At 40.7% G+C, this 60948-nt stretch overlaps 4 protein-coding genes across 9 annotated transcripts; 3 read left to right on the top strand and 1 right to left on the bottom strand.

Annotated features, from left to right (window-relative positions):
• The first annotated feature begins 309 nt into the window (after positions 1 to 309).
• Positions 310 to 8434, top strand: mpx (myeloid-specific peroxidase). 2 transcript variants are annotated; one of them, XM_034234152.1, is made up of 15 exons: positions 310 to 341; positions 455 to 520; positions 610 to 697; positions 887 to 1062; positions 1241 to 1373; positions 1705 to 1834; positions 1921 to 2127; positions 2218 to 2581; positions 3104 to 3264; positions 3353 to 3611; positions 3813 to 3983; positions 4080 to 4317; positions 5663 to 5868; positions 6298 to 6792; positions 7581 to 8434. In XM_034234152.1, exons 2-15 carry the CDS (start codon positions 457 to 459, stop codon positions 8018 to 8020), a joined length of 3132 nt encoding a protein of 1043 aa, XP_034090043.1. In that variant the 5' UTR covers positions 310 to 341; positions 455 to 456; the 3' UTR covers positions 8021 to 8434. The 2 variants fall into 2 exon arrangements, with proteins under 2 accessions (XP_034090043.1, XP_034090044.1); XM_034234153.1 differs by lacking the exon at positions 310 to 341 and adding an exon at positions 6018 to 6055 and having other exon boundaries at positions 457 to 520; positions 7581 to 7857.
• Positions 8435 to 14919: 6485 nt separating this feature from the next.
• On the top strand, positions 14920 to 21077 carry loxa (lysyl oxidase a). 5 transcript variants are annotated; one of them, XM_034234114.1, is made up of 7 exons: positions 14920 to 15700; positions 15919 to 16027; positions 17124 to 17261; positions 18170 to 18326; positions 19909 to 20004; positions 20161 to 20276; positions 20582 to 21077. In XM_034234114.1, the coding sequence occupies exons 1-7, from the start codon at positions 15076 to 15078 to the stop codon at positions 20586 to 20588; spliced, it is 1248 nt and encodes a 415-aa protein (XP_034090005.1). In that variant the 5' UTR covers positions 14920 to 15075; the 3' UTR covers positions 20589 to 21077. The 5 variants fall into 5 exon arrangements, with proteins under 5 accessions (XP_034090005.1, XP_034090009.1, XP_034090006.1 ...); XM_034234118.1 differs by lacking the exons at positions 14920 to 15700; positions 15919 to 16027 and adding an exon at positions 16737 to 16764; XM_034234115.1 differs by lacking the exons at positions 14920 to 15700; positions 15919 to 16027 and adding an exon at positions 16817 to 16873.
• Positions 21078 to 21967: 890 nt separating this feature from the next.
• snx24 (sorting nexin 24) lies at positions 21968 to 29331 on the top strand. The gene is made up of 7 exons (XM_034234159.1): positions 21968 to 22158; positions 23909 to 23992; positions 25250 to 25354; positions 25985 to 26079; positions 26197 to 26226; positions 26398 to 26462; positions 27270 to 29331. Exons 1-7 carry the CDS (start codon positions 22090 to 22092, stop codon positions 27338 to 27340), a joined length of 519 nt encoding a protein of 172 aa, XP_034090050.1. The 5' UTR covers positions 21968 to 22089; the 3' UTR covers positions 27341 to 29331.
• Positions 29332 to 29371: 40 nt separating this feature from the next.
• ggcx (gamma-glutamyl carboxylase) lies at positions 29372 to 42992 on the bottom strand. Its single transcript, XM_034234151.1, has 15 exons — positions 42732 to 42992; positions 41764 to 41964; positions 41106 to 41264; positions 39488 to 39653; positions 39305 to 39383; positions 39100 to 39206; positions 38340 to 38503; positions 37939 to 38240; positions 37391 to 37522; positions 34969 to 35120; positions 34674 to 34843; positions 34085 to 34215; positions 33858 to 34005; positions 30923 to 31124; positions 29372 to 30202 (listed from the first exon to the last, which is right to left on the bottom strand). The coding sequence occupies exons 1-15, from the start codon at positions 42754 to 42756 to the stop codon at positions 30043 to 30045; spliced, it is 2298 nt and encodes a 765-aa protein (XP_034090042.1). The 5' UTR covers positions 42757 to 42992; the 3' UTR covers positions 29372 to 30042.
• Positions 42993 to 60948: the final 17956 nt, after the last annotated feature.

Below are 60948 nucleotides of genomic sequence, written 5' to 3'. Positions count from 1 at the left end.
AAAGAGATCTTTTGATCTCAAGGGGCTTCACCTTGTTAAATAAAGGCTACAAACAAACAATTGTGTTTTTATGTTTTATCCTGTAAAGCACTTTGAATTGGGTTATACAAATACATTGCCTTGCCTTGCGTTGACCAGAATCAATAATTGATAAGGGTAAAGGGTTTGCTGCAACACGGAGAGAAGGAAGAAGGAACTGCATTTTACGGGCATTATCTTCACTTAATCAGCTCGGGGGCGAGGCATCGAGGCCTCACGCTGAGTATAAGAAGGAGACAGCATCACACACTCCACATTTTCAAGAGCAACTCAAATCTTCACAGGAGTCTTCACAGACACAGGCAAGAACATTTGTGTTTTATTGGGATGTTTTGATATTTTGGTGTAACATTATGCTAAAACATAGCAACTTTAGATTTAGTTTTTGTATTGACTTTTTCTTATTTTTTCTTAGAGATGCTTCTCTCTGCCCTTCTTGTGCTGGGCGTCTGCCTGATTCCTGCTCACTCCAAACCAGCAGGTAAGCTACACTGTTTAAATTCTCTATTTGTGTAACATTACTGGTTAATTCCAAATGATTGCGATATTTGACAAATGTGTTCCTCGCAGGGGAACAACTCGGCAGTCCTCTTCTTCAAACCTGTTTTGAGGAGGCAAAGAAAATTGTTGACGATGCTTACAAGTACTCAAGAGAAGAGTGAGTTCATTTTAAAATAGTAATTTATATTTTAATATAATTCTGCGATCATGTACACTAAAGAGTTTTTAATTTGCATGCAAGCCATTTATTGCATTATTTCAGAAAAATGTATGGAAAAGGTTACGATTCTCCCAAAAAATAACAATTTAAATTAATTGTTTGATTTTGTGACTTTTTCTCCTCCAGGAGTCTGAGACGGGTCCGTAAAGAGGTGGTGCGTCCTCAGGATGCTCTCCGCCTGCTGAAGCAGCCTCGCGGTGGAACGCGCTCAGCTGTGAGATCTGCAGACTACATGGCACAAACCCTCCGCCTGCTACAGGAGAGGGTGCATCATGTGCACAAACGCTCATTCAACGTAACAGGTCAGACATGTGGCACCAAACAAAGAGAACACCTGCAGACACACACAGAGATCACATTGTTTTCTCACAACTTTTCCTGGTTTCTGAGGTTTACCATTTTGTAATATAGGCACGGAGCATTTCAAGGCTGCAATTATGAACCAGACATGTGACTCTATTAAATATATATTTTGTACAGATTTGCTCTCTGAAGAGGACCTGAATAAGCTGTCAGAAATAACTGGATGTGCAAGTCAAGTCACTTTTCCTTCATGCCGCACAACACCAAACCTCAACAGGTATCGCACAGCCACCAGCGTCTGCAACAACATGTAAGAGAAACATAAATGTTTTTTGAAAAAATTCACTTTTTAATCTAAGAAGCATTTTCATTTATTTTGACTTCTGAAACACCATATTGGACAAAAATACATTGTCAATGTTTGTAAAAATAAATTGTATTTTTCATTCAAAAAAGCAATCTGTGTTGATTTAGTGGAAACTTAAGGTCTATGAGAGCAATTGTGAGAGCAATTGTGGCTTACATTTTAAGAGGAAATTATTTTTGAAATACACCTAAACATCTTGAGGCACAGGAGATGTGTAAACCTAGGATTTCTCAAGCAGCGTTTCCAAACATGACCATTTTCTATTTGTTTTTAGAAAAAACCCGCGCCTCGGATCCTCCAACACCCCTTTCGCCCGTTGGCTTCCTGCTGAGTATGACGACGCCATCTCCCAACCGAAGGGCTGGGACATAACTCGAAGATTCAACAACTTCTCGCTCCCACTGGTACAACCTCAAATCGCAAACACTCACCTTGATTAATATACGTAAATGCAGATTTAAATTAAAACCAAGTTGTCCTCCACCTTCAGGTGCGACAGGTGTCCAACAACATCCTGAGCACAACAGACGCGGGCGTGGTCAACGACCGAGAATACACTCACATGGTGACCATGTTTGGTCAATGGAACGACCATGATCTCACCATCACGCCATTTTCCCCCAGCATCCGCTCCTTCAGCAACGGCATCAACTGTGACGAGAGCTGTGAGAAAACCGAGCCATGCATACCCATCCCGGTTGGTGTGAATGCTCAAAAATAAATATATACATGTTGTTTTCACTTAAAAGCTTCCAACCATAACTCTTGGACTCTTTCCTACAATCAGATTCCTCCCGGCGACCCCCGCTTGCCCACCGGCCGAAACAGTTGCATCCCTGCGTTCAGATCGGCCCCTGTTTGCGGTTCAGGATACTCCGCCTACAATTTTGGCGGGGAACCTAAAAAGAGAGAGCAGATCAACGCGCTGACGGCCTTCCTGGATCTGGGCCAGGTATACGGCTCTGAGGAGCAGCTCGCCAAGTATCTCCGAGATCCCGACAGTGACGGTGGTTTGCTGCGCGTTAACACCGAGTTCAGAGACAACAGACGTGAGCTGCTGCCCTTCCACCCTATGCAGGCGAATATGTGCGCCACTCGCAGGAGGGTCACCAACGACACCAACGCCAGAGAGGTGCCCTGTTTCATCGCAGGTAAGTCTCTTCCTGTCACTAATGGCTCTAAAGGTGATATTTTAATGGATTAATAGCTACACTATAATAGCTTAGTTGACACTTTTCCATATACAACCACATTAAGGTGATATAAATGTCTTATAAATCATTTTTTCAATACTTATATTGTAATGCAGAGGTGTGTCTTATCTTGTAATTATATATGTATATGTGTCCATATAAGTAAGTATCTTGAAGACTTAATAACATAACATTTAAATAATCACCACAACAATGCATCATGTGTGCATTTAAATAATTTCTAGTATCAAAGAAAAAGAACATAGATTGTTTTCACTATATTAAAGATATAATAACTGAGTTAAGAAAAATAGAAAGTAATTTATAGTAGAGGTAAATAAGCAAATGTTCCATTTTGTAACCTCTTCATGCCTATGTGTGAAACTATTAGGACATGATGAATCATTTATAAAGCCAATATTTCTAAAGGACATACACTCCTCTGATCAACTATCTAATGGGTACATTTCTGTCTGTAAGGTGACGTCCGCGTTGACGAGAACATCGCTCTCACATCTATTCACACTCTGTTCATGCGTGAGCACAACCGCCTGGCCCGGCAGCTGAAGAGAATAAACCCGCAGTGGGACAGTGAGATGCTCTACCAGGAGGCCCGCAAAATCATGGGGGCTTACACACAGGTAGCAAAACCTGAGGGTCACTCATGATTATATATTCCTATCCTTACAACAAAATGTTTTACTGAAGATCGACCTCTGTCTCTCCCAGTTGTTTGTGTTCAGGGACTATCTGCCTCACATTGTGGGTCCTGAAGCAATGCGTAGACAGCTTGGCCGTTACCCCGGCTACAATGCTAACGTGGACCCCGGCATCGCCAACGTCTTCGCTACAGCAGCTTACCGCTTCGCCCACTTGGCCATCCAGCCTGTCGTATTCCGTCTGGATGATAACTACAGGGAGAACTCCCGCTTACCCAGCGTGCCTTTGTACGAGGCCTTCTTCACCCCCTGGAGGGTCGTCTTCGAGGGTGAGTTGTACAGAGAGCAGTGGAGTAACTTATCAAATAGAAATGCAACTATAAGTCAACCAAAAAAAGTGTCTATGGACAGAAAAATAACATTCAATTTACTGCTAAAGTACTTTTTCATGCAATAATGGCAGAGAATGCTGTTTTCAGCTTCTCAAACCTGTCAATCTGTCACCCTAACTTCTATTTAAATATCCCCAGGGGGCATTGACCCCGTGCTCCGTGGTCTGGTTGGACGTCCTGCTAAGCTGAACACTCAGGATCACATGATGGTGGACGCTCTGAGGGAGCGCTTGTTCCAGTTTGTGATGACTCTGGCTTTGGATCTTGGTTCTCTTAACATGCAGAGGGGGCGTGACCACGGCTTGCCTGGTACATCCCTCACTTTGAATATCATCCTTCTCTGATGTTTCTTTCTTTCTTATTGTCCTCATCCACTATTTGCTTACCCGATGTTTTCTCCTCTAGGCTACAACGCCTGGCGCAAGTTATGTGGCCTGTCTCAGCCAGGGAACCAGAGAGAGCTTGCTCAAGTTTTGAACAACACCAACCTGGCCCGTAAGCTGCTGCAGCTCTACGGGACCCCCGCCAACATCGACGTCTGGATGGGAGGCGTGGCGGAGCCGTTTGTCCGTGGCGGCCGCGTGGGGCCTCTGTTTGCCTGCCTCATCGCATCACAGTTCCAGAGGATCCGCCAGGGGGACAGGTCAGTGTCCATGTAGATAATAACATGTGAACAGTGTTGGGACTAATGCGTTACAAAGTAACGCGTTACTGTAACGCGTTACTGTAACGCCGTTATTTTTGGCAGTAACTAGTACTCTGACACATTACTTTTTTAATTCAGTAACTCAGTTACCGTTACTACATGGTGCGTTACTCCATTAGTTTTTTTTATATAGTCAACAGCCAGGCGAACAGAGATGAGAACTGTACTTAAGTACAGTACTTGAGTAAATGTACTTAGATACTTCCTGTGTCACATGCGGAGACGCGCTGTGGGCGTGTTTGTGTTGTTTACTAACAAGACTATCATGGCGGCGGCGGAGCTCAAGTCTAGTTTCTCCACCTGGAGATATTCTCACTATTTCACTTTTGTCGAGCACAAAGAAAATAACGTTTTAGTTAAATGTAAGTTGTGTCTTGGCGGGTCAAAGATCCTATCTACTGCCCAAACCAGTAATTCAAATCTCTTAAAACATCTGCAAAAACAACATGCTGGGACGAAGCTAGTAGCTAAGACCACAGAGACTCAGCCGACGCCACTCCACCTCCACCTAAGCAACAGCGGCTGGATTTTAACCAAGGGACTGCTAGCCAGGGAAAAGTCGATAAAGCCATTGCACGGTATGTTGTAGAACACATGCAGGCTATTGCTACAGTGGAGTCACCCGCTTTCAGGGAGCTAGTTAGCATGATAGCATGTCCGGGCGGCATATGGGACGGAAAACTTTTTCCAACTACCTGGAGAAAGAATATACAAAAATGGAAAGCCAGCTAATATCGATGCAATCCAGATTGCATATAATGCATGTCAAGTTGATCAACAGATTGTATTATTCTCCAATGCAATAACAGTACTGAACGGAAGGCTATAAGGGCATTAATGGGAGCCCTTTGTGTAAGTAACTAAAATGTTACTTTTCACAGTAACGCATTACTTTTTGTGTAAGTAACTAGTAAAGTAACTGAGTTACTTTTGAAATGAAGTAACTAGTAATGGTAACTAGTTACTGGTTTTCAGTAACTAGCACAACACTGCATGTGAATCACATTTAGTTCTGATTTCTAACAATCTACATGTATAGTGTCACAGATTACAGTATTTTTGTTTTGTTGATGAACTGTTAAATTGTACATGTACTTATATTCATGGCTATGTTGAGCATTAGATTTTCAAAATGTATACATATAAAAAAAATGTGTCTGACATAATAAATTGTGTTATATATTTATAAATGTTATATTAAATGTCAGATGCACAATCATGAAAATAAATGCTTTACAAACAAATGATCTGCTGACCGTAGTCTGTTGTTTGATATCATCAGGCTGTGGTACGAGAACCAGGGCGTGTTCTCCCCGGCTCAGAGAGCGGCTCTGTCCACCTCCACCATATCCAGGATCATCTGCGACAACACCGGCATCTCGTCTATCCCTACCGACGCCTTCAGCGTCATCTCAAACCGCAACAGACTTGTCCGTTGCTCCAGCATCCGACGCCTGAACCTGTTCGCCTGGAGGGACAGGTGCAGAGGTGAAACAACCACGGGGTCCAAATTACTAATCTGAATTAAGACATTTCTCCTAACTGTATTTTTTCATTCCGCTTTTAACCAGGTGTTTTTATTTCTTCTTCTTGACTCTGTCTTAACCCTTCTTCATATGTGGTGTTTGGTCCTGCAGGTCCGGGTGATAACTGTAGAGGTGTTGGGGAAGAAGAGGTTGGTTTTAAGCACTAACATGTTGCAGTCATATTTTAAGAGCAGAATGAAGCCAAATGAAAGTTCACATTCAGATCAAGCAACACCTGTAGTTCTTAACTTTTTGACATCTTGGTGAAGGTGTTACTCCAAAAACAAAAAACATTCAGGGTTTACTGACATTTGCAAATAAATAAAAATGTTAATCCTTAAATGTTAATACTGTTATATTTGTTTAACTTCTAAATTGTCTTGATGTTCAGGCTGTAAACAACCTAGAGGAAACCCAGGAACCCCGGGAACCCCAGGAACCTCAAGAGCCAAAGTCTCCCCAGGCACATCAGGAACCTCAAGAGCCCCAGGTTTCCCAGGAACCTCAAGTACCCCAGTCTCCCCAGGCACATCAGGAACCTCAAGAGCCCCAGGTTTCCCAGGAACCTCAAGTACCCCAGTCTCCCCAGGCACATCAGGAACCTCAAGAGCCCCAGGTTTCCCAGGAACCTCAAGTACCCCAGTCTCCCCAGGCACATCAGGAACCTCAAGAGCCCCAGGTTTCCCAGGAACCTCAAGTACCCCAGTCTCCCCAGGCACATCAGGAACCTCAAGAGCCCCAGGTTTCCCAGGAACCTCAAATACCCCAGTCTCCCCAGGCACATCAGGAACCTCAAGAGCCCCAGGTTTCCCAGGAACCTCAAATACCCCAGTCTGCCCAGGTACATCAGGAACCTCAGGATGTGAGGGGTCTCCAGGACAACGAGGTAGTCTATTTTGTTTATTTTTACTTTGTAATACTCATCAAGTCAAAATAAATGAAAATAACACATATTTACCCAACACATTTAAAAAAAAAAAATACTTAACCTCAGTATCTTCATTGAAATTTCAACAATTCAATCCGTGACTGATCAATTTAAAACCATTTCCCGGGCAGTGGTCGAGTTAAACATTCTTGTGCACAGACAAATCCTCAGCCGTTTTCAATTTAGTTCTGACAGCGGAACTGAATTATCAGCCCCAGATCAGCCAATGTTTGGAAGTCGGAAATGTTTTATTTACTGATAAAAGACGGCTTGAAAGGAAGAAAATCCCGCAGCATGTGCTACCTGTGAAACAACAGTGCCACAGCAAAGAAACGAGACTCACTGTGAATTACCTATTTTTTTGTCATTTTTATTTAAAAAAGACGGCCAATTACAGGAAATGCTTGTTTAATGCATCATCTGGTACCAGGTGTAATTGTTCTTTAGCTATTCTAAAAGACAACGAAGAAACATGTCAAGTTTTTATGAGAGATTTCTTTAACCGAACTGTGTGTCATGTTTTGTAAGATGATCTTCAAAAAAACTACTAATTACTACAAGAAATTATAAACAGTTAATTTATTCAAACGTTTTAAAAAGTATTAAGTAGTAGACAAATGCAATACTCAAGTATCTCGAAAGGGTAATTAAGTACAGATTTTGAATGCATGGGCTATGTATAGCAGCAGGTCATAAATGTATTTCACCAAGTAAGCAGAGTAATCTATACTTTTGTTCCTCTGCAGATCCATTAGCATCAAACATAAAAAAAGACCAGCTGCCAGCTCTTCCCAGCAATGCTTCACTGTCAAACTCTGCCTTCTCCGTCCGCCTGGGCGAGTACAGCCCCTCCTCAGAGAGAATCATCCGTTTCCAAGAGGTCATCTACAACAAACAGGGCCAATACAGCACAGAGACGGGCCAGTTCACCTGCGTCATGCCCGGTGTTTATCAATTCAGCTTTCTCTGCAAATCCTTCCTCAGTTCAGGAAATGTAGACCTGATTCGTAACAACAAGGTGGCGCTGCGCAGCTTCAAGGTTTTTCTGGGAGGTCTGCACATGTCAGCAGGGGACATGCTGCTCTGGCTCAGGGCGGGGGACAAAGTGTGGCTGGAGGCGAGTGGCGGGACGGTCGGCCTGAGCACAGAGAGCTACTTCTCCGGTCACTGGCTTTACGCTGCGTGACTCAAACGCTTCTCCTTACAGCCGCTCTATTAAACCCATGGTCTGTCTGTCAAGATCTGCATTCCTCTCTGCACTGAGCTTCACTTTACATTAATCACATCTTAAAACATATCTATGATTTATGATTTACTTTTTTTTTATCAGTAATATGAACAAATATTGGATAGTTTGAAGCAGCCTTACCAACATGAAATGTTTTGCCTCAAATCTGTTCAGATCTGTTACAGCATGCAGTCTATTGGACCAAAAATAAATCAGTAGCCAACTTTTATGATGTGATTTAAAAGTGTTTTTATTAATATTTATGACAATGTAATGTAAGACAGTGTTGTGCTTAGTCTTTGAGGCTTACTTACTGTAAATGTTCCTGTTTCGTTTCACTTTCTATAAATAAACTAAAGAGACTAGCAGAAATCGTTGTATCCATGTGGTCTTATTTGTCTTATTTCTGAGACATCAGTAATTATTTAATAGACGTTATGTGAATCGCACAAAAAGATAATACTACCTGTGTTGACGACTGCTAATTAATGTCACAGAGGGATTGTTAAACTGGGTAAAACTAACTCAAACGAAGCTGAAGCTAGGACACTTTGCACCAATAACATTTTATTTATAGCAGTAAGATTAAACTTAACAAAACAGCTCAGGCTGGCTTTAATATTCAATTTATAAATCTAGACTTACTGTAAGAACAAAGGCCAGAGTGCAGTGATTATTTTAATGTTCTGTGTGCGTCCTCCAGAGGGAGCCATCGCAAAATAAATGTCTGATTCATGTGGTGACATAACCACTTCATTCTGACAGCTAGGATTTAAGAGCAGTGCATCTGAAAAATAGTATATCCATCAAAGTCACAGTTGTTTCTATTTCTGTCTCATAGTTCATTCTCAAGCACAGTCACAAAGTTGTAAGTCAAGAGACAATTTGGCACAAAGAAATATAGTTTTCGCTCAGTCTCTTTTGTATTGTGAAACCCTAATGTCACATTCTTTCCCCTTTGTTACCTCACTTTACTCGCTAATTATTGTTTTCACTTTTATACCCGTGTTAAAGTAATTAAAGGTCACTTGTGGCCGGATCTCACCCATTTTGAACTGCATATGGAGGAAGAAGGACAAACTAACATTTAAAGCTGAGGTTAGTTTACTCCAGCCCGCCTGAGCGGCACTGGAGCATGGTGAGGAAACTGGAGGTGAACTTGCACAATTACAATACAGCTCTTACGGAGAGGTGACAGTTTTAACCAGTGAGCTTCTGTATTTGAAGCAAATGTAGTACAATATGGGGAAGTAGTATGATTTGCTTTCTGCCAAACAGTTAGATAAGATGCTGCTCTATTGTCGTTCTTTTAAATATGATGCTACAGCTAGCAGTCTCTCCAAGAGTGCAATAATGACGTGCAGAAGCAACGCTATTGCACGATACGTGGAATTTGTACTCTAGATTCATGTCAAATAAGCATTACTTATTGTCAGAGTAAAACATTACAGACATTCTTGTAATGATGTTGCCTTTTTTGCTTTGTAGAGCAGGGAAAAACTAGTTGATTCAGTTGTCTTTCCTTTCACCAACACTATGTGGATTTACAGACTCCCTGTTTTTTGCAATTATGTGCTTGGAAGCAACTCTATTGCTCACTACTGAACAGACCACAAGTAAGCCTTTTTTATAGGGATGTCTCTATTTCTAAGTTACAATTAAGAAATAGAAATGCTCAATCTTTCTTAACTGTTGAAGCTTCTGATGGAGCTAGCTCTTTCCGCTGCTTTCAATCTTGTGCTAAGCTAAGCTATGCTTTCAGTGTGTTCACAGCCTGCCGCCAAGTGTCCAACATTTGTACATTACATTACATTTAGCTGACGCTTTTATCCAAAGCGACTTACAATAAGTGCGTTCGACCAACAAAATACAAACTTGAAGAAAACAGAATCATATAAGTACATCAGGCTTCATAGAGCAAAAACATTTCAAGTGCTACTCAACTGGCTTTAGGTAATCCAGCCCTTTATTAGTATATAAGTGCTTTGTTAATAGTTCTATCGCTCGAAGTGGAGTCGAAAGAGATAAGTTTTCAGTCTGCACCGGAAGGTGTGTAAGCTTTCTGCTGTCCTGATGTCAATGGGGAGCTCATTCCATCATTTTGGAGCCAGGATAGCAAACCCACGTGTTCTTGCTGATGGGAACTTGGGTCCCCCTCGCAGTGCGGGTGCAGCGAGCCGTTTGGCTGATGCAGTCCTGGATGTAGGAAGGGCCAGATCCATTCGCAGCATGGTAAGCAAGTACCAGTGTCTTGAAATGGATTCTAGCAGTTACCGGAAGCCAGTGAAGGGAGCGGAGCATTTCAGTTTAAAGGTTTAAATCTCATTGTTTCACATTGTACCGCTGACATTTTAACCACTACCAAAGGCATCAACATCCTATTCATTGAAAAGTGGAGTTTTAAGGCTTCCACAAAAACAACAATGACTTCTAGTGTGAATAATGTCTTAAGCCCTTCACTGTTTAGTCTGGTATTATCTTTCCAAATAGAAAGACACAGAACAATTTCTTTTTATCACTGGTTTAACAGCAAGTTTTCCCTTCAGCTCTGTGGTTTTGGGATCGGCAGACATATTGGGGCAAAAACAAGTTGAAAAAAAATAGTATATGCATGAATTACTGCACAATGTAAAGTTTTCTGGGCTGTGACCTGACAAAGCGCTCCTCCTCCTGCTTTTAGAGTGTAGTGTATGTGCAGAATGCCACGTAGTCCACCAGACTCTGTGTGTGTGTGTGTGTGTGTGTGTGTGTGTGTGTGTGTGTGTGTGTGTGTGTGTGTGTGTGTGTGTGTGTGGTGTGTGTGTGTGTGTGTGTTTTGTGGTGCGCTAACAGTAATGGAAACCTAGTATTTATGAAAGAGGAGAACATATTTGAATTGTCTGTTTCTGCCATAGAGTTTTGAGCTGAGATGAACCTGAGGTTGTTGCTGAGTTTTGCAAATGGATGGAAGAGTGGAAAAAGCTGTAAGGAGATCAGCAGAGGATGTAGGTCTTGCTCTGGATGTTTTCTGAGATGTGTTTGGTCCTGTTTCACTGTGATGAGATCATAATGATGGCATGAAAATGAATAATTAAATGCAAATAGAGAGAAAAACAAATCAGAACTGCAGAAGAAAATAATACTTAGTTTAACTGATACTCTTGCAGCTGAATTGTAGGCAACCCTCATTTGACATGTAAGCACTGAAGTTGCAGATATATTTTATATCATATGCAGAATATACTATGATAACTATATCTGTGTAAAATCTAAGCGTTGGCTGCATGCTTAACAGCTCAAACGTCACATCTCAAGCAACGAGACAAATGTCTGCCAGATGTTGAGTCAGTGATGGCAGGGAATAGTTGGTGTTTGTTTTATGGTAAGTTTAGCATCCTCTCTCCCTCTGTACCCAATGATGTGTCTCATGCAGGAGGCCTTGTCACTATTTTCCCTCCTAGTTTGCAACCCAGACGTTCAATTCTTTCAGCCTGCTCAGAAGTATCAGAAATGGAGGGTGAATTCCAGCAACGTGGACAAAAGAACTTGGCTAATTTGTTGCAGATGTGTCTCTTGAGCTTTAAAGGGGAACACTGTGCTGCCCTCGCTGGAGAGAATAAGGGCTCTGCACATAGAAAAAAAGTCCAATGACTTACGAGCAAAAAAATATCATCAACCCGGTACAGCTGGTTCTGTCTGAGGAGGAAACACGGTACCACATGCACATAGTTTTCACTTTGTGTGGGCAGAATTAAACCAGTGTAAGTTAGTCATCCTCAAAGGAAAACACAATTGCAATAGAAAACAAACTTAATCTGTAGGTGATTTATAGGCAAACCAATCTTAATTAGTAGAATGAAAATAAAACGACCGGAGGGCCAAAAAGTAACATTTTTTTCAGCCCCCCCATTTATTCTCAATATAGCTGTGACTTTATTTGGAAAGATTTTCGTATGGCCATTTGTTAGTCCTCGGGAACTGAAAATTGTGAACAAGTGAGCTTCTGGAGTCTTGTTACAGTATCACACATTTCCCTCTTATCTTAAACTCTTTAACAACTCATACACATCTGCAGGGAGGATTCTTTTTCAGGGGTTCAGATAACTCAGCTTGGCTCTGATAGGCTCTGATTGGACCTTAGAGCTTACACAACCTGAAATGTAAAACTGATGTGCACCCTCCGTGATCCAAGAACAATACACATGCTTAAACTGTCATTTACAGCCTGGCCGTTTCTCAATCTCGAGGATGCTGGCTTGGTAGTCGCGTACTTCCAAGTCACTTCCATCAGAAACGAAGCAAGTATGCTTCCAAGCCACGGCTTCGGAAAACGAAGAAGAATGGAACAGGCTAACAAGTGTGCCACTCTCTCTAACCATTTCAACATAAACTGTACCGAAAATAAATACCTCACGATGTCTATCTAATTATAAACTTGCTTTACTTTCACGGAACACATTTTTGGTGATAACAAACAAATGTAACAAAGTAACATATTTACCAACACATGTTCTACGCCACTACATACCTACTGTATGTATGTGCTGCGTCGGTTCAGCCATTCTCCGCAAGGGTTTTTGAAATTGGTCCGTGCGCAAAGCATTGTGGGGATTTTAAGGACGCGAAGTCTACCCATGTGCAGCCTCGAAATTTCCCCCAAACCAAGGACGCAGCCTCGGTGGAATTCCATGCTGGACATTGGAACAGTCCTTCGGCGGCACTCGATGACGTAGCATTTTTGAAATATTGGCTTGGAAGCCAGTATCCTCGAGATTGAGAAACGGCCCCTGATTTAATTTGTGTACCCTGCCATTAAAGCCATTCTCAGACTGTAAAGTATTTTTAGTCCAATTTTGGATCTTAATCTCTTTCACAGCTACTGTTTGGGCAGAATAGAGAATCATAAAAGTTCATGTATAAATCACATTGTGCTTAGAGCCCCTGAAAGCTTGTTTTATTCTGTATTTCTCCTTCTAGAAATGTGCCAGATTTAAAGTTAAAGGTACCTTGTGGAATCTTTGACCACGAGTAGTGCTTTGGGGCAACGTTTTTATGAATGGGCCTCTGTTTACTTTGTTCTCGCATGAGCAAGACATGATATAGATTGTTGACAATGGTTTCACACTACCTGATCTAGAAGTGGCAGTAATCTGCAGGTAATGGTATTTACGAGTCAGTTAATCGAAAAAAATTTTTTTGGACGGACACTATAATTTACAGTTTTTTACTATGTTCGATCTGAATTTTCTTTAAAATAAAAAACATATTGATTCTGACTTTTCTATATCCAACTCACAGGTTTATCATTACTTTGAGAAAAAAGATTATTAATTTCCCCCTTTTAGAAATGTAGTTATGGTCATTTGTTCTGCATGTTTGAAATTCTAGAATTAGTTGTTTCAAATGAAAGATACAAGAAATCGGAAGAAATATGATGAGAAAGTTAAGTGTGCTTAAGCCACGCCCATAATCTCCCACTTTCATAACATCTCTGATAAGAAAATGGTATATACAGCACTTAATATGATTGCCATTTTATCTTCCCCCTACAGTGACTACAGGATACGGGACCCTTTAATTGATCTGTCTGTCATAGATTTCATTACTTGTTGCTTATGGACTTCTATTATTTATATTTGGTAAATATACATAACAGCACAGTTAATGGTTGTAACATTGTAATCCAATTGTTTTGCATTGAAGTCCTAAACGATTTTCCTAGTTTGCTAGACAGAGGGAAATTAAAACCTTAGATTAGGTTTCCCAGTCCATGCATTACAGCTCTGGTGTTAACATAGGGCGGTGATTTGACTGGGCTGCAGCAAATGAGCTGCCCTCATCGGGAGAGGGGTGAGGGGTCACACAACCCGGTCTCACATTCTGCGTACAAATGACACGACTTTGCAAAGGCGTGCAATAGATACGCAGAAGTCAGATTTTGCGTGCATATGATACGCTGATATTGCACCTCAAACATTAAAACAATGAGCTCTGTGGCTTCAGGCTTGATCGCCGTTCCAATGACAGTTTTAGTGTTTGCGGTGCAATAAACGACACAGCAGCTTATTGGGTTATTAGGGTTAGGGTTAAATAAATGGCAAATATATGTAGAAAATAAACGCATTTAAGATACGTTCATAACAAACGTAACGTGGGAGAAAATTGTAGAAAAAAACGTCACCAGCCTGCCACCCGACGCACAAGTGCAGATCAAATATCACCACAGCCTCATTTTGTTTATTGCTCAGAACAAAGTGATTATGACCTTATAGAAGATTACTGTGAGACGTGATGAGTCTTTCACATCGTCAGCAGGGCTGCAGCACAGACAGCTGGGCGGAGGGAGTTTGTGGGAGACGTTTTCCCAGAAGAAAACTGAAAATGATGCAGGACCATTCCTGTTTAGGTTTCTCAGATCCTGCTATGAGAAAGTGCAGTGCACAGACTTCTGGCAGAGGGTGCTGCAATTAGGTTAGGAGTTCATCCAACAGTCAAGGGAAAAGCTATCTATCATGACTTTTTGTTGAGCAGACAAAGAATAAATGAGGACAATATACAGACATTTATTCCGAGCATAATTATATAAAACCCATGCATCATAACAAAGTGGGAACATCATCATCTTTGTGTCTGTTTTTCTCTAGCTGTTTTGATTCAAAATATGCATCTGTTCTTTTGTGAGGGAGGACAAGTTTGACTGTCTTTCGCTGACACACCTCTCGGAGTAAGAGCCGTTATCAAACACTTTTGGCTGGACATGATCACACACGCGTATCCGTTTAGTGGTTATGAGCAGCAGCATCATCAGACTTGTGTAACAAATTCAAAAATGCTGAACTCCTCCTTCTCCTCCTCATAATCATCCTCCTGCAGGAGCAGAGCGATATGACTTTACACGGATACATTTAAACTGCCTCTCTGCTCATTGAATATCCTTCAAATGGAAAGGAAGGATATTTAAAAGCAACTTGCAACCCTGGTTTATTATTAAGTATTTGCGTTGTACCATTACATCTCCTTTAATACAGGTCACAATGGGATTACGCACACTTGGCACGCCACTTTACGCATATGCGTGCGTCTACATTTTGGTTTCCATCCTGCAAACTGCACAGTCTCAGACGAATCCGGGGACTCAACAAGGGAACAACCAAAGAGCGGCTCTCCGGCAGACACTACAGTGGGCCCACAACGGTAAGGTGTTTAGCATTTTAAGCCAGGGGTCGCAGTACCAGCCCGGGAGGCGCAGGGGCGCAGCGCAGCAACAAGTGCAGGCGCAACCTCTCACCATCATCCGAGATGCGGACGTGACACATCAGGAACCCCGGAGCCAGCCGGTGGCCCCGCAGTCCCCCGGGCCGGCGTCCAGCCCACAAAGCTCCCGCGGGCTCCCGCTGCCGCTCCAAAGGCTCGCAAGGGGGCACGAGCACCGCCAGCATCACCGCGACGGGGCCGGTGAGCGCACGGGGACGCAGAGGAGCAGCAATGAGACTCAGGAAAAGCCCAGTGTCAGTCCACCTCTGCCCCGGAGAGAAGACATGATGGTGGGGGATGATCCATACGACCCTTACAAGTCCACCGATCATAATCACTATGACGTGTATGAGAGACCGAGGCAGAGATCTAGACCCGGATATGGCACAAGGAATCACCAGTACGGTATGAGTTCCCAAAACAAAAAATGATTTGATAGATATATAACCTATAAAGAGGAGTTTAGGATCCTTTTTGTCTGTATGTCTTTCTGTGTGTTTGTTTGTCTATCTTGTCTCACTTTAGCTCTATGTGCATCTGTTAACATGTTTACTGTATGAAACATTCATTCAGATTTTGATTTATGCTTGATGTACCCCTTTTGTTTTTTTTACTGTGTTCAGGTCTGCCTGATCTGGTACCTGACCCGTACTACATTGAATCCTCTTCTTATGTCCAGAGAGTCCCAATGTACAACCTGAGATGTGCATCTGAGGAGAACTGTTTGTCAAGGTACACTTCTGTCAGGACTAATCCACAGAGACAGAGAGAAAAGACAGGGTTTGCATCCAAGTCTGAGTGATTCAGAGACATATGCACCATAACGACTGCTTTATGTGTTTTTGGGTGAGGCATGCAGTGCCCAGTGGAGCCATAAGATGTGGTAAAATTAACCCTGATGGCGCCTACTGGTGGGTGGTGGAGGATTTCTGTTTAATCATAGTTTTCCCTGAGGAGAAAGCCCAAATGGTAAACACATTATCGAAAGCTTAACCAAACAACCACGTGTCTACAGACTGTTTTTCCACCCACCATAGACGGCTTTCACCCAGAAGGGATCTAGCAGGAAAAACAATTCACACCGCAGTACTTTTCCCACAAAGGTTCATGAGAACTTAGTTCATGAGAACTCTTTAGTTCTCATGAGAACTCTTTAGTTCTCATGAACTCTTTAGTTCTCATGAACTCTTTAGTTCTCATGAACTAAGTACAGATCGCGTTCACACCGGAATAAGTCCCTGGGGGAGGATTAGGCAAATGAAGCCGCTGACGTCACTTCTTCTTCTTCTGCTTTGGGTTTACTGGCAGTCCGCAAACCACTTCACGGCGTATACTGCCGCCCAAAGTCCCCGGCCGGAAGTCCCGGGAGTTGGGGACTGGCTTCAGTAGAATCTGCTGGGAGTAAATCGCCAGAACGCCGACACCTCCTCATCTCCACCGCTCCCATGTTTTATTTTGTGTTGCCATAAGTTAGTCTCTCTGTGTTTCTGCGCTGGGCTAATGCTAATGTTAATGCTAATAATGCTAATGCGAGGATAATAAAATGGCGGCTTCACAAAACTTTTTGGGAGTTTTACGGTGCGTGGTTTGCAATCCGCCGAGCCAATCAGACATAGGAACCTTTTTCTCCCACGAAAGTCCCTGCGCTGGGACGGAAAAGGGGGTGAAAAGGTTCTCATGAACACATTTGAGTTCCGGCTCTTTTTGGTGTGAACGCAACATTTCGGAACTATATCGGAACTAAAGTGGGAAAAGTACTGCGGTGTGAACGCGCCTGACGGACTGTATCAACGTATGATTTGTGTTTTCTTCTTCTGTGTGCCTGCAGCTCGGCCTATTCAGGCAGTGTGAGAGATTATGACACCCGCATGCTGCTGAGGTTTCCCCAGAGAGTGAAGAACCAGGGGACAGCGGACTTCCTCCCCAGCAGGCCACGTTACTCCTGGGAGTGGCACAGCTGTCACCAGTGGGTATAACGTCATGTCCACCTCACCATCAATCACAGAGAGACTTTTACATCCTTTGTCCTCACTGGCCAACATGCTGAAATCAAGAGATGTGTCTGACTCAGATATAGACTTATTGCATTGCTCAATTGTTTTTCTCACGAGATTGAATTGGACACACATCACTCTTTTTAACTCTTTGTTTTTTCTAATTTATTTGGTTTTTTTTCCACTGTATTCTTCCAGTCTGTAGTTGAGGTATGGCACCCCCTGCTGAACCACAGTTGTTACTTTTGGCTGTCTTATAGTTTTTGTAAGCTTTTTTATAGGCTTATCACTTTTTATATCAGAGCTTTTATTATAGGTGTCATTTTGTATTAATGCAATCTCAGCATGAAGGCAGTAAAATACACCTTTTAAAAGAAGCACTTCATATGACCTTCAATTCACTTAATTTACAGCTGCAAAGCCAGATGTTGTAAAATAAAGTAGTGCGATGAGGATAATGAGCCAGAAAGGGGAACCGCTGCTTTTCTTATTGAGTTTATGGAAAGCTGCCTAGTTTTCCTTGATTCCTCAGAAACTACCTCAGCCCATAGTTATGTTGTGCAACAATCGGTCCACTGCGCTGATTCCCGAAAAGGAGCGCATTTGGCAGAGATCCAACACACTGCTGATGTGGACTGTATATATTACTTGTCAGTGTTTTGAAAGTAAACTTGTGCTAAGATTCAGACTGTTATGTTATCATAAAACAAACTGTCTTTAACATAATGAAGTGGAAGTAAACTCAGATTCACTGTGGTGTAACTGCGCTCATGAACATTCTCTGGTGGGTCTTGACTAACTGTCTGTTTGTTTTTATAAGTCCCAGATTGATGTGGACCTCCTTCGCTTTACATTAAAAATGAACCCTGCTGCTCCACAGGCACTTCCACAGCATGGACGAGTTCAGCCACTACGAACTGCTGGACGCCTCCACCCAACAATCGGTGGCTGAGGGCCACAAGGCTAGCTTCTGCCTGGAGGACACTTCCTGTGACTACGGCTACTACAGGAGATTTGCCTGCACCTCACATAGCCAGGTCAAAAACATTCCTGTAAAATGTTTTTTTAAATGTTGCAGACTTTTAAACTGAAATGTTTCTTTATTAGCAAAGTATTACTTGACTTTTTTATGAACAGGGTCAGTGGGTTCCTTTCCCATGGAACATGATATGGTGTATGGAGCCAGTTAGCTCCTAGAGCAAGAACAATGTAATCATGAATTACAGTCATCGTGCACACATAGACAATCTAAACCAAGAGTTATTGCCATGGTTAAAGTCTTTATAAACACCCCTGGAGAAGCATTTATTTTAATGGCTACACTTGTATACCCTGCACTGCGTTGCTTGGTTATTACAACAGGATTGAAAGGACCCCAATGACCAAAAAACTGTTGTACATCAGATTAGCATATGGGTGTAAAGATAAGTCTTTTTCACTGCATATATTTTGACTTTTCATCGTACGAAAAGCGATTATATACATTTCTAATGATACAAACAATAGTAGCCTACATGCTTCTCTGATGGTCCAGCAAAAGTTGGGAAGACATTCTACCGATTTCGGTGTGCTCTTTTATGTTGTATTGTAGAATTGTTTTTAGTGAAACTAGCGTTGCATTCCCTTTAACCACAAAAAATATTGCATTACCTTACTTCTTATCAGTGTTAAGGCTAATAAAAAACGATCTCTATGTGGAAAGGAACCTACAGTAACAACCTAATAATACCATACTAAAAAACATGTGAGCAAAATAGATATGCAACATCATGGGAATTAACAAAACATTTCTTACTATCAACCCAACATTTGCTTTTGTCTGGTGACGCAAACTTGGCAGGAACAACTTTTGGAGTTGTTGTTCTGACTTGATGTCACGTTCACATACATTGTCCCACTTGGGAACTGATATTTACGATTGTTCCGACACCACATGAATGCAACATGTGTAGCAGTAAGTCAGGACAGTGAGCCAGCCCTCACAATAACAGGACGGTGGAACTGAAGCAGCTGCAGGACTTCAGATTACATTTATTTTATTATTTATACGGTACCTTCTCTGACATATCAAAATATCTTCTGGAAAAAGGCCTATTACTTGAATTATGAAAGTTGCAAAACAAAATCCACTTCACAAGATGTATAGCTATAGGAAATAACTTTAAATTATTTTGATGCCATGTTGCACATTCACATTTCCATTTAGTGTCGGTTCATTCCAAATTAGAGGATGATGACTTCTCATTGACAGACCCTGTTGCATGGTTTTGGTTCACAAATCTCTGTAAACCAGACTTGAACTTAGAAAAACAAATGATCTTGAGGCAGCTGTCCTGTAAAGAACCATTTTAATATTTCCTTTTTGCATGAGCCAGTAATATTTCAATAATTTCCTGTTACTGGCACATTACTTATTCTTCCATTCTCTTTTAACGTTTTGCCAAGCTGACTTCACTATTAATTTATTATTTATTTTTATCATAAAACGTAGATGTTGTACTCTTTTAAAACAATAGAATCTTTGTTACAGTTACCGACCGTTCTATATACACAAAGCCCTCACATTGTTTAAAAAGTTTGTTCATACGATGTTTTACGTGGATGCTGTCCAACATGCAGGGTCTGAGCCCAGGATGTTATGATACCTACAACGCAGACATCGACTGCCAGTGGATCGACATCACAGATGTGAAGGCTGGAGACTATATCCTGAAGGTTTGTCAGAAATACCAGATGACATTTATCTGCCTCGCGAGACATCTGACCCATTTGAACAGTTACACTTGTGTGGAATCACCTTGAACCCTTGAATATTTGATTGGAGTCTTTGTTGTTTATTTGCCTTTGTTGCTGTGTTACTTCTTACAACAGATCAATGTAAATCCCAACTATCATGTCCCAGAGTCAGACTACAGCAACAACGTTGTGCGCTGTGCTGTCCAGTACACCGGCAACTACGCCCACGTCTCAGGATGTCACCTGTCATCGTGAGTAGCAAACCCTAAGTAACATTTATGGTTTTGATATTTCTTCAGCAGAATGAGAATACCTTTATTTGTCCAACAGAGGGGAAATGTACATTTGTTACAGCAAGTTAAGAGCCAAAGATAGCTTAATATCACCCAAGATGCCTGCATAAAAATATTAAAAGATAAAGCTAGAAATTACACGATTTACAAAATACCCATCCAGTAGCAGTAACAGTTTATCGATATAGCAGCCAGGTGAAAGTATTAAAGCATTGTATCCTCCTCCATCAATCCTCATCATGATTTTATTCTTTTTTTCTCAGGTATTAAGAGTCCTTCACAGCAACTCAGCGAGATGTACTGTAATTGACAATGCAGAGGACTGCATATAAAACAACACGAAACACATCTTAATAATACATTTTATAATTTTTAAATACTCAACATTTTTGAAATAAGGACTATCCTACGTCATGGTGCCAGTAAAACGTTTTTTCTCCACACTGATAGGTCTATTCTTATCTCCTATTTCTCTACACATGTTTAAATGTCTTACTTCTTTTGCATTGTACTGTATTCTCTGCATTTTATACCACTTGTAAGATCGTTAAGGAATTAAATCCATGATATTTAGAAGCTTAGCAAGTTAAAAATGTAAACCAGTTTACCCTTGTTGATAATTCAACATGAATTATATATCACTATTTGAAATGAACTGTAAAGGAAAATGTATTTGTATATTTATATGCAATGGATGAAACTCTCTTTACTCCAAAGCTTTTGTTGAAACTGAGTTGAATAAAACTTTGTGACACTGTATCGTTGTTGTGGACTCAACAGTCTGAAGTTATTTCGCTGTCTTATCTTTGTTTCTTATTTTCTTAATCACACATTTTGACACCAAAAATAGCCTAAAAAAGCTGGAAACTACAAAAGTTTCAGATTACATTTGAATAAATCCAATAAATCATTACATGTTCACAAAGCCCATGAAACATTCTCATATGTGATTATGCCGCCCAGCAGTATACAACACCGTTAAATTTAGCTCAACCTTTAAAAGCTGCAACATTAAAGTGATAAACATATCAGCATTTTAATTAAATAACAAGTATTTATACACACAAGGAGTTATTTTGGTGTATAATGGTGCATACTGCATACATAAAAACAGTTAGAGGAACATAGCTATTGTAAAACATTTTAAAACTATTACCAGTATTAAAAAGAAAACCACTCCAAATGTAATCTGTTATATAATCATTGTATTACGTTTTAATATATTTATATTCTCTGTAAGTATTTGTCTTTAGTCTTTTTAATGTTTTAACGTTTTTTTATATATATTTTCTTTTGATAACTGCTCTATTTTTGATCTCTTAAAACGTCCTTATGTTGTGTTTATCATTGCAGCAAAATACACCAAAGCAAATTCCTTGTATGTTTTTATTTTGGTTCTGAGTTTTATCATACAGTCTATGGTTTTATCTAAGAATTATTTGAAAAAAAACCTAAAAAAACACTTTTGGTAAGATAAAAAAACTAAATGTGGCCCTCATTCGCTCACATAATGTGTATTGAACAATATTAATTAAAAAACATAGACTATGATTAAAAACAAGAAATAATAAAAAATAAAATCAGAATCAGTGTCCTCCGGGCCAACAGGGGGCGCCTCTGAGGCTCCATGTTGTTTGAATCCTTGGATTTTCCTCTGGCTGCTGAAAAAACTGGAGTCCACCACCAGCAGTGTGAGTGTGGGTGTGTATGTGTGTGTGTGTGCCATACGATCAACAAATTACGTGGAAAACTGTTCATTTCTCAATTTAAAATGCATCCAGTGAGAGTGTCGATCCCTTCGTTTCGTTCCGAAAACAACTCGATCGAGAAAGGATACACGGTAAGCTGCTTAACAAATAACCTCTCTCTCTCTCTCTCTCTCTCTCTCTCTCTCTCTCTCTCTCTCTCTCTCTCTCTCTCTCTCTCTCTCTCTCTCTCTCTCTCTCTCTCTTCCTCACTCTCTCTCTCTCACTCTCTTTCTCTCTCTCTCTCTCTCTCTCTCGCTCTCTCTTCCTCTCTCCCTCTGTGTGTGTGTGCGTGTGTGTGTGTGTGTCTGCCCTGCTGCTGTCATCACTTTTCATTTTTACTCGCATGTTATTTATCTTCCCTCGAAATAATTATCAATCGTCTGTTTTATAATCAAGCTAAAAAGTAAATGTCGCTTTAATATAAGCTTTCCTGTCTGTTTTGCTGCAACGCATTGAACTCGCCTTGTTACACTGTAAACATGTCACAGTACAAATCAGTTCAAATTGGGATTATTACACAGAGAAAACTTAACCTGCTGATTTTAGAGACGTTTTGGCAGAAATGTGTGTCTTAGTTTATCCAAACACACCCAGGATCTCCAGCTGTCTGACATAAATACAGACTGATAAGTAAAGCAGCAGACCTCAATTCATTGCACAGCAAACCCTCAAAATATAGTGTAAAGGCACTCTTTACAATAATATTATTGATTCAAATATATATGTTCATTTAATTCATTTATTGTTTTAATAGCTACTTACCTGTATATAATTTTTATTTTATCTTACATTTTATTAATATTTTGTGAATCTGTAATTTCGCACTTACTCTGTTGCTGCTCAAACTCCTGAATTTCCCCACAGGGATTAATAAAGGTCCATCTTAATTTACATACATTTTTATTTGTGTAGTTTGTCCCAAGGTGTGAGAGACATTGCTTTAGACCAGTGGTTCTCAACTGGTGGGTCGCGACCGAAAAGTGGGTCCCCCAGACCATTCTTCTGGGGTTGGGTTTTAAAGCATATTTAGTTCTGTGAAGGGATATAAGGGATATATGCACTGTACTTCTCTTTAATTAATATTGTATGCTGAAAAGCGTCTATATTATAGCACGATTTTTTGTTGAATAGATTTGAGTGGTTCAAAATGTTGGGCCGCGATTTATTGACAAAGGAAAAAAGTGGGTCCCGAGGCCTGACCAGTTGAGAACCAGTGCTTTTGGCAGTGCAGTTAAAATACAGTGTCAGCAGTTTAAAGGCCGCTTCCTGTGTTAACGCGACAGTGTGAACAAAATGACTGAATGTCTTTTTCAATGAGAAAACAAGAGTTATAAGAAGCACACACTGAATAATTTGAGCTTTTGGGACTTCTTTAACCTTATTATTGCTGTTTTTCCCAAGTGAAGACATCATGTTATTGAAAAGTCTCTGATTGGTTCATTATTCGGATTCATTGGCTCTCAGCCGTAGGAGATGCAGTTTGTGTCGGTCAAATACAGAATTGAGGTAACACCATTGTCTGCCGTCATTTCAGACTGGATTTCCTCATTTATATAATGCTGACAAGAAGAGCCAGGGAGGAAGTAGAAGACTGTTAGGGATGTTTCAGCTATTCTGTCAGATCACATTTTTTAAAACAGACAGATGTTTCCTCTTGGTAACACGCTGACACCACAGTTACTGACAGCTCTACACTCACACACGCGCGCACACACACTGGCAGCGCAGGGTGGGGCCATTTTGGTCTGATGAGTTCTGGTGATTATTCAGGATTCTCTCAACTGACTCACCAACACAACTCAGACTTTTTGCAGAGAGTAGTAACTTTTTTCTTTCTTGCAGGTCTTCAGAATTGACGTGCTGATGAACGGCAGACAACATGCTGTCGAGAAACGCTACAGTGAATTCCACACGTTGCATAAAATGGTGAGTTCAGTGCATCCCCAAAGTTACTGAATATGTATTGGTTTGAAGTGTCAACAAAGTCCTCCTTTCTTATCAAATTCAAATGAAATGTTCAAGTCTTTAACCTTAGTCTTTAATGGGCGAACAAATATTTATGATTGACATATTAACCACCACATTTGATGCTTTTTTTTGCAATAACACATTTAATATATAATTGAATATATATTGTTTTAATAATTGCTATGTTTGTATAATGTAATTTTCTTAAATGTTTTATGTGAGGGAAATGAGCTCAAAGCTAAATCTGGCACTGTTACGCTTGACACATTTGAATGTTTTAAGTGTTCATTACTGTGCATTGTCCCTGCCAAATAAACGATTAAATAAATAAATAATATATGTATAGCATCACTTGTCAAAAGGACTAGTCAGTTAATGAATTGCGATTTTTTTTCTTTTATCTGCAATTTTAATATGACAATTCTGGCTTTATGATCTCCCATCTTTAATTGCTGGGATAGTTTTTTGAAAAACCAATAAATGAAATACACACAACTTGATATACATAACCCATTACAACTAAAATATGTAATACATTAGTCTGCAGAGAACATGCTTATTTACTGGTGTTACATTCTGTACACTGACTGTACGCAGGATCAGTAAATCACAGCAGCAAATGAATACATGATGAATGCTTTCTGGTGGTTAACCATTCACCATAGCACTTTGTTTGAGGTTATAGCTTTACAGACAAGTTCCTCTTCCTGTCTGGCCATTAGTCGACATGTTGTTCGATTTCAGTGCAGCCCACTGTTAACATGTGAAACGTTCAAAAGCATAGTGGTAAATAGTCAAATGAATTATGGCTGGTTTCCATTTAGCTGCTTCCTCATATTGGGCATGCTGTAAGGAAACCACCATCAACAGACAAAAAAACCTGAATATTAATACCCTTCCAAACTGCAAACGTTGCTATAATTTGGTTAGAAATATTCTCCTAACAAATTGGATCAATGGACCCATATCTACTGCAAATGTGATAAGCAGCCACTTTATGGAAGTCTGAATTTGATTACTATTGATTTCATTCAATAGTTATGAGAGGGAGACTAATCTACAATTTGTTATTATAAGTCAGTGTGACAAAAGCTAAAGGACGTGGAGAGGGACATTAATGAAGGGAAAACATTACCCATGCATTTTTTCCCCACACATCTCAGGAAACGCCAAAATATGTCAATTATAATTCTCTTTCTTTTTGTGACCCTCCAGCTAAAGAAGAGCATAAAGCCGCCTGAGATGCCCTCCAAACATGTCAGAAACTGGGTTCCTAAAGTCCTGGAGCAGCGGAGGCTCGGTCTGGAGCTCTACCTGCAGGTAAACACCTCCACCCCTACGGCTCTACTGAAAATAAAGAAACAAGACATTTTAAGAAGAGTTTAAGAAATGAAAGTCCCTGCTCTACTGTACAGGACACATGATGATGACACATGTGACATGATTGAGGTCTAATCAGCATGGTTATAGAAATACGACACCACAACTGATCCTGTTAGGGAATAATAAGATTGATTTAAAAGGTAACTTCTTCAAATGATTCCCATTAAGGTGTTTTTTTTCCTGAAAATATGTGTGCTGTTAAAGCATGGATGTAATGCAGCAGATTCCAGCTGTAATACATATTTTGTATAGAAATAAAGCTGACTTTTGATTATTTTTTAAAATCCTTGTTATTTAATTAAGTATACTGTGGTATTATGTTTGTGTACTGTAGGTGTCGGAGAGTCTAGTGTGGAGGATTTATATTTTGTATAAGTAACATTTCACTTGGTGTCTCTGTAAAGTCAATATCCTAATACAGATGTAGTCTATCTGAAATTAAAAGTAAAAAACATTATAGATGTAGGGAGGTTAAAATAAATTCAAATCGTTTTCTTCAAAAGGTCATTCAGGTTGCTTTGGTTGTTTACGGCTGTTCATGTGCTTTTGTTTTGTCTCTTTTCTCAGTCTATAATTATGGAAAATGGAGTCCTTCCAAAGGTATTCCTGGATTTCCTGAATATCCGACATTTTCCTTCAGTGCCAAAAACAGAAAGCTGTGGGTGAGTTGAAGCTGTGGAATTAAAGACCATTTGTATTCCTTTTTTAAAACTGTGTAAGAGTTTGTTACCATACCACTGGAAGGCTGTTTGGCTTAGCTTTTATTTTTCTTCTCTCAGGTCATTTGATACAGAATCAGAGGAATCAAGGTGAGCCGTATATAAATATATTGTTTGCAGCCGCAGGTCAGAGTCACTATTTGCTCTGCTGTTGATCTTCACCCAGCATGTCACTGAAACCACCTGCCTTTCGTCATCGTGTTTATCTGCTGCTTGTAGCCGCCCACAAACCCACAAACTTCTCTTTTCTTTGTTTTTCAGTAAACTTTCACATCAGCCAGTCCTGCTGTTTCTGAGAGACCCCTACCTGCTGCCGTCTGCTCACGGTGAGTTCAGGCTGCTATCCTTATATACCTCTGCTTTATCATTCTTATAACATCGTTAATCTAGGTTGTCATCAAGTTATAGAACTCAAATAAATACAAATTATAACAAATATTAATAATTTTGAAATAGTTACAAACCAAATGTTCATCGACCTGCCCTTTTTAGATAATTGTATTAATACAATACACTTTGAATGTTAACAATGCAATGAAAGAAACTCAATAAAATAGAAGCATATAACATGTTCCAAAAAAGCCAAACTAAGATCCGTATACAGATTTGATCATCTTATTAAAATAAAAGTGATTACATGAATAATGCTTAAATATGCAAATTCATTTGACTTGATACTGTCTCACTCTGCTTTGAAACACTTTCTTAACGCAGTCTGGAAACATCTTGTTAAATACTTTATACATTAATTATTCATTATAATTGTATTCACCAAATCTATAAGTTTGTGAGTTTATATATAACATGTTGGTTGTTTAAAGATCGCCAGTTCTGTTTACAATTGTTATAATTCTCTTCTCTGGCATAGAAATCAGTTTTTCGATACTTTTATATATGTCTTTTAAAACCTCTGCACAGTAAATAATGTTTGGAACTATACAATAATTATATAATTGAATTTAGATATTTAGGGAATGTATTTAGTTTTTTCCGGAAATGTTGCAATAGACAGTTTGTGGTGGATTAATTTACTGTCAAACAAATCTTTTTAGTAACAAGTGGACATGAGCTTCTTACTTACATGCTCTTACCTTTTTTACACGTTTTACTTTTCTCCTATTCTTTCCTTTCAGATGCATTTTCGAATGTGGTGATTGAAGGTGTGGTGCATGGAGTTTTCTACCCAGATCTTCAACCCAGGTAGAGCTGCAGAGCTGATCTGAGAACAGCAGGAGCTCATCAGGAGGGACGTTACATGTTAACATAAACTGAGCCGCATTTTCAAAACATAAACTAAAAATCCATGCATTTCTTTTCTTTTATAGATAAAACACTAACACCAGTCACCATGAAATAAAGAAAAGCAATACTGACCAATACTTGAATGGATTTGGAATCCTGAGAAAATAATACAAGCAAACACTTTTAGTCAGATATAATTGTAACTATAAGTCAAACTAATTAAAAGGGGAATTAGGCATCCGATTATAGCATAAAATGTACCTCATATTTGAATTATTTCTATTAAAGTATTGAGAAAAAATAGGATAAACTAAACATAGAGATAAGAGGCGGATCAAAGAGTGTTTTCAGCACATAAATAGAAGTTGAAACTCTGGGGACGGAGATGCCAGCTGGACTAAAGGTTAGTTTTCCAGACAGAGAGGAGGCTGTGAGCACAAACACAGGCTGGAGTGTGGAGCTGGATCACGGCCTGCCAGCAGAGAGGTGCCACTCCCTTCAGAGAACCATGGCTGTGGTTTCTGACTTCGTTCTGAGCCGCCAAATGAGTGAGAGCAGGGCAGCAGCCTGAGTGTGTTTGTGTGGGAGCTGACAGCTATGTGCCACATGTTAGGGTGGAAATACTTGGAGTTGTGATGTGGACCTCGTTTATTAAACATCAGAACTGTAGTGTTGACGGTGGTAATTAGTTAGCACTTCACTCCTATGCATTGTCAGAATAATGATAAATAATCAAAGCAGCAGAACCAGAGAAATATCTTCTTTATTTCACGATTTCTTCTTCCCTTCCTGGCACCTACATTACCCACAATGCAAAGCAACCATTGGCTCTTTGGTCGTAGATTCAGGTAGCTTCAGCTTATGTTTCCTCTAGATAATCAGAGATCTGTGAGCTCTGACAATCTGATTTTTCAGATTGGCCACAGCTCTCTGGAGCAACTAAACGCCATAAACAACGTTTTTCACTTCTGCAGTATTACTCCTCTAGACCTGTGAACAGACCTCGGTGTGTTCAATTGGTGGAGCTCCCCCCCCCTAGGAGAAGATAAGGAGAGACTTAAGGGTGGTTCTTCATTTAAAATGTGTGCATCCTTCTGCGCTAATATGTTTTAGAAAATAAAAACATTTGACCTGAGCCTCTTTGAACAAATAACAGGGTGTAAGCAGTTTGTTGATGTCCTACAGCACATGCCAAACCTAAATACAACATTTACATTTGTTCCAGTGTGTGCAAATAATGTAAACAAAACTATTTTCAATATAAATGCTTCTTGTAGAGCCTGTTTCTCATTAGCTGTATTGTTCCCAAACATAAACTAGTTGCAGACACATTTGCAAAAGGCCAGTATGTGACACTAAAACAGTCATGTTCAGTTTAATGTTGAACTTACACTATATATAAATATATATATATATGGCCAGTTTAACACTTTTGGTGATTAGAGTCACCCATCATGCAAAGGGAAAGCATTTTTAAAATGAGGTGGTGATTTAAAGGACTTAAACCAGTAAAACACTGTGCAATATTAAAATAAATACAGATTGTCTTGATATACTTTCTTGTGATGTACAAACCATCTGGACACTTGAAACGACTCGTAGCTTTTGTGAAACAATATGTTGCACGTCGCTTTCTGTGCAGTTATCGATGACACTTTGTGATGTGACTGGACCTCCACTACAGCACAGTAATGACTACATATTTATACTGAATGGAATGAGCATTAACCTCAACTAAACAGAACATGATTTTATGTTTTAACAAATAATTTCCTAGAGATCCATCCTGTGGATTTATATATGTATTTATATTGTGTAACATTGTATTATTTGTGCTCTGTGAAAAGTGTCATGCCATGTCAACCTACAGTGAACACTGGAATTACTGTAGCACTTTAAGATGCTCGACATGTAAAATACTGACACCAATAAAAAATAATTATTTCCACAAAACCTGTGTATCAGACTGACTCATTAAGAAAGAAACATTCAATGTATTGCCACAAACTCTTTATTAGAAAAATGACTAGAAAAGGCTGCTGATTGATAAGCAACAATTGTATTTTCACATTACAGGGTTAGCAAACAAATATATTCCCTCAAAACAGAGTAAACCTCTGCGTATCCTACTGCATACTTTAATTATGAATCTGCCGAGTTATTTAAATAAGATCTCAGAAATAACGGGAGGAGTTATAGACTAAACTGATCCTGTTATCGTCAGGAAGTTCGTAAATCTGTCCCACGTTCAGTAACATGCTTAATAGCTCATCTTATTTACATTGTGATCCTCCAGCAGCTCATATATTGCACTAAAGCATTTTAAATTAATTGTCAATTGTTATTGTTGGTCATGTCACCCAGCCATAATTGCAATTATAAAAATTCTTAAACAAAATTAAACAGGAAATGTAATCTTGCACAGAGACGCAGCGTTATCTGTTAATAATCAGCGTTTTGGTTTTGCTACAGCGAAAAAAGAAACGTCCACTGTGTAAACAAATGCTATAATAAAATACTGCCTTTACAATACGAAATATTTCAGAAGCATATCAAATTAGCTTTGATTTCCGGGCAGCGACGTCCCAGTAACAGTCCGGTAGTAACCACACACTCCTCTGTTGTGTGATCCAGCCATTCAAAACAGTTGGTCCATCCCAGCCTTTAAAGTTCTCCATGACCGACTTCATCTTTCAGTGGATCGTCCTGGTTCCCCTCGGCCTGGGGCGCCTTCATGTTGGCGAAGGCCACTTCTCTGGTCAGCTGTTCCAGAGGAGGGAGGCCCACCGCCAGGTTCCTCAGAGCGATGGCTGTCATCAGGAGGCTTAAGTGGGGGACGGAGATAATGAGACACCATTACAGAGAAATTTAGTTTGTGGTTGTCCAATTTTATGTGAAAAGACAAGAATTTATTTATTAGTTTGTTTTTCATACGCAAAAACATTGTAACAGGCCACAATCACTTGACAAAGATTTTGTAGCAGCAACTCTAACAATTAACCAACTCAAAATCAAACTGCTGCCAAATCTTACACAGGATTAAGTCCATTGTGCGGCAGGAATCTTGTTTTTCCTGTTTGTTTTCTTTAGGTTTCGCCAATCAAATATACAACAAATAATGGCCTTACATCCTTGCTTTCCCTGGTAAAATAAATAATCTTTTTTTTGGTGCCTAATCACTCTTCCACCTGTCTCTAAAAAATACCCAAATGCCTGTGCCTGATGCTGCCTTCAAAACAAATGCATGAACACATTCCAAAATTCACTTAGTAATTACACTACACAATGATAAAATGTGTATATACAAAAAAGCATCTAAGTAAATGTTTAACTAAAAATTGAATAGTTCCAACAGATGTAGTTTTTTTTTGCTAGGGCTTATTTGCGACCGCTGTCCCTGGTTAGACTTTTCTATCATCAGATAAATTAAGCACTTTATTCTGATACATGATCATACAAAAATGTCAATATTTCTATCATGCTACATGTGTTGAGTGAGTGATTGTGGCAGAATGTTTCTGTCCAGTCAGAGGAGGACACTCACCCCCTCCGGATGGTGTAGTACTTCTTCACTGCAAAGCGCTGCAGCCGCTCCACTGCTCCGGCCTCCCTGCGCTTCTTCACCTCCTTCATGCGGCGCTGCCTCTTCAGGAACAGCTGCACGATGGGGTCCGTGGCATTGACCTCTGACCCCTCATCGTCTGCAGTGATGAGAGGCTGCAGCTCAGGAGGGAGGGGCTCGGTTTCTGTGGGAAGATATAAAGTCAGCATTGCATGATTGTAATTCGCTCTTCAGGAAATGTTTCTTTACATTTGGATGTAGATGGAGATGTTATCACATGTTCAGATGGTGTACCTTTGAGTATTTTGAATATAGTTTAGATTAAAAAAGCTGTACTAATAATGTAAAGGGGGAGGTAAGGGGGCCGTGAAGTACTTATTTTAAAAAGTTCCTTTTATATTCCAAATCTTCCTTTCTCAACTTATCAGTGATCCTTTTCATTTATTGTATCCATTTCTGGTGCTAAGAGATGGTGGTTTAACCTCCACCAAATGTATTTTTGTTTTAATCCAGCTATGCATATTATTGTATCAATATTAGGGCTGTCAAACGATTACAATTTTTAATCAGATTAATCACAGCTTAAAAATTAATTAATCATGATTAATCACCATTCGAACTATGTCCAAAATATGCCATTTATTTATTTATATTGTTGTGGGAATGGAAAGATAAATGAAAGAAGGCGGATATATCCATTTAACATACAGTATCTATGTTTATTATAACATTTGTCTGCGTGTCAAAATGAAAGACAACCCACACACCTATCAATCATCAAACCGTGGGGTCTTAATTCATTACGTGTTGATTTCTATCAACGGGGGAGTACTTCAGGAAAGTCGACAAGGGGGGGGGGGGGCGGCGGCGGCGGCTAGTGGAGTACTTCGTGACCACAGAGTGTGAACCTTGTGATCAGCTGTTTTAGCGCAGTTCTCCAGTGAAGGGGGGGGGGGGAAGTCTCCCTCCGCAGCCGGTTGGCGTAGTTTTGGCACAATTCCGTTGTACAGACCGACGTTAACAGCAGCCCTGTCTGTGCACACGGAGACCGACTCTGTCGTCCGGTGATCTAACCGCCTTCTGGAAAAGCTTCACAAGTACGTCGGTACGCAAATGCGCTTTGTGACACAAGTGACGGTACGCATTTCAGATTACGCACATAACCTGCGTACCAGTTATGTGCACCCCTGTACTACAGCAAAAGTATTCTCCGTCGGGACTTCCTGCAACAACACCACGCCGTTATCAAAGATGTTCTATTGAGAAGACGATCACTACGTGACAAAAGTTTTCAAAACCGTGCCTACTGAAATCAATCTTACTAACTGCTGTCTGTGCAATTTACTCCGCGAGTTGGCAGACTTTATTTTGCTTACTTTAACATCATTTTTCATGGTGGGGCTAAGCCATTTCTTGGTATGGGTGTAGCCTACCGCAGCCATACCCTGGCGCTGCCACTGGTGGCATGTATGGGGCGGGCCATTCTGCACATGCGTTAAATGCGTTAAATATTTTAACGCAATTAATTCAAAAAATTAATTACTGCCGTTAACGCGATAATTTTGACAGCACTAATCAATATATTTATATACTTCACTATACAGTGCTATCTTTTATTGTGTTATCTCCCATTTGCATAGGCGGCGCCAGGGGGGCGCTAGGGGGTGCTGCAGCTCCCTAGGATAGCCATAGCACCCCCTAAGCACCTCCAAGAAATGTATGTGCTTTTTTTTTTATGTGTGAAATTCATAATTAGAAAAATTGTTGATTCGAAAATAATATGCTACAGCACAGTACAAGTAGCCTACTTCTGGGTCTCTGTGTTTCATTCAAGCTCGGCTCTGTGCGTGTGGCACGAGCCATTTTGTGTGCGTGCACGAGCGAGAGAGAGAGCGCACCGGTACCGGAGATCGTTGTTGTTAGCATCTGGTGCTAGCTAGCTACTCTAAAGGCCGCTACACACCAACCTGCCCGCCTACGAACACACCGCAAAGACTTCAGTCGACGAGTGGCAATAACTGTCCTTACCAGCAGGCAGCGGTAGTGTGTATTCGTCATTCAAAAGAGGCAACAGCCAATCAAAGTGATTTCTTTGGCCGACTGTCTTTCAACATGTTGAATCGGCCGCGGGAGGTGTGAAAATGTGCCTTAAAGCAACGACGGTGCGGGACACACCAACCTGAGTAGGGCGCCGCAAATTCCCGAAAATCGGGTAGGTGTGTCAGGGCCTTAATGGATATAAGGAGCTGTTTCCACAACAAGGTGAAGGGAAAGTCCTCTCCTGTCAGACTGAGAGACTCCGTGATAAAGGACTCTCTGAGTGTTTAGATAGTTAACTTTAGTCTAAGTTATCTCAGTGGGTCTCAAACGGTTTGGTCACGATTAATGTAAACAAGTATTTCCGAGGCACACGTGTGTATGATCATTATAGGTATAGAAAAATAAGAGAATACATGAAAAACAGGTAGGCTATGAAATACAATATGACAGTAAAACAAGTATACCGAGTAATTTGTAAAATATCCATAAAGAAATGGAACATATGTTTACAGTTCTGTTTCATATGGGTGTTGAGACATGAGATCTCTTAATTTTGCTCTCAAAGTGCACCAGATTGATGCATTGAACTTCAATAACTAGGACCCCTCTAGAGGATGTTAGGTCCATACACCACCGAAAATAGCACTTTACCCCTGCTTACACCTATATGCCCTGAACTGATTATCGAGCCTTCATTGTAAGAGTCGCGGGTACACTGTGTATGTGCGTGTGGGGAATGTTGCAGTAGAAAATTCCACTGTAGCGACCGGTACATACATTGGAAACCCTAAATGTTTGAGCACCCTCTATGAAACGTCAAGCTACCCCACAGCACCCCCAAAAGAAAATCTCTGGCGCCGCCACTGGCCATGTGTACCTGTCCCGTTGCGGACTCGCTCCTGAAGCTCGAACAGTTTGGTGAAGTTCTCCTGTAGTGCTGCCTCTGTGGTGTTGACGTAGATGTACATGTAGCAGGACGGGCCCTCAGACACTGTGTACACCTTATGGTAAGCCCCAGCAGGTACCTAAACACACACACATTATGTTAAGTGTTGAGTGTGTTAACAGTATAATTATGAAGGTGATTATAGTGTGTTGCTTTACCTTTATCTGCTCTCCAGGTGTGAGGGTGTAGTTCTTCTTCTCCTCTACTACCTCCACGTTCACTTTGCCCTGCAGCACATGAATGCTGGTGTTGCCCAGATCCTCACTTACAAAGTTTTCTAAGTTGAGACCTACAGAAGTAAAATACTATAATTTAGCACCAGGGGTAAAGGAAGTTTTCAGAACCATTACTTAAATAAAAGTACCAATACATTATTTTCAAAATACTTCTTTACACGTAAAAGTCCTACACTTATAACCTCACCTGAATAAAAGAACAGAAGTATTTTCAGCTAAATGAATGAAAGTATCAAAAGTACAATTATTAAATATTCAGACAAATGGCCTCCATGTGTGGTGTATAATTAAATATTCATTATTAGATGGTCTATATTGTTGCATCAAGTAGCATTTTTCTCTTCTATACACTATTGGATAATTTTAGCTTTTTGTAACTCAAACAATTAATAAACTGGTTTAATCCTTGGAGATGCATAAACAATTATTAGGTGTAAAAGAAACAACAAACCAAAAGCAAAATTATACATTATCTTTTAAATAAAAGAGAGGAAAAGGAGAGATTTTTCACCTGGGAAATCAGCAATAAAAACGATGTCAGTCTGATTGTCCAAACTTCCCTCGATCTCCTGAAACTTAGTCCTCCAAGGTGAGAGGTCAACCAGGAGAGGCATCAGCCACGAGTTCGGTCGGAAAGGAGACCAATCGGCTTTCACCACGTCCACACGAGGATCAAAAATCCTAAGAGAAATGTCCGGATCAGATTTGAAAACCCATACCGTAACTTTTATTATAACATGATTTATTTTAAACACCTAAAGTTATCACATTTATAGCATCTTCTCTCAAGCAGGAGGCTCTCCTACCTTTGCTGGAAGCGTTCATTGATGGACACCCAGATGTCAAAGTAGATTTCTGGTTCAGAGATGTTATAGCGGGGCAGGAACTCATTGAGGCACGTCCCATACTGCTTCAGCATGTCTCCGTGGTCTTTCCAGCGACGGCTTTGTGTGAAAACCTGCAGAACATAGTTTTTATAAGAAGCCGGCTAAACAGAAATAAAGAAAAAAATCACTATATAAAATGTAAAGTTAGATATTTTTAGAAACCAGTTCCCCTAAACGCTACACCACAAGAGAGAGTATGATACTACTGTATACTTTAACATTTAGCTGAAAAATAGTATCAACTTTTTTTTTTTTACTATATCTTGGAGTTATTTTTGTATTGTGTGTTTTTTAGTGTCTGTGAAAGAGGTGTGTTTGCTTGTGTGACACACTTTTAATTCCCCTTCTGTCCAGTGGGTGGTATCGGCAGTTTCAGGTGAATCAGTAATCACCAAACAGGTGTGTTGATACCGGGAATGGCTCACTTTTCTTGACTACACCGTGTGGCACGTGATGCTAGAGCCATGCATGCAACTAAAATAAAGTGCGTATGTATATCGCCGAATGTGGAGGAACGGGTTGGTGTACGTAAAAACACACTTTCAGAATGACTTCGGGACGTCTTAAAATGCAAATTATTAAACCGAGCTGCCGAAAAAGGCAACACGTCGTATAAAACTAGTACCGGTACAACCTGAGCCGTTTCTGGTTTGTGGGCCAAGTCCAGTCAAAACATAAGTCAAAGAACTAGCATGGATGTGATATTTGCACTGCGGCAGATCTGTCATGGGATTTCTTTGCATTTTTGTGTCACTGGCTGACGCTCATCTGTAGACCGGTCCAACTGACGGCGTGCAGCGGCTTTCTGAGGTATGTGTTCCGTTACCTACTTCAATAAGAGCCAATTGAAATCGTGTATCGTGCACACCTCATTGCGAGAATACGTGGGAGAAATACTCAGATCTTGTTGTACTAAAGTAAAAGTACCAGAGTGTAGGAATACTCTGTTACAAGTAAAAGTCCTGCAATCATAATGTTGCTCAAGTAAAAGTACAAAAGTATTGACATCAAAATATACTTAAAGTACAAAAAGTAAAATAACTTATTATGCAAATTGAACCATTTCAGAATAATATATTCTGTGTTGATTATAACTATGGCCTGCGGTGACTGCTGTGGCATTGACTGTCAATAAGGGGAGTAGACAAACCACATCTGCAAAATTGCATTTGAAAAATAATTAATAGTCTCCAAGGAAATGTATATAACGAGGCTAGAAATCAGGAACTATTATCACATTATCAAAACTAGCTACACTGAAATGCATAGAGCATAGAGCCAAACACCAGAATTAGACATGCCAACCAACATGACAACTGTCATAAAAAAGGTGCAATTCAAACTCGTAAACAATTGGAGAACAATAGAGCATACTATATACGAGAGATATAACAGTGGAGCTCTGTTTTCTGTATTATTCATCGAACATCAAGTCAAGATTGTTTCTGATTCAGACTGTGGGGGCAGGCTAATTGTTGCATCTTTTTATGATGCACCAAACTCTTCTTTTTCATCTCCTTTTTCATCTCCTTTTACAATACTGTTATGACGGCTGTCGCCTTGCCTTCTGCATTAACCGACCTGGGAGTATTCTGTGTGTGTATATATATATATATATATATATATATATATATATATATATATATATATATATATATATATATGTGTGTGTGTGTGTGTGTGTATATGACTGCCTTTAGGTACTATGGTTACCGCGTTGGCGTGACGTTGTTTAGCTCCTCCCTCCGGAAGAGGTCTGGACGACGCTTGATGACGCGGGATGACGCTACTTAAGCTGAGACGCTGCTGTCATTCGAGTTGCTGGATTTGTGCCAGGATGCCTCGCTACTCTACTCTACCAAATGTTTGTGTATGTTTTGTGACTTGTGACGGCTTGAATTTGTGCTAGACGCCTCACTATTTTCGCCTTAAGTGCCCACATTGTTCTGTGACTGTGATACTCTGTGGCCTTCGTTTGTGTACTTATATTATAAATAGATAGCTTCTTGTTTAAAGAGCCTGTACTTTTGTTTACATCATTTTTATTTGAGTTTATTATTAAAATCAACCTCTTACCAAGAATATCTGGTTTCCTGTTGCTTCCCTTTTACCCTAAACGAGCTGGGGACGTAACACTGTGATTTACACTGTTACATCAATATACTATAGTGAAACATAGTTGTAGTAATGACATTTTAATTGACAATCTGTACTATGACTTTTAAACGACAAGCGAAACTAAAGCGTACTATACTACACAATGAGAGATTTTCTTATACCATTAAGACAGCGTGTACTCCATACATACTGTGTCCGACGGTATTTTTTTCTTGTAACTTACCCCTGGGTTAAGATAACCAATTTCCCCAGTTTTTCCATCTTTGTAGGTGATCTTAACATGCTGATGGCTGCGGGAGTGAACCATCATGTCCCATGAGTAGCCGTACAGGCCATTGGTCCAGTTGTTGTAACCCTAGAGAAAAAAAACACAACAAAATATTAGGATAATTCCACGCTCTAAGGTAACATTGTAAAAGGTTCCTCACCCTTTTCACCAGTTTTTAATAAAGCTGTACAACAACAAAAACGAATGTGTTCATATAGACTGGATTGTAAATATTGACTTTTAGGGGCTTTGTGCTGACAACACCATGTGTTGTTTGCTGTGGATCAATGATTGGTGACTCAGATTGAGCAACTATCAGTCCGCTGACAGAGAGAGATTTAAAAAGGCTTTTGTTGTCAGCAAAGTACAATCTTATTTGAAAGAATGTCTCTCTGTAGAAAAAGCCCTGGAGAACATAATCCAACCATTAACTAATTGGTTTGTTGGATTAAGTCAACTTTAAAACTATATTAGGATATCAAATGTTTTAAAAGATTGGACACCTGCGTGATGAAGTGGGAGTAAGGCAGGAAGAACTGTTCCATAATGTAGAGAATAGTGAAAATGGCTCCAAGCTTGTGCTTTAGTCTCATTTTGGAAGCTTTTGGGACAGTCGGGGTCTCCTGGCGCTCGGTGCTAGTGCTTTGGATCTCATTGTAAACACAGGAGGTGCTGGGCTGAGGGTCCGTGGAGGTGATTGGCAGGACTGCACTGAGGAATGCTGGGAAACGTGCGAAGAATCTCCTCGGCCAGTCAGGGTAGCAGAAGATGGGACTGGTGGCGAGCATAGTGTAGGAAAACATCCCTGTGGAAGATTAACACACTCCATAAAATGAAGTTAAATTATACCATACAAATGTAAAGTATGCATTACAACAGAACAGGTGTTTGAATGAAGACTCACCAATGCTGAAAAGCTGCGAATTCATACAGTGGAAGTAGGAGACGAAGAAAATTCCATAAGGTCGTGTGGCATCAAAAAACAGCAGGTAACCAGCGGACAGATCCAGAATAAGACCACCTCCATGCACCACCAGCAGGTTTATTAACTCCACGGGGAGAATTACTCTGAAAAGTAATGTGTCGTACAGCAAATTCAGAGTGTTAGTACTGAGATACAGCAGCATCTCATTGAAGGTTTAAACGGAATATTTGCCACCTTTTTATGTTGTTGTCCATTCAGTGTTGATGCGTAATGTAATAATTAAAGCAATTTCTCAGTTACTGCTGGATTGTTGATTTCTCCTGCTGCTAAATGTGTTTTACTTTCTGTATTTAGTGCTTTTTAGTTAGCTGTGTTCCCTTTGCTTGTCTTACAAAGCAGCTACATTTCCCACAGCAAAATCGGCATCCCAAAACATGAAGGCAGAGGATGTTATGGACGAGAATACATTTGGCAGTGTTTTGGCTGATTCTGATATAAGGGCGTATTTGTGAGAGCCAGCGCATAAGGCCAAAGAAAGGCAGAGAGAGCAAGAGGCTGCACATTGCATTCTGGTACATGTTTGAGCTGATAGCATGGCAACACGAGCAGGATGTAGCTTTTCTAAATAAATATAGTGCACACTGAGGACTTAATTGAATCAATTGACTACATTTCCCATCAACACTAATTGGAAATCAACAAAATAGGTTGCATATCTTAGGACTGAGCTGCCACCTACTTGAAAGGATCAAAGAGCCAATGGTGAGCCAGGTATGACATTGAGTATCCCTCCACCCAATCAGCATCCAACTTTTTGATTCCAGCGAGAAAGTATACAATGAATATCTTTGATAAACAAAAAAATATTGACTTCATTAGATCACCTGTACCAAAGGCCATGCTCATGTTGAATAATTCAAAAAGTATGTCACTTGTGCACAAACCTGTGTCCTCAAAATGGTGTAATTCCACAGAGGTACCTGAGCATTTCTTATAGAAGGCCTCCGCAATCCATCGATTGACCTACAGTCAGAAACAGATAAAGGTGTTCTGTTGAGCTCAATCATACAGACGGAGCAGAATTTCCAGGAGCAAACAAAGAGACAGACGCATAAACATCATTTTACCAGTATCTGTTGCCCTCCATGAGTGTGAGCTGAAACCCGATGAGGCCGTAGAGGTACGAGTGATTGTTCCAGGCCGTTTTATCCAAAAAGAAGATGTACCAGTAAGACGAGATGAACATGAGGCCGGAGAGACGGTAGAAACAGCCGAGCATGATGCCCAAAGCGCCTTCAGTGAGACACAGAAACAGAAATGTTCAAACAGAAGCATGCATTTAGAGATAGAGAGACGTGGGTACTCTTCAGACAATTGGGGTCTAACCAAAAGATGCTGTAGTGTTCCATTATGGGAAATATAGGCGTTTGTCGTTAACTAGGGACTCTTCAGGTTATCTGTCTGACAGTGCAGACCAATGCCGAGGCCAAATTCCTTGCAAATTTCGCAATGCTTACAAAAAAAAATAAGCATATGTGTATCGATGCTCTAAAGACCAAGTGAGGACAGTAGCTTTTTTTTGTAAGACTACGGACAAGAAAAAAAAAAAAAACTAGCAAAGGAAACAACCTTCATATACAAATTTGATTAAATGTTGGAAATGTCAGTAATTAAGTTGGTTTTATAGTGTGAAATCAGGAAGCAGTGCGTATTATTATTTTTGATGCCTTTACCAGGTATAACATGCTGGTGTGTCCAGTTGGTATTGTACTAGGTTTGTAGCTCTAATGATTTTCTTTATCAGTATTTCAGTTCATGTTACTGTTCTATCATGCAGTGTTGGAGAGCATCATTAGGTATGGTATTATTGCCTGGTATGGTAACTTGACAGTGCAGTCAAAGTCACAGATCGCTCGCCTGGTACAGACTGCTATGAAAATTATGGGGGTTAAAAAACACCCATCTCTCCAAAACATATACGAGCAGTCCATTATCAGACAGGCAAACTAAATGGTGTCTGATCCCACCCACATACTCCACACAGAATTCCAGCTCCTACCTTCTGGTAGAAGGTTCAGGGTTCCCAAGAGCAGGCTGAACCGCTATAAGCACTCATTCCTACCTATGTCCATTAAGCTTCTTAACATTCACATGAAATGAAATGTAGTCAAATGTAATGAAATGTACTTTTTAAATGTTGGCCATGAGGGGTAGTGCAATAGGTCGCCATTGTCAGTATGTGCGTCTGTGTATTGTGTTTGTTCAAACGGTGTATGACTGATGATATGTGTATGTCTCTTAATGTCCACTATGTTTGTATATGTACATGTATGCTGAACTGCAGGACGGAGTCCAGAACAAATTTCCTTACGGGGACAATAAAGTATATCGTATCGTATCGTATTTATTTACTTTGTCTGTTTGCGTTCTTGATACAGAAAATGCTAAATATGCATTAGTTGTAAAAATCTTTGTACGACTAAAAAAATGCATGAGTTAGTTGGCTTGCTGGCAAAATAAAGTGGAAAATTGCAGGTCTTGTATGTGTGCTTTCATCTTCCCCACAGACAGACACCCCACAGAGCCCGCCTCCTGTAAAACGATTGCATCCGCTTACACTTGGAATGAGGAGGGGGAAGGGGGGTTTTCCTCACTAAGCCCCAGTAAACACTGATGTGTGAGCTTTTTAACCTGTAACTTTTTGGACATAAGCTTATAAATATAATAAAAAGGATTGTTACACACCAAAGAACATCACCACATACACCAGATACATCCAATCCAGCGGCAGCGGCTTTAAGAAATTAAAGAGGGGGAAGCGGCACACGGGGGCTCCATCCATGAACTTATAGTCCAGGTGACTGAGGCCACGTTCCTGAGTGATGTCGATAACCATCAGCAAACCTGCATGACACAAACATAAAGTTGAAGGGAACAAGCTTTATTCAGGAGCCATCTCAACCCTGTTGCAAAAGGGTCATTCAATACCAACCAGAAATGGTGCTGAATGTTTTAAGCAATCAAATTAGTTTTAAAAAATGTGTATCTCTAGCAAACATTTCCACATTTTGATTATGTGTAGTATTGGTTTAGTTAAAAGTTTGTCCTGCATTAAACAAGTGTGCAACATATTACTAAGTTTAGATTTGTAGTTGAAAAACCATATTTTTAAAAGATATTTTGACTGAAGAATTCTTATTTTAATTTCCTCTAAACTTTTTCCTGGAAAGTGAAAATATTTATTAGAGATGTATAGATTTCTCTTGTTTGACAAAATCACATTTTGACCAGCTATAATGTAAAATCCATTGGTTTTATTTCATGGGTAGATATTTGGATTATGTTGACTTTGTATATCTGTGTAAATGACGTAGCAGTCAGTCTTGTCTGAGCATTAACTTACCAAACAAGCAGCGGAAGATGCCCAGGGATGCAGGGTCAGAGGGGCGGTTCAGGAGGGTCACCAGGCTGTCCCAGGACGTCAGGTCCTCTCTTCTGAACCCAAAGATCTTCTCGAACTTGCCTTTGGTCTGCGGTGTATCTTTTGTAGGAGCTGCATCCTCCTTTGCAGTTTGTTCCTCTCCATCACTGCTTACAAGCGAACCTAAAGGTTTAATGGAGCACAAACATGATACGATGAGGTCTTTGTATGACTAAGAGCAAGATATTGAGTGTTGAACACAATGTCAACTGAGTCATCGTGCTTTAAACAGTAGGTTATTCATTTACAAGGAATTTGCCTTGGTGTTTGGTACAACAAATATATTAAGAGGAATAGAAATACATGCTGCAAAAGTCAAGAATATATAGATAAGGAAATTATAGATTACAGTACAAATATTTTGTAAAGATCCTATGAATAATATGTAGAATACAACTGTGACATGTAGGCTACAATATAATAGTCATGTACATTACATTACATTACATTAGATGTTACTTGGTAGACGCTTTTATCCAAAGCGACTTACATACTCAATACTGTGGGCAATCCCCACAAGAGCAATTTGGGGTGAAGTGTCTCAGGGACACAACGACATGCTGACTGCAGTGGGGTTTGAACCTGAGTCCACAGCCTCCCATGTATACAATATAACTAATATGTAGGCCGTAATATATATTTAGTAGGAGCAAAATAATATAATATGTAGTCTACAATGTAACTGTAGTGTGCAATTTAACTTTGTAGCTTTGTACAGGATGTGCAAAAATATTGACCAGATTCCAACATGCATTCACAAAACGTATATCTCTTATCTGCAGACCAACTCGACTGTGGTTTAGATCACAGCTTCTCGTTGGTTAAATGCCGATCTAACTGGTTATTATTGGTTGCAGACCGCCACACTGACTGTCTGCTAACAACCTCACCTGCAGTCGCGTCTCTCGCCTCCATGCTGCAAACAATTTCAGAATAAAACGGATTTTGGATGTGGACAGGGGGTCAGAAAAGTCTCCCTGCCCCAGGTGGAGGTTTGCTGCCTGGTCACGTCTCTGAAAGGGACAAAGTTACGTGTCATATCCCCACACACACGGGCAAGTCAGGGCAGAGAGAGGAGGCGGATCAGTCGGGAGGAATGTTGTGAAAGCAATGCTCGTCGTCTATTGGCTGGTTCTTCCAACAGCTACGCCCACTATGGAGTACCACCAACGCCATATCCTGTCGGTACATTTCTCACTTCATTTTGTATTTTCTTTTATTAAACGCTAATTAAAGAACGTACACGATATAATACTGTACATGCAATCTAAAAAGATGATTAAAAAGAAAGTCAATTATTTAAATTTTACCAGGAGCAATTCTCAATGAGATTAATAATATCCAGAAAAGGCAGCATCATAATTAACAATGTTGCAGACACAATAACAAACCGCATAACAATGAAAACAAAATGGGTAAAACGTATAATTAAAAGTCAAAATAATCATTACATTTCAAACATTCATCAAAGATTGTTCACACGTAAATAAACATACAGTCCATCATGTGAATATTCTTGAGACAGTTTTAAGCTACTTTCATGACAAAAATACCACAGTTGTTTATTGATAACTGTTTGCCAGCATTTAGTGTTTTGATCCAGGGGCTTTGGAATAAAGAAAGAAATGTGAGAGTGATATCAGATTATTCATGTCAAGTCCATTATCCATAAATCAAACAATATCACATATCCTCCAGGGACTTTGCTAAATTTGTAAACACCATTAGCACAGTGAATGTTGTTATAATGGTTGTGTGTTTGATTTACTAGAGTTTGTTTTAATCAACCTGTGAAGGGACATCGCCACAATTATGAACAATTAAGATTTGTTTTATTATAAGAATAGTGTCTGTGACATTGGCAGGAAGAGTAACATTTTGGCGTTGGGAACATGACCACCTCTGCCGTATCTCAATTGTCTGAATAAACTGTAATTGTCATTGCAGATGGTTGCAGACTAAACACTTCATCCAATTCAGGTATTAGCAGGCATTCAGTGTGGTTTTGGTCTACCAGTGTTGGTTATTCAGATGTGAGAGGGTGTGAGAGATTTTGAGAAAGAAAACAAGAAAGATCTTTGTGCAGTTATGGTCTTGGATGATATTGCCACTGTCTAATACCTTTCAACATCACAATGAATTGCGTTGTTATAGGCACAGGCACACAACTATAGGCTAAATATTACAGATTTTTTATTTGGCACTTGGAGAAAGGTCTGAGCTTATTCAGAATTTAAATTATTCCGAAAATAAACAGGCATTTTGTTGCTTTAACTTTTTCCTTTGCTTCCATTTAGGTAGCCAAAATATATTAATATGCTATTAGATTTGTTTTACTCTTTTTTCGGTTCACATCTGCATTGGAGATCCTGATCTAAAACAACCAGATTAAGTCCAGTTTATAGAATTTTAACTCCTTTAAATATATCCAACTATAAAACAGGGATGGCTTATTGAACAGGAGTAAACTAGATTATGGTGAAGGTGGACAGCTTTATAATAAAAACTGGACTCGACACTGTAAGAATGAATTTTCTCCAGAAGATGGCAGTAGTGCAGTGGTTCTCAAACTTTTTCTGCCATTCCCCACTTTGAACAAGTGGGCCTTTTCAAGCCCCACCTGTCGTGAGCTACTTGTACTCCTCTTTTTTTTGTTTTTGCAGTGTATATATTTAGCATATTTTAACATTATGATATGCTTACCTTTAACCTTTGTGTGCTGTGTGGGTCTGTGGGACCCCTTTTCAGTGTTTACTCAAATAAAAATGTATGCAATTTAATTATTTTAACCTGCGTTATTTGGGGGTGGACCTCACATCCTCTAGGGGGGTCCGGGGGCATACAACCCCGGGGAAGATTTTTTTTTAAATGTTTAAGGGAAATGCATCAATCTGGTGCACTTTGAGCACAAAATGAATTTATGGATACAGCTCACAACACTCATATGAAAGGGAGCTGTATACTTTTCAATAATCCAAACATCTTTAGAATATGATCACAACCAATAACACATCATTTAAACTTGTTTATTCTTATCTTATGTTACCTAGCATTCTTTCTTTTTCCATCCATCCATCCATCTTCTCCCGCTTATCCGTGGTCGGGTCGCGGGGGTAGCAGTTCCAGCAGAGAGCCCCAAACTTTCCTTTCCCTGGCCACATCAACCAGCTCTGACTGGGGGATCCCAAGGCGCTCCCAGGCCAGCGAAGAGATATAATCCCTCCACCTGGTCCTAGGTCTACCCCTTGGTCTCTTCCCAGCTGGACGTGCCTGGAACACCTCCCTAGGGAGGCGCCCAGGTGGCATCCTAACTAGGTGCCCGAACCACCTCAACTGGCTCCTTTCGACGCGAAGGAGGAGCGGTTCAACTCCGAGTCCCTCCCGGATGACCGAACTTCTCACCTTATCCCTAAGGGAGACACCAGCCACCCTGCGGAGAAAACCCATCTCGGCCGCTTGTATCCGCGATCTCGTTCTTTCGGTCATGACCCATCCTTCATGACCATAGGTGAGGGTAGGAACGAAAATGGCCCAGTAGACAGAGAGCTTTGCCTTCTGGCTCAGCTCCCTTTTCGTCACAACAGTGCGGTAAAGCGACTGCAGTACCGTCTTTCTTTTTATGTATGCATATTTTATTAATCACTCCCCTTTTAAACTGTTTTTTGTTTTTTTTACTGTCCTATAGTAAACATTGGAATGATTTCTTACTTTATTTTGTACAACTAGGCTATATTAAATAGATAAAGGTGTGTTTTATCTCTCTCTCTCTCCCGCTCACAGAGACTGTAAAATAATAAACATATTTGTAAAGTGGGGGGACACAAACGGGATTTCGAAAAGTGTCACGGTTAAACTCCTTATGATGTGGTGAGGTGGCTATGGGCTTAGATATGTCTCATAATTATTTGTGTGAACATAAAAATAATTTGTGTGTAAATATGTGATTTGTAAATGTAAAACACCATCCAAAAATGTATTTAAAAGATTTGCAAACTCACAAATACATTTGCAAATGTAAAACGGATCCGCAAATACGCAAAATATTTTTACAAATAAAAAAAAGATCTTTGAATATCTCTTTAACATTTACAACTTTCGATCAGGCATTTGTGAATCCATTTTGCATTTGTCGCCCAAAAATGCGCTTGTGGATCTCACATTTCTGCTTGTGGATCTCAAATCTCTGCTTGTGGATCGTCTTTTTACACACACTGAGTTTTGAGACAAACTTTCCGTCGGTCTCGGCTAAAATCTACTCGCGTCACTCGGTTATTTTCGGAAACCACGTGATGGCCTGCTGATGACGACATTTCCGCATGGTTTTCAAAGTAAGAGCATGATGGTTTGTTCAATGCGCTGTTTTTTTAATGAACAGCGGAACATTAGACGCATTCTTTATCACCATCATCATCATCATCATCATCATCATCATCATCATCATGCAGTGGCGGACTGGCCATCGGGACGTTCGGGACGAATCCCGATGGGCCGGTCGGACGATGTTGGCCGGTCGGATAAGTCACTAACCCCGGATAAGACCCTGTAATAGCTATGTTCATGATACCTTTAAAGTGAAAAGCCATGTATGGAATATCTTTTTTTAATTAAACCCAGTGCTGGAATTGGGCCGGTACTCACCGGTACGCAGTACCGGCACTTCTGGTTCTGACCCATGGAGTACCGGCACTTCTTGCTCAGTACCGGCATGCTGGCGGTACTTCGGTACTCATGCACCGTGCCAGTACTCAACACTCTCCCGCCGTTCTTATTATACATCCATATATATATATACAGCCGCCCGGTACTCAGTAGATGCGTCATGAGGTGCCGAACGGACATTCTCATCGCTCTAACCGCTGAAGTTTCACAGCGGCTGTCAGCTGTTTACTCCTGTTATTCAAACAGAACGTGCTGGAGAGGGGGCGGGGCTTATCTTCTCCATGTAAATACTGTGGTGGAAACGACTATGTCAAAATTAACCTATTTGACCGTGATTTAATAGTAACGTTTCAAAATAATAATAATAATAATAATAATAATGCCGAAGTAACAACATACTGAAAACTGTTAGTAAAACCATGTTTTAATGCTTTACAATTTACATACCTAGATGCACGTGTGTTGTGTTTATGCAGTGCAACTCCCACCCAGTGGGTGGCTATGTAGAGTGATAGAACAGAGCAGGCACGCCCCCGAGAGAAGGAAAGCAAGTCACGTCACAAATTAGCATTTCTAAAATGTTAGCGTGGATTAATAAAAGTGCAAAAAGACAGCGGTTGTCGCCGGAAGAAACTTCAAATACAGAGAATGCTGTGCCTGTGTTGGAAATTGTGTCTGATGGGGAGCTTTCTTTGGTTGATCCTCCTGCTCCAAGTTCTAGTGCATTAGCATTAGCACTAGCTCCGCCGCCTCCTCCAGAGCCTCTAACGTTAGCTGCTGCTGGCTCAACTGCCACCACCAACACCGGGCAAAGCGATGCACCTGACTGCTGGACAACGGACCAGGTGCAATATTTTTGCAAGACCAATGCATGGCTCCTTCTTAAAGATAAGAAGCTAGGATGTCGGATATGCAGAGATGTCAAATCTTTGGGAATACACACTGGACAAGGACTGAAACGGTCAACTGAATGGGGTGAGTGTGCAGTGTCTCATTTCGGTGTTGACAAGGGCAAACAACAAGCTAGCCTGAGAAAAAAAATCAAAGAACATAAAGAATCACAAGCCCATGTAAAAGCTGCTGACATCCTTACATCTGCTTCACGTGAAACTATTCAACATCAAGTGCAGTCTATGCATAAATCTGAATTAGACACCACTATCAGAGTTTTTCGAACGGCATATAAAATTGGCAAACATAGCCGGCCATTCACAGACATGCCAATCGATTTGAATGTACAGAAACTGAATGGGCTGAACGTGGGCAGGGTTTTGCACTCCAATAAAACCTGTGGCGAAATCATCGACCACATAGCTCATGAGCTGAAGAAAAAAATGGCAAAAGACATTACAGAAAACCAAATAAAACTCTGTGTTTTGGTCGATGAATCTACCACTATTAGTGGTAAAACGGTGCTTGTTGTGTGTCTACGCTCAGCATTAGCTGATGCTGAGCCCGAAACGTTTTTTTGGGAGCTGATCGAGTTGGATGGAACAACGGCTGATGACATCACAAAGGCGTTAATGGAGTGTCTTGGAAGAGATTTTAACGAGGACTTTTTAGGTCAGTGTTTCGTTTCTTTTGCATGTGATGGGGCTTCAGTCATGCTAGGGAAGAGAACAGGCGTTGCTACCCAGTTGTGTAGTAAATTCCCAAGCCTGTTTGTGTGGCACTGCTCCAATCATCGTCTAGAGCTGGCAGTTGGGGATGTGGTCAAGGAGGTCTCAGGGCTCAATCATTTCCAGATCTTTTTTGACAAACTCTATTCCTTGTTCCATGCCTCCCCCAAAAATCAGAGGCAGTTAGCACAGTGTGCGCAAGCAGTCGGACAGCGTCTCCTGGTGATAGGGCGTGTTTTGTCCATCCGCTGGGTGGCTTCAAGTGAAAGGAGCGTCAGAGCAGTCTGGGAAAACTACAGAGTGCTTCATGATCACTTCACAAATGCTGCAAATGACACGAGCAGGGATTCCAGAGACAGAGCAAAGTACAAGGGCCTGGATGATGTGCTCACATCTGCAACGTTTGTCAGCAATCTGGGACTGATGTACGATGCGCTCACAGAGCTCAGCGACCTCTCTCGGCAACTCCAAAAAAGAGAGATGACACTGCCTACAGCAGATAGGCTCTTAACTCGAGAAATACGAGTTTTTGAATCCATGGTCACCATGCCTGGCCCACACATGACTACAGTTCATACAGCTCTAGCTGAGAAGTCCTTCAAGGGTGTTGCCCTGCGTGAGAATGGCAGGCTTGTACAGATTCATGCAGGTCAGTTTTTCCGCAGTATGGTAGAGAATCTGAGACACAGAATGACTTCCACAACCTCCTCTCATGTCAGCACAAGAGAAATCCCATTACATGGCCGGGAGGCCCGGGACAATCAGCTAATCCAGGACATGAAAGTTATCCATCCTGGAAGTTGGCCTGAAGAGGAGTTAGACGTACAGTATGGGGACGTAGAGGTGCTACGTTTGTGCGAAGTGCTGAAAGTGGACAGAAGAGAGACTGTTCAGGGCTTTCGCGAATACAAGGAAACCAGGGCATCCCGTACACCTGCTGCCATGGAGCCTCTACTGAAAGCAGTCCGAACCATCGCTGTCTCCACTAGTGAGTGTGAGCGGGCATTCAGCTGCATGAACGATATCCTTACTGCAAAAAGGAATGCTCTCTCTGTCAGCCGACTGTCCAGCCTGGTTTTCATTAAATGTAATGGACCATCACTAGGACAGTTCAATCCGGAACAGTATGTGAGGTCCTGGCTGGCAAAGGGAAGGAGAAGTGCTGATGAAAGAGCCTGTCCAGCTCCAGCCCCTGATACTGATGTCCCCAAGGCCTTCTGGAGCCTTTTCTAACAATGTGAAGTATATTGCAAAGCAGCTCACCCAGTGAGAAGACTTTTGGCATAATGTGCCGATTTGTACAGATCCTGGAGATAGAAGGACTTCAGACCAACCAGGGAGTTATCTGATCAGCTTGGTGTTCAATGTAACTCTTTACCATGGCTCAGACTTTGTTACTTGCAGTTACAGTTTCTCATTTTAGATTGTGCAAATTTTGCATTTGTTTTTACATGTTCTTTGTTCATGCTCTTTATCATTTTTCTGAGTTGGAAAGTTAGATTGCATCATAGTTTACTTTATACATATTTGTATTCTTCAGTGGTGAAGTATATTGCAAAGCAGCTCAGCCATGTGAGAAGACTTTTGGCACTTTTTCGTTTTTCGTTTTCTGAGTTGGAAAGTTAGATTGCATTCAAAATGTACAGAAATACTTAATTTTGTTAAAGCTTTTTATAAAAAATGGTTCTGACCAGAGCTTTGTTTCCTTGTCATTAATGTTGAACACCACCAGAGGGGCTCTCACCTGAAAGGTCTCTGCTTCATGTGTCTTCAGCAGAAGATCTAGACTTTGATTGCTATATTTTCAGTTAATATTGACCTTACTGAGCTTTAGCCATATCCGCTGCCTATCATAAAAAATGTTAAGTACAGTGAACCTTTCTAAAATATACAGTAGTAAAGAGACAAACCCACCAGCATTATAGTAGCCAAATTCTTGTTTGTGGGCTGTATATATAAAATTGACTTGAAAAAGTTGCTGATTTTAGAGTACTGGCACCTTTTTCATTCCAATTCAAGCACTGATTAAACCCAATTCCATGATTTGTTTTATATTTTGTTATTTTACATCAACATCTTCAGACACTGAGAAACCTGTTGGGTCAACACATTCTCACTCCCAACTCGGTCCCTATGTCAGGATCCCTTGGTGTCACTATCAAACGCAGTGGGGGGACCTTTAGCGTCAATATTCAACTATCAGGGAGTCCCAGGCGCTTTCACACCACTGAACGTTGGTAATAGACGAGTTGGGATCGCGGAGAAATGCTCTCCGCAGATCCATTCTCACAGCGTTTATCAACCTTTTTCTTACTCAATATCGAGCCACACTTATTACTTCTTTAGTTTAATTGTATAATGTCGGACTTTTGTTGCTGTCAGTTATGGGGAGAACAGGTGCTCAGAATACTGAAATCTGTATTGTTTCATCGTTTTTTCCTTATAATTTTGTATTATTTTCTAAACCACACACTGTTATTTACTCAACAATAAGACACAATTATCCTTGTGTTTATTTATTTGTTTGATTGTATGATGTCCAGTGGCGTTTTTATATGTACAAAAGTGGTGGGGCACAAAAAACTTAGATGTCTATATATAAGCTTCTGCAGTGACGTGCAGTGAGGTTCATGGCTGGTGAGGCACTGGCACTGACTCTTCAGGTTTACAAATAATATTTTGACCTAAATCAAAATATAATATTATTTTCAAAAGCTTTTTTAGTCTGATGCTTCGATTAATTTTAAACAGACAGTTCAACAAAAGGATACCCAACAAATGTAATTTTATCATTTAAATATTGAATTGTTCTCTCTTAGTAAGATCCCATTTTCAATAAAATGGTGGTTGACTTGAAGATGAAGTCCATTTGCTTATCCTTCTGGACAAAAATCTCTATTACTTTTTTGTAAAAGTCCTCCTTATCTTCTTGTAGTTTCAAAAGTCTAATCATAAATCTAATCGATAGATTTATGATTCGAACATCATACAAGTTGGGTAAACATGTGGATATTATCCGGCTGAACAAAACGTGCATTTATCTAACAGGTAGGTTTCCCACAGATCTTATTTGGAGCTATTTTCTAAAATCCTATCGAGAAATCTCATTGCTTTTTTGTCGAGGGAAGCCTGCGCAGCTTACTTCCAGGTTTTATGATGCGTCACTGCAGCTCTCTCGTCTCCTCTTCACATACCACACTTTTCGCGGCGCACATACTTACAGCCAATCAGCTCTGAATTATGTGAGATGAAGTATGGTGGGGATGGCAGCTCTATGCCCCTATGGTCATTATTTTTTTGCCACACACATTAAATAGGAAAATACTCTGAGTATGCGCAGAGTAGTTTTTACAGTCACCATTCACTTAGACAGTGAGAGGGCGGGGCATGATCGGGTTCTGTCCCACATGGCTCAAAACAGCTCAATAGGCACACACTGTAGACACTAATTAGAAGAACACAGACTAAAACAGCAATGTACAGATGAATCAGATGATTAAACATGATCTTAAAATATATTTGATATATTTTTTTTATTTTTGTAATCATTATTGTTAATACTTTCTGCTGACACTAGGTGGGTCTGTGCCCCACCTGCCCCTAATGACCAGTCGCCACTGATAATGTCGGACTTTTGGAGTCCGTCAGGGCCATAGACTGTATATATAAATGGACGTAGTGTCCGTGACGTCACCCATAGGATTCTGCAGAGTTGTCCGCGTTTCGCTGCATTCCTTGATCTCACTATAACGCCGGACTCCGCCACCCGGAGCTAACGGAGCCGCAGGGGGCTAGCTCCGGGACGCCGGCTGGAGCTAGCCCCCTGCGGCTCCGTTAGCTCCGGTGGCCACCACTGGGATAATTGGGTCCCCTTTTAACATTTGCTCCCGTTTAGCATTATGGGCGTCATAGCCATAGACTATAAAAGTCTTACCCAAGGCTGAATCATAAACTAAACTGTAGTAGGCTAGCCTATATGTATATATGTATAAAGGGTTACGTCCATAGACTGGTTACGTCCTTAGCTGGCTATATAACAAGCTAAGCTAACAAGCACACAAACACCTGCTAACGGGGTTAACATGTATAATATTATAATTTTAGACTCACCACGAACACGGTTGCGAAGCCGGCTCTAAGAGCCGGCTCTTTTAAGTGAACGACTGGAGCCGGGTCGCGCCCGCGAACGAACAGTTTTTTGTTGTTGTTTTTTTGTTAAGCACTACAAGACGGAATGATATGATGATCTCCGCGCTACGGGAGAATGCATGAATGCAGTGACATGTAATATCCAAGGATTAGAGACGGTTGGATGCTGCTGTTTTGCACATTGCAATATATTCACTATGTTATTTATTTATGATTATCTTTAGGCTCAGTAAAGATTTGATGTCCGCTGTTGCTGTCTTTTGTTGTTGTTGTTAATACTGAAATAGAGACCTGCTGTTTTGTTAGGGCTTTTTCTTTAAATACAATTTTAAAATGTCAATACAGTAGCTGTCCTTTTTTTAAATATCTATGCTAAAGTTTTTATAGGTGTTGCTATCTGCTTTGTGTAGCGTGGTTCTACAAGCAAGTCAGTGCATTCATTGGGTGGTATCAGAGTTACACGGGTCGGTAAATGCAATGAAAACAATTGGCCACAGCAAATCATTTATATTAACAATGTAATTTTTATTTTTGAATACTTCAGTACAAAAGATGTACTGAATCATTTAAGTGATATATGTGTACACATATAAGTCATTTGTCAAAAAAGGGCTACATTTGATTGAATTATAAAAGTATGTGGTAAAATGAAGAGCCGTTTGGGAGCCGAAAGAGCCGGCTCTTCTTGGTGAACTGAGCCAATGATCCGGCTCACTAGAAAGAGCCGGAATTCCCATCACTACCACGAACATGTGGTATGCACACAATGCACAATGCACAATGCAGTTCGGCGAAGCGTGACGTCACCCCATTCAAAGTGAATGGGCAGAAGCGATGAAGCTTCAACACACGCCGTAAGCTCCGTAACTACAACTAGCTAACGTTGTAGCCTAGCAGAGTGGACAAATTGTCGTTAGCTGACAGTGAGGCACGTACCTGCCCATCAAAGTGACCACGCCCTAATGTATGCAAAAAATGTTAAGACCTAATATAAATAAAAGGGTTGCGTTATAAAACAATTCACTCAACAATTAATAACCGTTAAGGCGGAATCTAACTATTTCCCGAATACTTTTTATTGTATCCAGGGGCAGAAACATGTTTATTTCTGCTGTAAAGCTGGGCATTTTAACATGGGGGTCTATGGAAATTCATCCTTTCTGCAGCCATCGCCTATCGGCCAATAGATGAACTGCAGTTTGTGGCACTTCCTTATTTGGCGTCCCGGCTCTGCCCCAGAGTTTGCCGCTTGGTCAGGACCATAGGTCAGGACCGAAGAGTCGGAGCAGCTCATTTGAACACAGGAAGCTGTATTTTCAAAATAAGAGTTCATTTTATTATTAAGTTTGATAATATATTTTTTATTAACTAGACCACTGGGTCATGTTAAGACCATCTTTTCTGTCGGTTTGGTGTTACAAATATAAAAACAATATATGTGTGGATAACAAAATACATCCATCATAAACTAAACAGCAGCACATTTTATTGTGTTAACACTGTAAACTTGACAGTTTTTTTAACCCGCCTAGTGGTTAAAGCACATTATTGCATTTTTTTGTTGATATGTTATATTTGATGAAAACATAAAAATATTATGAATACATACAAAATAGGGGGAAAGTAGGGGGTCAATGATAGAAATATAGATGAAAATATCAAGAAGATACTGTAGTGATCTCCACAATAACACAGTTTAGTGTAGGACGTCCAAAGATATTAATAGGAGGATGTGCAAAACAGACAAACTAATTAGGCTTTATTTAAACATTAAAGAATACTTTAGGTTAAGGTCTTCTTTTAAATAAGAAAAAAGCTTTGGGGGTATCTACAGATAAATATTAAGCCTGACAAAGTACTTAAGGTCTAATATATTGCATAATTTGTTTTGGGACTGGACAATCAACTTTCCTGCAATGTTAAATGGGGCGAAGCCTGCGAGCTAGTTCAGGCAGTCAACTCGAGCACTTATGCTGCATTCATACATAACTCCCCTTGCCACTCTACAACCAACCAAACAGAGTCTCCTTAATATACCGCTCTATTTAACCTGCCAGATCTCTCTCCATGCATTGCTTGCTGCTGCTATTGCTGCAGCTACCTCTACGTCGCTGCTGCTTGCCTGCCCCCACCACCACCCCAGCTTCCACCTGTAGGCTCGGGGGTTAGTTATTTAATCATCACACATCGTGCTATCTGTGGAGTGATGAGGGCCGAGCCTAGTCGCCAAACTCAACTATATGCTGCTTCTAATAAACATGTTAAAGAAACACGTGAGTTGTCTGACTGAACTATGTTGAAGCACTTATTTGAACTGATATTATTCATATGTATTATACTCTTATAAGATGTATGTAGATAGTATAAGAAATGTGCAGAATATGACAGTTTAATGGTGGAGGTACACACATATCGATATATGTCTTGTAATGCACTGTTGAGGAACCTGCGACTCGAGTTTTTCATCTCTGACCTTGTCAGGTATTGAACATTCAATAAATGAAGAACACAGAATTATATAAAACACAGAATTTGTGTGATTATACTAAATGATTTACAAATTAAACACCCTGCATGACACGTTCGAGTCCAGTTTTGGATAGTCTGCCGTGGTTCCATCCCATTTCAAAGTGCTGTTTGACGCTTGGCGTAACCCTCGGCGCACTGCCACTCAAACATCCAATCACAGAGCTTGAGGACTAAGCACGGGGATTGTCAAGCAAAGCGGAGAGAATACTTACTTCCGGGTGTAACATTCTCTAAAGCAACTACTATGAGCTGCTCCGACTGTCGGTCCTGACAGACTCCAAAAGTCTGACATTATACAATCAAACAAATAAACACAAGGATAATTGTGTCTTATTGTTGAGTAAATAACAGTGTGGTTTAGAAAAGAATACAAAATTAGAAGGAAAAAACGATGAAACAATACAGATTTCAGTATTCTGAGCGCCTACTCTCCCCCTAACTGACGGCAACAAAAGTCAGACATTATATAATTAAAATAAAAAAGTAAAAACAATAAGTGTGGCTTGATATTGAGTAAGAAAAAGGCTGATAAACGCTGTGAGAATGGATCTGCGGATAGCATTTCTCCACGATCTCAACTCGTCTACTACATGCGTTCAGGGAGCTCTATAGAAGTCTATGGACATCCCCGAAAGTTGAAATTCGACGCTAAAGGGCCCCCCTTGCGTTGGAAAGTGACGACAGGGACCCTGACGTCAACATAGGTCGAGTTGGGAGTGAGAATGTGTTGGTTGGGTTCTCTCACTGCCCCTGCATCCTCAGAAGAAACACCCACTGTATCAACATGGACCCAAAGACAGTTGAAAAGTGAACAAAAATTCAGAGCTGCACAGGGGCGGATCTAGACAAATATTCATGGGGTGGCAAGAGGGTGGCAGGAGAATTTCAGGAGTGGCATCCCCTGGCAGAAGTATATGCTGATTTAATCGCAGTCATATCAATCAATGTTAACTTGGAAAGCCACAATATTGATATTTTAACTCAATAACATTAGGTGACATTATTGTGGCACATCAGTAAAGCCTTACATATAACTATATAAGGTGGCACACATCATTTAATGAATTTTAACTGAACAATACCAGGGGTACCAAATCTATGCAGACTGCTGCAATAAGTAGATTACTTAACTGTCTCATCGATGTGTGTCTGTATGAATATGATAATATTAACAATCATATTATTCCTATCAGCTGTCAATCACTGTAATGATTCACATATTCAGTGTTATTATTAAATAAACTATATTTTTTGGAGGAGTTAATGATGAATGTTCCTCAAGATGCTTGCTCATCCTCAAGTAATTACTATCATATATCAAAATAATCAAAAGAACAGTTCAGCGCCCCACAACTGAATTGCAAATAGTTACAACCTTGACTTTACATCAGAAAGAACAAACATTAAAGAAGTGACTAACTGCATCAGTTAGGGTTAAAAAACGTGTATTCAGCTAAAACATATACATCGCTGCAGTTATTATCCAGTGGAATGTCCTTACCTACTAGCCTAGTTAAATCAAAGTGGTTACCTTTTTTTTGGCTGGGCAGTGAAGTTTTACACATCGTCTTATTTGACTTTCTCAGGACTTGAAACTGTTTTTTGGGGGTAGAGCCCCACAAAGAAGAAAAATATTATACACACGTAAGGTCATCATCTTAAGAGTTTATTATTCTCATCGAGTCATCCGTGAGCAGAGCATCAAGTTGGCATGCCTATTACAGCTGAATGTGGCGATTACCATCTTGATCAGCAAAACGCCTCACAAACTCATTAAGATTTAAAGCTATGGTGCGTTTTGATTCAATGCTGAGTACAGCAAAACTTGACAGGCTCTTCTCTATCATTGTAGACCGCAAACAGTGGCGGTGCCAGAGTATTTGTGTTGGGTAATCTATGGTAGGGCTAACCCATACAGTGGTGGGGCTCAAGTCAGTATTTGCAATGTAATTACATACAAGCTCCCCTTGACAGTGAAACGCCACGCGTGAGGTTTAGATTATTTCCCTGTCTCAATCCAAATTGAACTTGTTACAACCTGCCTTAAGGCTGGAACAAATAGGGAGGCCACACAGAGTTAAATGCCAAATATCTGTTTATTTAACAGGTTAAAGAAAAACACCTCTGATGAATAGTGTACGTAAGAATCAGACTGTCAGTAGTGTCAGCAGTGTGTGGGTGTGTGGAAGGGTGTTGTAGCATGTTGGAGGGTGCATCAAACCTAACACAGGCTGTAGGCTGAGGTTGCTGCAGCAGGCCAGGATCAGAATCAGAGACTGATCCTTGCAGCTGGGCAACCTTTATACCTTCTTGAGGCTCCACCTCTAGATGGGCGGGCACAAACAGGACGACACTCCCAGCACCTGCCAGAGGACAGCAAGGCAGGGAGCACAGCCAGGCAGAAGGGGGGAGGGGTTGTCACACCCCCTCCCTTAAAATGGAGGACCCACTAGGATCCTCCAACCTGGGGCACAAAATCACAGACACAAAACACAATAGACAAAACCAAGTTAACCTTGAAATGTTCATACACCCTGCAAGCACATCTGTAGCATCTAGCTCAACCCCTCAGCAACTTTGGTACCTTTGGACGAACGCACTTATTGTAAGTCGCTTTGGATAAAAGCGTCAGCTAAATGCAATGTAATGTAATGTACCTAAGAAGCATTTTAAGAGAGGGCAAACAGAAAAAACAGACACCCCTGCAGGGAGAAAAACACTAGTTAACCTAAGAGGTTATAGCCCTGGACATGGCATTAGCCACTCTATTATCCACACCTTTGACATTTCTAATGTCCAGATGAAAAGGGTGGAGGAAGAGACACCAACGTATAAGGCGTTTGATTAGATCAACTAATTCTGTTCGCTGTGGCTCAGTTACATGACTCAACATTTCATCCGGTAGAACTTGGCTGTACAGAACCTGAAGGGTGGGATCGTTCTTTTGCTCATTCCCAAGGTCGCTACAAGATAAAGGCAAAGGAAAGGTAGGCACAGGAAATACAGATTCTTTTTTCTTATCTTTTGTAAGGTCACAAACATTACGGCTTGCAGCACGTGTTACTGCGCCGGTGGCAGGCATCACAGAAGGGGTTTTGGGGAACTTAGCACCTTCTACCTGGGAGATTGGAGACCCAGGCCATACTCGATCACCAGCCAGGTAATTTCCCAAGATGATCTGTATGCCCCCCATAGGCAGAGAAGGACGCACTCCCATGACCATTTCCCCTTGCAACAGACTGGCGATTAATGTCAGTTTATGCTGTGGAGCAGAGAAGACGGTTAATCCCATCCCCCGGACCTCAACACTGGAACCGGTGTCTGTCTTAGGAGAGAAAGGTAACACAGAACCAACAATAAACGAGTCCAACGCCCCTGAGTCCCTTAATATCTTTACCGGTACCTTCTCTTTACTCCCGACTAGTGAAACAAAACCATCAGACACAAAAGCTTTATACCCAGGGTCTATCTCCTCATGTTCACTGACAGGAGCCTGATTCAGATAAAGAGGACTGAGTGTGTTTCCGCACAGCCGCAATGGCACTTTCCCTTTCCACTGCACGTAACGATGCCACAGCCCCAGACGCTTTTGCCGACACAACCCCAGGCCTGGACTTTCTCTTCCACTCAGGACAATCGTTTCTCAAGTGTCCTTTATTAAAACAGTAATTACAGATACGCTTGGGGTAAAACTTACCCCGATTCCCACGGTCAATCCTAACTGGAAATCTATCTTTTCCTTCTGCAACACCTTCACTGTAGTGAGCCCCCTCACTACTCTCTTTGTATCCCGCATCTCCACGACCACGGCTGTCGCCAAAAAACACTTTATGGGTCAGAGTAAACTCATCTGCAAGCTTGGCTGCCTCTGAAACTATGTTTACTTTCTGCTCATAAATGTAGGTAACAACACGGTCAGGCAAGGTACTTTTGAATTGCTCAAGCAAAATAAGCTCCTGCAGATCTTCCAGAGTTTTTACTTGTGAGGAAACACACCAACGGTTCAAACTAGTGGTTAAATCACGAGCAAGCTCCATGTGTGACTGCTTCTCTTTTCTGAGTAACCTAAAGCGCTGTCGATATGCTTCAGGTACTAACTCAAATGCCCGAAGTACAGCAGCTTTCACCAACTGGTAATTGCTACTGTCTTCAGCAGTCAAGGCAGCAAAAGCCTCCTGGGCCTTTCCAGTGAAGACACACTGAAGCAGAAGGGTGCGCTCAACATCAGACCAGTCTCGTGCCTCTGCTAGCCGCTCAAATAATACAAAGAAAATGTCTGGGTCCTTTTCGTTGAACCTCGGAACTATCCTCAAACTAACAGCAACATCAAATGCTTGATTTGCAGGAACCTGACCTACAGTCTCTGCAGCTCTCCTGGTCTTAGATGGAAGCTTACCTTCACTCATCAGCTCCAATCTATAGCGCTCCAAGTCTAGTTTTTGTCTAACCTGAACTTGAGCCATCTCCGCTTCCTGAAGACGGGCATTTTGTCTCAACTTTTCTACCTCCACATCACGTTCCAAGTGTAGCATTAGAAGCTCTTTCTGTTCTTTAAATGATAGTCCAACCCCAAGTCCAGACAGGACTGGAGCCACACCTGAAACATTACCTGACTCAATTGACTGTTGGGAGGTAGGCCACAGAAAGACAGACAAAAAACTTGTTTCCACTAACTGTGCCTTTATTTCTACCAACAACTCCTCTTTATTCAACTTTTTGGGAAGTTCAAGACCGTAATGGTCAGCCACTCTCAAAAGCTGATCTTTTTTATAAGTACTCAACAAATCCTCATTTGGGGACTCAACAAAATCTTCAATAGAAGCCATTTAACTGTTTACCGACCAAGGCAAGGTTTTTCCAGCAGTAACTGATAGTGAAAGACAGCTTTACATATTGAAACCCCACTCCTCTGGCTAACTACCTTACCAAATGCTTATTGACTCACTCAACCCTAGTCTTCGTGTAGAATTGTGGGAGGATTTTAAGCACAAAAGCCCAGTGACCCGGTTAACTCTCAGCAATTGAAAATCACCTAGGCAGTCATGAAGTGCACCCGAGCAAATGCTCTAGCCACTTACTACACAAAAATAACAAACAAAAACAAAAAAAGGTTCAATGGAGACAACTTGTGTCTCTCATTGCTTATACCTAACAGGAATAAGGGTTCCAAACATTTGACAGCCTTTAACACAAAACAGCAATACCGGAAAACATAGCTTGCCTTGGACAGAAACACAACTGTGAGTAAGACCAACCTGACCTATTTTCCCCTACAAAACTCAGAGTCAACCAACAAGCTGTGTGAACACTCCCCGACTGAAATAGGTCACCATGTCCTTTATCCAGCACCGGAAATTATACTGGACGAGCCCCCACTTGTTACAACCTGCCTTAAGGCTGGAACAAATAGGGAGGCCACACAGAGTTAAATGCCAAATATCTGTATATTTAACAGGTTAAAGAAAAACACCTCTGATGAATAGTGTACGTAAGAATCAGACTGTCAGTAGTGTCAGCAGTGTGTGGGTGTGTGGAAGGGTGTTGTAGCATGTTGGAGGGTGCATCAAACCTAACACAGGCTGTAGGCTGAGGTTGCTGCAGCAGGCCAGGATCAGAATCAGAGACTGATCCTTGCAGCTGGGCAACCTTTATACCTTCTTGAGGCTCCACCTCTAGATGGGCAGGCACAAACAGGACGACACTCCCAGCACCTGCCAGAGGACAGCAAGGCAGGGAGCACAGCCAGGCAGAAGGGGGGAGGGGTCGTCACAAACTGTATGAAATAAAAAGGCACATTTGTCTTGGAGTAAATAAAAAGGGCGACCTGGAGCCAATCCTGCAATTTCCCCACAAGTGAAAGAGTTGACATGCTGAAAACCCAACCCCTGCAGGGGGGTCTAGGGGGATTCTCCCACCGGAGATTTTTTGAAATACTAACATAAAATACACATTCTGGTTCTCTCTTGTGAAGAAAAATAAATAAATCTATTCCTACACAACATGTTTTAAAAAATGAATGGTATTTAATTTTTTGTTACTTTGTTCTGAAAGCTGAACCTGCTGCTCCTCACAGAGAGAACAGGGAAGAGGCTGTGTGAATTACTTTACATTGTGGATAGCCCCCATTGTTCTGTGTGTCAAAATGAAAGAC

This window comes from Gymnodraco acuticeps, unplaced genomic scaffold, assembly GCF_902827175.1.
Source record: "Gymnodraco acuticeps unplaced genomic scaffold, fGymAcu1.1, whole genome shotgun sequence".
In the NCBI taxonomy this organism is placed as follows: Eukaryota; Metazoa; Chordata; class Actinopteri; order Perciformes; family Bathydraconidae; genus Gymnodraco; species Gymnodraco acuticeps.
Note: the sequence above shows the minus strand (reverse complement) of the source record. Positions and strands in the feature narration are given on the sequence as shown.

Bases quoted from the DNA above. Each gene is read 5' to 3' on its own strand.
- mpx (XM_034234152.1), top strand. From the start codon at position 457: ATGCTTCTCTCTGCCCTTCTTGTGCTGGGCGTCTGCCTGATTCCTGCT. The intron at 698-886 runs GTGAGTTCATTT...TTTCTCCTCCAG, and splicing joins TACAAGTACTCAAGAGAAGA to GAGTCTGAGACGGGTCCGTA. The intron at 4,318-5,662 runs GTCAGTGTCCAT...TGATATCATCAG, and splicing joins AGGATCCGCCAGGGGGACAG to GCTGTGGTACGAGAACCAGG.
- loxa (XM_034234114.1), top strand. From the start codon at position 15,076: ATGGGATTACGCACACTTGGCACGCCACTTTACGCATATGCGTGCGTC. The intron at 15,701-15,918 runs GTATGAGTTCCC...TACTGTGTTCAG, and splicing joins CACAAGGAATCACCAGTACG to GTCTGCCTGATCTGGTACCT. The intron at 20,005-20,160 runs GTTTGTCAGAAA...TTCTTACAACAG, and splicing joins CTGGAGACTATATCCTGAAG to ATCAATGTAAATCCCAACTA.
- snx24 (XM_034234159.1), top strand. From the start codon at position 22,090: ATGCATCCAGTGAGAGTGTCGATCCCTTCGTTTCGTTCCGAAAACAAC. The intron at 22,159-23,908 runs GTAAGCTGCTTA...TCTTTCTTGCAG, and splicing joins CGATCGAGAAAGGATACACG to GTCTTCAGAATTGACGTGCT. The intron at 26,080-26,196 runs GTGAGTTGAAGC...TTCTTCTCTCAG, and splicing joins CCAAAAACAGAAAGCTGTGG to GTCATTTGATACAGAATCAG.
- ggcx (XM_034234151.1), bottom strand. From the start codon at position 42,756: ATGGAGGCGAGAGACGCGACTGCAG. The intron at 34,006-34,084 runs GTAAAGCAACAC...GTGTGTGTTTAG, and splicing joins CACCTGGAGAGCAGATAAAG to GTACCTGCTGGGGCTTACCA. The intron at 30,203-30,922 runs GTGAGTGTCCTC...CCCCCACTTAAG, and splicing joins TACTACACCATCCGGAGGGG to CCTCCTGATGACAGCCATCG.